Here is a 71,005-nt window from a genome sequence, read left to right on the forward strand (position 1 = left end):
GAACGACCCTCTGGGTGGGTCACCCGAGGGTGGTCCCTTGCCAAGAAGCTGTCACGTCTGGGAGAGGAGGAGAATTTACCCCCCCCCCCCCACCGCCTTTTTAAACCCCAGTGGGTAGAGAACAACTCTCTAATTCTGCATTTTTTTTCTTCCAGTTTAAATGTCATATGATGGGTGACACGACTCCGTTACATTGATCTCCTGATGAGCCTGCGATGGAGACCTGTGAGAAGAAACCGAGGTCTCCGAAAACACTGACCATAGTGTGTCTCCCCAGTACCCTAACTCTTCCATTTTGAGCACCCCTACCAACCACCACCAGCTCCTGTCACATTTAGTGCAATGAAGATGGCTCCACTTGAAGAGCTAGCACAGACACAGTGGGCCGAATGGCCTCCCGCTCTGTCATCTCTCTGATTTTCTTCGTACGATGCACGTCGAATTTTAAATTGCAGCGTCCTAATTTTGAGCGTGGTGTTTAATCACTGATTCACTTACAATATTAAAATGAACTCCCTGGCCTGCGGACATAGGAACGGGAGTAGGCCATACGGCCCCTTGAGCCTGCTCCGCCATTCAATAAGATCGTGGCCGATCTGATCATGGACTCAGCTCCACTTCCCCGCCCGCTCCCCCTTATCCCCTTATCCCTTTATCGTCTCTGTTCAGTTGCGCTCATTTTTTTTTTTCTCGGTACAAGTCGCTCGAAATGTCCAGACCAGCCCCAAAGATCGAGGGATTTCAAACGCAAATCGAGTTTCTGTGATCTTTTTGCGCTTGTTTTAAGAAAAAAAAATTGTGCTTGAAGCCGGCCCTGCCCACAAACCTGGCCACCCCCCTGGATTGAATTAATCGTCATGGCGACGTTCCGCTAATCGCGCTCGTTTGCCGGCCTTCAAGGAGGCTCCAAAATTTCTGTTTTTTTAAATGCACAAGGACAGTAATAGGCAGGTATTAAAAGGTTTTGAATATGATTCTTTTAATTTACTAAGGAACTGGCTACTGTACCCCAATATAATCAGCAAATTGTTCAGTATATTTTTTTTAACACTTTCAATTCATTTAAAATCGGGTTACTCACGAGTGCCAGACTAACACTAATCAAACATGCTTATGTTATGTGATAAACCTATTTTCAGCTGTATTAAGCAAACTGCACACAGTAACCACCCTTAAATATATTACAGGATTTTTTTTTTTTGAAGCAGTTTAATATATATATATATATACATATATATTGCGCTCCACACCGCTGCCCGATTCCGCGAGTTCTTGGAAAGTTTTACATTCGGTGATATGCAAATGAGTATGAGCGGAAACTTGAGGAAAAGGAACGCTTCTCACAACGGGCGCTATTTCTGCCTGGATTGCCGATATTGCCCGCAGCGGAAACTCTACCCCCTTCCCCACCTCCTCGATGCTCTCGCACTTTGTGACAACAAAGTCCACGAGCTCCTCGTATGTGTTGCTGGAGGCGAGGGTGGAGCAGACTCGGGAGGGTGGGGTTACGAAGAAGACTTGTGGTGCGGAAGATAAGCCGGGGGGGGGTTATCTTTGCATTCCTAAACTGCTCTGAAGCTACTGTCTGTCTTTTGAGCGTGATATTCATTAAACAATTAATTGACACTGGTTCAGTCGACGTTGGGCTTATTTCTTTTATGGACGCAGCTATTTGCACTAGCAAAAAGTTCTGATTGTCTCGAATGATCACATGACCTGATTTCTAATTGGTCCCCTTGGAGGATAAGCCACACCCAGACGTTTCTCTGGAATGAGTAATTAGTACCGCACAGCCCAAGTTCTGAGTGACTTTGCAAAGTGTAATTCGAGCCATTCTGACTTCAGACCCCAGACAGGATAGAGCTCTCCCAGCCCAAGTTCCTCACTCACCCAACTCAAGTTCATGGACTCAACCCCCCCCCCCCCCCCCCAAAAGCTCAAGTGTGATATGGGGTGCGGGGCGGGGGGGGGGGGGTGGTTGTGTGTGTGTGATGTGGGGTACGTGGGTGTGATGTGGGATAAGGGGGGGGGCGGAGTCTGTGTGTGATGTGGGATGGGGAGGGGGAAGTGTGTATGTGTGATGGGTACGGGTGTGTGTGTGAAAGATCCTATTTGAACATAACTGAGTGAAGGTTACAGGAATTAACAGTGTCACAGGCACATTACCTGAACCCAACATTGCTCCGTATCTGTTTTACAATATCTAACGTTCAGCGTACTGTAAAGCCGAATGATTATGGTTGTGTTTAGCAACCGAATGCCCTCCTGTGCTGTAAATATCTATGATTCTAGAGTTAAAATCCCACCATTGCAAGTTGTAAAATTAAATTCAATAAAATTTGTTTGACACATCCCCTCTCTTTCCCCCCCCCCCCCCCCCCCCCACCTTTTCCCCCTCTCGCTGTTCCACAGGACACCCATTGCTTCTAATCTCTCACCCAAGCAGCCATTCATCCCGTGTGACCCTTGACCATGTGAGTGTTGAGGGTCTATTCAGCTATGCAGGGCATCACTGACAGTAGGGGATTTGCCGGACAGTAGTTTTCCTGGCCTGGTCTGCTGAGAGGATGTTTCCCCTCGTGGGGGAATGTAGAACCAGAGGTCACCGTCTCAGAATAAGGGGCCGCCCATTTAAAGATGGAGATGAGGAGGAATTTCTTCCCTCCGCGGATGGTGAATCTTTGGAATTCCCAGAGAGCTGTGGAGGCTGGTCATTGAATATATTCAAGGTGGCAATAGACAGATTTTTGAATGACAGGAGAGTCCAGGATTATAGGGAGTGGGCAGGAAAGTGGAGTTCTGGCCAAGATCAGATCCACGATCTCAATGAATGGGCTGTATGGCCGACTCCTGCTCCTATTTCTTATGCTCTTATATGCAGTTTAACCACTCAGCCTCTGGGGGGAGCTCCTGAGAGCCTTTTTCTTCAAGTTGAAAAGTGACTCTTTAACTGTCCACTGCTGGGCTGTGTCAGCGTTTAAATAGTGAGCTTGTTTGTAACCGTGTTCTCAGCAGGTCAGCACATGACCCCGGTTGCCTATAAAGCCGCACAATAAAGCTGTTCATAAACAGCGAACAATCGGCAGTGTTATGTGTGCATTGGCCTCGGGCAAATTGACCCATTTCACGCCTCGCTCCCCCAACAGTGAGCTGCAGTGTTGGACTGAGCTGGGTCCGGACGCAAGAGTTGTTGACAACAGGAAAACGCCATTAGACTTAATACTCTGCCTCCTCATCTCGAGATCAAACCCACCTTCTCACCGAGTCTGTGTCCCTCAGTCTGCCCAGTTCTCTGTTGAATGCTACTTGCGTCCCCACATGAACCACCCAGTCTAATCCCACTCTCCTGCCAGCTCCCAATAGTCTAACACAACCTGCTCTGCCCCACCCCCCCCCTTCACAAGCAACTATCTTGTTGCCTTTTAAAGACCCTCGCTTTAAAAACCAGAGCATGAGTCTGCACAGATTTATCTGGTCATTATCACATCGCTGTTTGTGGGAGCTTGCTGTGCGCAGATTGGCTGCTGCGTTTCCCACATTACAACAGTGACTACACTCCAAAAGTATTTAATCGGCTGGAAAGCACTTAGGGACGTGTGGTGGTTGTGAAAGGTGTTATATAAATGCAAGTTCTTTCCTGGAGTGTGGTGGGGTGTGCTGTTGCCCAGCAACGTGCAACCTACCTACCTGTCGGCAAGGTAACAGAAAAGAAAGACTTGCATTTATATAGTGTCTTTCACGACCACCGGTTGTCTCAAACGCTTTGGAGTGTGGTCACTGTTGTCATGTGGGAAACACGGCAGTCAATTTGCGCACAGCAAGCTCCCACAAACAGCAGTGTGATAATGACCAAATAATCTGGTTTTTGTTACGTTGATTGAGGGATAAATATTGGCCCAGGACACCGGGGATAACTCCCCTGCTCTTCGAAATAGTGCCGTGGGATCTTTTACGTCCACCTGAGAGAGCAGACGGGGCCTCGGTTTAACGTCTCATCCGAAAGACGGCACCTCCGACAGTGCGGCACTCCCTCAGCACTGCACTGGGAGTGTCAGCCTGGATTTTTGTGCTCAAGTCCCACAACCTTCTGACTCAGAGGTGAGAGTGCTGCCCACTGAGCCACGGCTGAAACCGGATGGAAAATGGCAAACTTGGCCCTCACCCCCCCCTCCCAAAAGGAAACTGCGTTTGTTCAAAGTCCCGCAGACTCGCTCGTTGGTCCACCTGAATTTTTAATTTTTAATTTCAGTTTAACTCAAGAAGGGCCAAAAGCTGTGTTGTGAGAGTGATGTTTCTCAGCCTGTGTCTCTGATTTCCCCCCACCCCCACCCTCACACACTTCTCTTCGTTGTGTTTAATTCCCGTTGGAAGGGTTTGTTTTTTCTTGGTGTGAAGCTCAGACCTTGTGCTCAAGTGAAGGGAATGCTGGTTCTGCCTCCTGATTGCTTGTAGAGGGGATTCCAGGTCAAGGCCTGCTGAGATTGTCACTCTCCCTGATCTGTTGTTGCCAGTGTTCAAACCTGAAGATAAGAACACAAGAAATAGGAGCAGGAGTAGGCCATACGGCCCCTCGAGCCTGCTCCGCCATTCTATAAGATCATGGCTGATCTATCTCAACTCTTTCCCGCCCGATCACATGTCCCTTGATTCCCTTAAGTGTCCAAAAATCTATCGACCTGAATATATTCAGTCTTTCTGAGCCTCCACAGCCCGCTGGGGCAGAGAATTCCAAAGATTCACCACCCTCTGAGTGAAGAAATTTCTCATCTCGGTCCTAAATGGCCGCCTCCTTATCCTGAGACTGTGAGCCCTGGTTCTAGATTGGGGAGCAGGCAGGGAAGTGGACCTGAGTCCATGATTGGATTACCCATGATTGTATTAAATAGCGGAGCAGACTCGAGGCGCTGTATGGCCTACTCCTGCTCCTATGTCTTATATTATGTTCTTATTCTCCAGCCGGGGGAAACTTCCTCCCTGCATCTACCCTGTCAATCCCACTCCAGAATCTTATGTTTCGATGAAACCATTCTTCTAAACTCCAGAGAGTATTGGTTTATCTACTCAATCTCTCCTCATAGGACAACCCTCTCATTCTGGGAATCAATCTAGTGAACCTCCGTTGCACCACCTCTAAAGCAGGTATGTCCTTCCTCAGATACAGAGACTGTACATGGTACTCCAGGTGTGGTCTTGCCAAAGACACGGCCATCAATGGTGGAGCGATTAAAAATTAGGGATGCGCAAGTGGCCATAATTGGAGGAGCGCAGCGATCTTGGAGGGTAAGAGGCTGGAGGAGGTTATAGAGATAGGCCACGTCAATAATACTAATATATAATTGACGAGAATGATTCTATACTTTGTGGCAGAACTATAAAGTGCTCTCTTGGCTTGGGGACAAATGCACCTCATAGTGTGGGACACACCAGCCCAGAGCAGATCTAGGCTTTCCCTCTTTCAGTCAAATAAGAGCTGAGGTCAAAGACTTGATGGTCGACCCTGTCAAGCCCCCTCAGAATCATATGTTTTAATGAGACATAAGAACATAACATAAGAAATAGGAGCAGGAATAGGCCAGCTGGCTCCTCGAGCCTGCTCCGCCATTCAATAAGATCATGGCTGATCTGATCATGGGCTCAGCTCCACTTCCCAGCCCGCTCCCCATAACCTGTCACTCCCTTATCGTTCAAAAATCTGTCTATCTCCACCTTAAATATATTCAATGACCCAGCCTCCACAGCTCTCTGGGGCAGAGAATTCCAAAGATTCACGATCCTCTGAGAGAAGAAATTCCTCCTCATCTCTGTTTTATATGGGTGACCCCTTATTCTGAAACTATGCCCCCTAGTTTTAGTTTCCCCCATGAGGGGGAACATCCTCTCTGTATCTACCCTGTCAAGCCCCCTCAGAATCTTATATGTTTCAATAAGATCACCTCTCATTTGTCTAAACTCCAATGGGTATAGGCTCAACCTTTCTTCATAAGACAACCCCTTCATCTCAGGAATCAAACTCGTGCACCCTCTCTGAACTGCCTCCAATGCAAGTATATCCCTCCTTAAATACAGAGACAAAACTGCACGCAGTACTCCAGGTGTGGCCTCGCCAATACCCTGTACAGTTGTAGCAGGACTTTCCTACTTTTATACTCCATCCCCCTTGCAATAAAGGCCAACATTCTATTTGTCTTTCTGATTACTTGCTGTACCTGCATGATAACTTTTTGTGTTTCATGTACAAGGAACCCCAGATCCCTCTGTACTGCAGCATTTTGTAATCTCTCCCATTTAAGTAATTTGCATTTTTATTTTTCCTACCAAAGTGGATAACCTAACATTTTCCCACATTATATTCCATCTGCCAAAGTTTTGCCCATTCACTGAGTCTGTCTATATCCCTTTGTAGATTCTTTGCATCCTCCTCACAAATTGGTTTCCCACATATCTTTGTATCATCAGCAAACATGGCTACATTACACTCGGTCCCTTCATCTAAGTCATTAATATAGATTGTAAATAGTTGAGGCCCCAGCACCGATCTCTGTGGCACCCAACTAGTTAGTTTGCCAACCGGACTATGACCCATTTATCCCAACTCTCTGTTTTCTGCCAGTTAGCCAATCCTCTATCCAGGCTAATATATTACTCCCAACCCTGTGAGCTCTTATCTTGTGCAGTAATCTTTTAGAAACATAGAAAAATAGGTGCAGGAGTAGGCCATTCAGCCCTTCAAGCCTGCACCACCATTCAATAAGATCATGGCTGATCATTCCTTCAGTACCCCTTTCCTGCTTTCTCTCCATACCCCTTTCCTGCTTTCTCTCCATACCCCTTGATCCCCTTAAGCATAAGAGCCATATCTAACTCCCTCTTGAATATATCCTGTGAACTGGCATCAACAACTCTCTGTGGCAGGGAATTCCGCAGATTAACAACTCTCTGAGTGAAGAAGTTTCTCCTCATCTCAGTCCTAAATGGCCTATCCCTTATCCTAAGACTACGTCCCCTGGTTCTGGACTTCCCCAACATCGGGAACATTCTTTCCGCATCTAACCTGTCCAGTCCCATCAGAATCTTTTATGTTTCTATGAGATCCCCTCTCATCCTTCTAAACTCCAGTGAATAAAGACCCAGTTGATCCAGTTTCTCCTCATGTGACAGCCCAGCCATCCGTGGAATCAGTCTGGTAAACCTTCGCTGCACTCCCTCAATAGCAAGAATCTCCTTCCTCAGACTAGGAGACCAAAACTGAACACAAGATTCCGGGTGAGGCCTCACTAAGGCCCTGTACAACTGCAGTAAGACCTCCCTGCTTCTATATTCAAATCCCCGAGCTATGAAGGCCAACATACCATTTGCCTTCTTTACCGCCTGCTGTATCTGCGTGCCCACTTTCAGTGACTGATGAACCATGAACCAGCTCTCGTTGCACCTCTCCTTTTCCTAATCTGCCGCCATTCAGATAATATTCTGCCTTTGTGTTTTTGTCCCCAAAATGGATAACCTCACATTTATCCACATTATACTGCATCTGCCATGCATTTGCCCACTCACCTAACCTGTCCAATTCACTCTTCAGCCTCTTAGCGTCCTCCTCACAGCTCACTCCGCCACCCAGTTTAGTGTCATCTGCAAACAGAGATAGTACACTCTATTCCTTCATCCAAATCGTTAATGTATGTTGTAAAGAGCTGGGGTCCCAGCACTGAGCCCTGCAGCACTCCACTAGTCACTGCCTGCCATTCTGAAAAGGACTCATTTATCCCGACTCTCTGCTTCCTGTCTGCCAACCAGTTCCCTATCCACATCAGTATATTACCCCCAATACCATGTGCTTTGATTTTGCACAACAATCTCTTGTGCGGGACCTTGTCAAAAGCCTTCTGAAAGTCCAAATATACCACATCCACTGGTTCTCCCTTGTCCACTCTGCTAGTTACATCCTCAAAAGATTCCAGAGGATTCGTCAAGCATGATTTCCCTTTCATAAATCCATGCTGACTTGATCCGATCCTGTCACCGCATCCTTCATGATCGATTCCAACATTTTCCCCACTACTGATGTCAAGCTAACCGGTCTATAATTACTCGTTTTCTCTCTCCCTCCTTTTTTAAAAAGTGGTGTTACATTGGCTACCGTCCAGTCCATGGGAACTGATCCAGAGTCGATAGACTGTTGGAAAATGATCACCAATGCATCCACTATTTCTAGGGCCACTTCCTTGAGCACTCTGGGATGTAGACTATCAGGCCCCGGGGATTTATCGGCCTTCAATCCCTTCAATTTCCCGAACACAATTTCCCGCCTAATAAGTTCCTCCTTCTCACTAGACCCACTGTCCTCTAGTACATTCGAAAGGTTATTTGTGTCTTCCTTCGTGAAGACAGAACCGAAGTATTTGTTCCATTTCTTTGTTCCCCATTACAAGTTCACCCGAATCCGACTGCAAGGGACCTACGTTTGTCTTTACTAATCTTTTTCTCTTCACATATTTATAGAAGCTTTTGCAGTCAGTTTTTATATTCCCTGCAAGCTTCCTCTCGTACTCTATTTTCCCCCTCTTAATTAAACCCTTAGTCCTCCTCTGTTGAATTCTAAATTTCTCCCAGTCCTCAGGTTTGTTGCTTTTTCTAGCCAATTTATATGCCTCTTCCTTGGCTTTAACACTATCCTTAATTTCCCTTGTTAGCCACGGTTGAGCCACCTTCCCCATTTTATTTTTACTCCAGACAGGGATGTACAATTGCTGAAGTTCATCCATGTGATCTTTAAATGTTTGCCATTGCCTATCCACCATCAACCCTTTTAGTATCGTTTGCCAGTCTATTCTAGCCAATTCACCCCTCATACCATCGAAGTTACCTTTCCTTAAGTTCAGGACCCTAATTTCCGAATTAACTTTGTCACTCTCCATCTTAATTAGGAATTCTACCATATTATGGTCACTTTTCCCCAAGAGGCCTTGCACAACAAGATTGCCAATTAGTCCCTTCTCATTACACATCACCCAGTCTAGGATGGCCAGCACCCTGGTTGGTTCCTCGACATATTGGTCTCGAAAACCATCCCTAATACACTCCAGGAAATAGCCCAATCTATATGTAGATTAAAGTCGCCCATGATACTGCTGTACCTTTATTGCACACATCCCTTATTTCTTGTTTGATGCTGTCCCCAACCTCACTGCTACTAGATTGCGGTCTATACACAACTCCCACTAGCGTTTTCTGCCCTTTGGAATTCCGCAGCTCCACCCATACCGACTCCACATTATCCAGGCTAATGTCCTCCTTACCATTGCATTGATTTCATCTTTAACCAGCAACACCACCCCGCCTCCTTTTCCTTTCTATCTATCCTTCCTAAATGCTGAATACCCTCGGATGTCCGAATAGTCCTCGCATTGAGGCACAGAGCCTTCAGGCTTGTTTTTTTAACACACTTTGCCCCTTTAGAATTTTGCTGTATGTTAGCTTTTATGTTACTGCACCACCTCTCATTCTAAATTACAGAGAGTAATAGCCCACTCTGCTCAATCTCTCCTCATAAGGCAGCCCTCTCCTCCCAGAAATCAATCTAGCTAAAGACAGTGAATTTCTCTCTGTCTCTCTGTACCCGTTTGTTAGAATCAGAGCCTTTGAATATCTGCTTCCTCCAATGCGCGAGGATGAAAATTAACTCTCATTGAATTAACGAAGAGCTTCTGCTCAGAGCCTTGAGCCTCTGTCAGTGTTCCAATCTTTCTAGCTTCTCTCCTCAGTCCCAGACTCGGAAACTGTCCGTTTCCTAACCAGCTCCGCGTTTGATCGGGTGGGACCCGGTGGGCCGCTGTGACCACCCAGAAGGCTCGCAGGGAAGTGTGGAAACCCCTCTCTTTCCCCCCAGTTATCCTCCTCCACCTCCTGCCCCTCTCCCCCTCTCCTCCTCCACCTCCTGCCCCTCTCCTCCCACCACTCTCCCACCCACCCTCTCTCCGTCTGCCCCTCTCCTCCTCGCCATCTGCCCCTCTCCCCTCTCCTCCTCCACCTCCTGCCCCTCTCCTCCCACCATTCTCCCACCCTCCCCCTCTCCGTCTGCCCCTCTCCTCCTCTCCGTCTGCCCCTCTCCCCTCTCCTCCTCCTGCCCCTCTTCTCCCACCACTCTCCCACCCTCCCCCTCTCCGTCTGCCCCTCTCCTCCTCTCCATCTGGCCCTCTCCCCCTCTCTCTCCACCCCCTGCCCCTCTCCCCTCTCCTCCTCCACCTCCTGCCCCTCTCCTCCCACCACTCTCCCACCCTCCCCCTCTCCATCTGCCCCTCTCCTCCTCTCCGTCTGCCCCTCTCCCCCTCTCCTCCTCCCCCTCCTCCCACCACTCTCCCACCCTCCCCCTCTCCGTCTGCCCCTCTTTTCTCCGTCTGCCCCTCTCCCCCTCTCTTCCTCCACCCCCTGCCCCTCTCCCCTCTCCTCCTCCATCTCCTGCCCCTCTCCCCCTCTCCTCCTGCCACTCTGCCTCTCTCCTCCCACCACTCTCCCCTCTCCTACTGCTCCTCTCCCCTTGCCTCGGACTGTGGTACTGGGAGAAGTGGGGATTATCTCCGGCCCTCTGTGGTCTGTGGGAGGACTTTGCCCGACTGCAATGGGTGAGCAGGAGCAGGGAGCGGCAGCTGGGAACATCTCTCGGTCCAGGTTCAGTTGCGGGATCCTTTGCCTCTGCATCCCAGCTGCTGTACGGGAGGAAATCAAACAGCTGTTCCTGCTGTCCGGACCGCTGGTGAGTGAAACGCTTTCAAGACCGATGTCTGCCCTCGCCTGTCTCGGGGGGGGGGGGGGGCTTTGCTCCGACTGCTAAAAGAAAGCCCTGCATTTACATTATGCCCGCCTCCCCCAATAGCAATGTCTTAGTGGGGTTCACGTACGAGGAATGACTTATACGTGGACCCCACTAAGTGCATTGACTGTTATTGTGTGGGGAAATGACTATATAAAAGTGTATCGTTTTCTAACTCATTGAAACGTATAGAATTCTGACGGGGTTGGACAGACTGGATGCAGGGAGCATGTTTCCCCTGGCTGGGAAGTCTAGAACAAGGGGTCACAGTCTCAGGATACGGGGTAGAAAATTTAGGATCGAGATTCACTAGGTTGATTCTGGGGATGAGGGGGTTGATTTATGAAGAAAGGTTGAGTAGGTTGGGCCTTTACTCATTGGAATTCAGAAGAATGAGAGGTGATCTTATCGAAACGTAAAGGTTATGAGGGGGCTTGACAGGGTGGATGCAGAGAGGATGTTTCCACTGATGGGGGAGACTAGAACTAGAGGGCATGATCTTAGAATAAGGGGCTGCCCATTTAAAACTGAGATGAGGAGGAATTTCTTGTCAGAGGATTGTAAATCTGTGGAATTCTCTGCCTCAGAGAGCTGTGGAAGCTGGGACATTGAATAAATTTAAGACAGAGATAAGCAGTTTCTTAAACGAAAAGGGGATAAGAGGTTATGGAGAGTGGGCGGGGAAGTGGAGCTGAATCCATGATCGGATCAGCACTGATCTTATTGAATGACGGAGCAGGCTCGAGGGGCCGTATGGCCTATTCCTGTTCCTATTTCTTATGTTCTTATGAGGAGAAATGTTTTCACTCAGAGGGTGGTGAACCTGTGGAATTCTCTACCACAGAAGGCTGTGGAGGCCAAGTCACTGAATATATTTAAGAGGGAGATAGATAGATTTCTAGAAACAAACGGCATCAGGGGGTATGGGGAAAAAGCAGGAATATGGTGTTGAGATAGAGGATCAGCCATGATCATATTGAATGGCGGTGCAGATTCGAAGGGCTGAATGGCCTACTACTACTCCTATTTTCTATATTTCTATGTAACCCAAACGGAAAATCTCGTCATTATCGCATTGCTGTTTGTGGGAGCTTGCTGTGCGCAAATTGGCTGCCGCGTTTCCCACATTACAACAGCGACCACACTCCAAAAAGTGCTTCATTGGCTGTAAAGCGCGTTGGGATGTCCTGAGGTCTTGCAAGGCGCTATATAAATGCAAGTTCTTTCTTTCTTTCACTGTCTGAAACTTGGTGCTGCGCACACGGTTGGATAGTGTGTCGGAACCCCAATCGGCCCCTGAGATATCATTCCTCACCAGGGGACAACACCGGTGCCTAATCTCAGCGGGTCAGGCAGCGTCCGTGGAGTGAGAGACAGAGGCAACGTTTCGGGTTTCCCGAACTTTTCCAGTACTGACGAAGGGTCACAAACCCGAAACATCGCCTCTGCTTCCCTCTCCACAGACACTGCCTGACCCGCTGAGTATTTCCAGCATTTTCTGTTGTTATTTCAGATTTCCAGCATGTTTTTTGTGTCGGGACGCAGTCCTTGCCTTTCCTGGTTTGTAACTTGGTTTACTTCTTCCGCCTTAACGGCAACGGTTTGCATTTATGTCGCGCCTTTGACGAGGTAAAACGCCGCAAGGCGCTTCACGGGAGTGTAATCGAACAAACATCTACACCGAGCCAAAGAAGGTGATATTAGCGCAGGTAACAAAAGCTTGGCCAAAGAGGTAGGTTTTATGGAGGGTCTTCAAGGCGGAGAGAATGCGGGCAGGGGGCGGGGTAGAGAGGTTTGGGGCAGGAACTCAGGAACTAGGGGACTAGCCGACTGAAGGCACGGCCGCCAATGGAGGGGCAAAGGGCATGGGGGATGGACATGGGGACAGATTGGAGATGCTGGGTTTGTTTTCCTTGGAACAGAGGACGCTGAGGGGAGACCTCATTGAGGTGTATAAAATTATGAGGGGTCTAGATAGAGTGGATAGAAAGGGCCTGTTTCCCTTAGCAGAGGGGTCAACAACCAGTACTTATCAATGTACTTATGAATGACTCCACGAGGCAATGTGTCGTACTCAAACTGGAGTGACCTTGGTCCTTTATTCCAAACTCCAGAGTGAGGCACAAACATAGTGGGCAGCCTTTTATACTGGGCCCTGTCACCAGGGCAGGAAACCCCTGGTCTCCACCAGTTGCACCCTCTAGAGGTGCCAGCATAGTATATACACCGTGTAAACCTTATTGACAGTACATCAGGTAAACAAGTCTCCATCTTATGCAACCACACAGTGACTACACGGAGAGTGCATCCATAGTCTGCATATACAACATAATTGGTAGAAGGTTTAGAGGTGATTTGAGGGGAAATTTCTTCACCCAGAGGGTGGTGGGGGTCTGGAACTCAGTATCTGAAAGGGTGGTAGAGGCAGAAACCCTCACCACATTTTTAAAAGTACTTGGATATGTACCTGAAGTGCCGTAATCTACAGGGCTACGGACCTAGAGCTAGAAAGTGGGATTAGGCTGGATAGCCTCTTATTGGCCGGTGCAAATACGATGGGCCGAAATAGCCTCCTTCCGTGCTGTAAATTCCTATGATTCTAACTTCTATAAGCGGCCAGAGTCGGAGGAGTGCGGAGTTCTCGTAGGGCTGGAGTAGGTGACAGAGATAGGGAGGGTGGGGGAGAGTGAGGGCTCAATGATGGGGGGGGGGGTGGTGAGGGCTCAATGATGGGGGGTGAGGGTCAATGATTGGGGGGGGGGGGACTAACGATACAGCAGTACCGGGTCTGTCCAATTATACATTTGCTGCCCTACAGGTGGAGCAAAGCCTTGGAATAATTTGAGGGAGAGTTGGTTCTGGAAACAGCCCCCTGTCGGCTTTCTATTCTGGAGATGGATGAGCTAACTTGGGCCGCAATGCCTCCATCTTTTGTCGTCTGTATTGTGAGCTCCCAACTCATTGTAATGTAACTTGGTCCACAGATCCTGTCCCAGGTGATGATCTACACCCTGAATTTTATCAGCTCAGCGTTCAGTGGGCACCTCGGCAAATATGAACTGGGTGCCGTGTCACTTGCTACATCGGTAGGTACCAGCCTGACCCTTGCGGGGGGTGGGGGGGGGAATGGTAGAAGGAATTCTTGTTTTCTCCAAAATCCTGTTTCACTAAAAAGAAAAATCTATTCATTTAGAGGTTGGTTGATAGACGCTGGCCTTTCACCTCTCTGAAGGACCTGGGTTCAAGGTGCAGTGGGTTAGGCACTGACCTTTCACCTCGCAGAGGGACCTGGGTTCAAGGTGCAGTGGGTTAGGCACTGACCTTTCACCTCGCAGAGGGACCTGGGTTCAAGGTGCAGTGGGTTAGGCACTGACCTCTCACCTCGTGGAGGGACCTGGGATCAAGGTGCAGTGGGTTAGGCACTGACCTCTTACCTCTCTGAAGGACCTGGGTTCAAGGTGCAGTGGGTTAGGCACAGACCTTTCACCTCATGGAGGGACCTGGGATCAAGGTGCAGTGGGTTAGGCACTGATCTCTCACCTCTCTGAAGGACCTGGGTTCAAGGTGCAGTGGGTTAGGCACTGACCTTTCACCTCGCAGAGGGACCTAGGTTCAAGGTGCAGTGGGTTAGGCACTGACCTTTCACCTCGTGGAGGGACCTGGGTTCAAGGTGCAGTGGGTTAGGCACTGACCTTTCACCTCGCGGAGGGACCTGGGTTCAAGGTGCAGTGGGTTAGGCACTGACCTTTCACCTCACAGAGGGACCTGGATGTACTGCTGGTCTTTTGTCACGGGGAGGGATTTTGCCTCACTTTATTTTCCTTTTGGTTAGTCGGGTATCTAACACATGAACAAAAAAAACATCTTCATGCTTGAGAACCTCCCACACACAATACTTCGAAGTGTGCCTGAGTGAGGGCTCAATGACGGGGGAGGGGGAGAGTGAGGGCTCAATGACGGGGGAGGGGGAGAGTGAGGGCTCAATGACGGGGGAGGGGGAGAGTGAGGGCTCAATGACGGGGGAGGGGGAGAGTGAGGGCTCAATGACTGGGTTCCTGACGGCCTGATTATGGAAAGCACCCTCACAGGGTCACATGCTACGCGACACAACAGGTTCAACAACCTGACCAGGCCCGGCACTGAGCACTCTGAGAGGGAAACGTTATTCACAGTGGGTGAGGAGACTGTTGGATTGATTGCTGTGACTATCTTTAGCGCTCTGTTTTACTTGTTTTTTTCTCTCCTGCCCACCCTTCCCCCACCGCCCCCCCACCCCCACCTTTTCAAAATGGTGTCTAAGGTGATCAGCGTGACGGGTGTTGCCGTGGGAACCGGTCTGTCCATGGCGTGTGACACTCTGATATCTCAGGTAGGTGTTAAACTTCTGTCACTGGGAGTAGCCTCAATCATAGAATCATTCTGTCTTTCGGATGAGACGTTAAACCCAGACCCTGTCTGCCCTCTCAGGTGGCCGTAAAAGATCCCATTGCGATATTTCGAATACGAGCAGGGGAGTCCTCCCTGGTGTTCCCAATATTTATCCCTCAATGTGGATAAATGTAAGGTTATCCATTTTGGGGGCAAAAACACGAAGGCAGAATATTATTATCTGAATGGCGGCAGACTAGGAAAAGGGGAGGTGCAAGTAGACCTGGGTGTCATGGTTCATCAATCACTGAAAGTGGGCACAGCAGGTACAGCAGGCGGTGAAGAAGGCAAATGGTATGTTGGCCTTCATAGCTAGGGGATTTGAATATAGAAGCAGGAAGGTCTTACTGCAGTTGTACAGGGCCTTAGTGAGGCCTCACCTGGAATATTGTGTTCAGTTTTGGTCGCCTAATCTGAGGAAGGACGTTCTTGCTATTGAGGGAGTGCAGCGAAGGTTCACCAGACTGATTCCCGGGATGGCTGGGCTGACATATGAGGAGAGACTGGATCAACTGGGCCTTTATTCACTGGAGTTTAGAAGGATGAGAGGGGATCTCATAGAAACATATAAAATTCTGACGGGATGGGACAGGTTAGATCCGGGAAGAATGTTCCCGATGTTGGGGAAGTCCAGAACCAGGGGACATAGTCTTAAGATAAAGGGGAGGCCATTTAGGACTGAGATGAGGAGAAACTTCTTCACTCAGAGTTGTTAACCTGTGGAATTCCCTGCCGCAGAGAGTTGTTGATGCCAGTTCACTGGATATATTCAAGAGGGAGTTAGATATGGCTCTTATGGTGAAGGGGATCAAGGGGTATGGAGAGAAAACAGGAAAGGGGTACTGAAGGAATGATCAGCCATGATCTTATTGAATGGCGGTGCAGGCTTGAAGGGCCGAATGGCCTACTCCTGCACCTATTTTCTACGTTTCTAATCAACATCACTAAAACAGGTTATCTGATTGTTATCACATTGCTGTTTGTGGGAGCTTGCTGTGCACAAATTGGCTGCCGCGTTTCCTACATTACAACAGTGACTACACTCTAAAAGTACTTCATTGGCTGTAAAGCGCTTTGAGACGTCCGGTAGTCATGAAAGGCGCTATATAAATGCAAGTCTTTCTTTTCTTTCTTTCATAGAATAGTCATCATTATAGGTGGTCCCTCGAACGAGGATGACTTGTTTCTACGAGTTCACAGGTGTTTCGATGAAGGACCCGATATTCCAGTCCTGAACTCCAGTTGAGGGGGTGGAAGATGTCTGTGCGTGGATTTTTTTAACGTGTGGTGACCGTTGCACACCAGCCACCACACGGGCTCGACAGAGCTAGGTCTTGGTCCAGTGGCAAGGATTAACCAGGACGACTGGAGACCTGCTCTGCTGCATGGACCTAGCGTGCACACATATCGCAGTGTGGGCTGGGCCCGTGCTGCCCCTGGGCCCTCGCCTCTTCTGGGCCCCGTACCCTCATTCACCGCACCTCCGCCACAATCTCTCGCCGCTCCTCCGCCACAAACATTCACCGCATCCTGCCACAAACACTCGCCGCTCATCCGCCCCGACCTTCCCACTCCTCTGTACCTGGGTCCTGCCGATGTTCCTGCCCACGCTCCAAAATGGCGACCAGGGTTTTGATGACATCACCCAGTCGCCCATCTCAAAATCGTCGCACACTTGGAGCAGCTCGCGCTGGAGGTTGAAGCGATACGTCGCTCCAGCTCTTTTATAGCCCGACCGGCGGAGCTGTTCTCTCGCAGGTCGGTGGGGGGCCCCGAATAGAATAGTTCAGCACAGAAGGAGGCCATTCGGCCCATCGAGTCTGCGCCGGCTCTTTCGAAGAGCGATCCGGTTAGTCCTGCTCCCCCCCCGCTCTTTCCCCATTCCCTGCAATTCTTTCTCCTTCAAGTATTTATCCAATTCTCTTTTGAAGGCTGCTATTGAATCTGTATCCACCGCCCTATCAGGCTGTGCGTTCCAAATCCTAAACACTCGTTGCGTAAAAAGAGTTTCACCTCCTGTCGTCTCTGGTTCTTTTGCCAATCGCCTTCAATCTGTGCCCCCTGGTTATCGACCCGTCAGCCATTGGAAACTGTTCCTCTTTATTTACTCTATCAAGGGACATACCTGGTCAACAATGAGAAAGTGCTTGATGCTAGTACTGCTAACATTATTTGTTTTCATTCCCGCCAGATATGGATGTGAATTCAGGGCTGTGAATGGCGCCAATCGAACCGGTTGTTTACAGAGGGGGACTGGACTGGACTCTAGACTTGACTATTCCAACGCCCTCCTGGCCGGCCTCCCTAGTTCTAACTTCCAAAACTCTGCTGCCTGTGTCCAAACTTGTTCACCCACCATCCCTGTGCTCGCTTGATTTCAAAATTCTCATCCTTATTTTCAAATCCCTCCGTGGCCTCGCCCCTCCCTATCTCTGTAATCTCCTCCAGTCCCACAATCCCCTGAAATATCTGCACTCTTTCAATTCTGGCCTCTTGAGCAACCCAATTTCCATCGCTCCACCATTGGCGGCCGTGTCTTCAGCTGCCTGGGCCCGAAGCTCTGGAACTCCCTCCCGAAACCTCTCGCCTCTCTAACTCTCTTTCCTCCTTAAAATGTACCTCTTTGTCCAAGCTTTTGGTCATCTACCCTAATCTCCTTATGCGGCTCAGTGTCAAATTTTGTTTGATAATATTCCTGTGAAGCACCTTGGGATATTTTAGTATATTAAAGGCGCTATATAAATATAAGTTGTTGAAAGTGGATTTGAGACTGAAGATCAGCCATGATCGAATAAAATGGCGGAGCAGGCTCGAGGGGCCGAATGGCTGGCTCCTGCTCCTATTTCTATGTCCTTATGAGTACTTTCTGACTTTGTCACTGAACAGAACGATTTCAATCTTGTTGCAGACTTACGGCAGCAAAAACCTGAAGCGTATCGGAGTGATCCTGCAAAGGGGGATCCTCATCCTCCTGGTCTTCTGCTGCCCTTGCTGGGCCCTCTTCATCAACACGGAGAAAATCCTGCTGGCTGCCAAACAGGACCCCGAGGTGGCCAGGTCAGATGCCCTTCACGCTCCCCAAGCCAAAATCCCACACAGAAACAGGTTCAGTTTAGAGGACTGGTTACATCACCTTGGGCCATCAGGGGGCAATCGTTGTTCTTTATCAGCTGTGGCTCAGTGGGCAGCACCCTCGCCTCTGAGTCAGAGGGTCGTGGGTTCAAGTCCCACTCCAGAGACTTGAGCACAAATATCTAGGCTGACACTCCCAGTGCAGTGCTGAGGGAGTGCCGCACTGTTGAAGGTGATGTCTTTCGGATGAGATGTTAAACCGAGGCTCCGTCTGCTCTCTCAGGTGGATGGATAAGATCCCACGGCACTATTTTTAAGAAGAGCAGGGGGGTTATCCCCGGTGTCCTACATTACAGCATTGACCACACTCCAAAAGCACTTCATTGGCTGTAAAGAGCTTTGAGACGTCCGGTGGTCGTGAAAGGCGCTATATAAATGCAAGTCCTTCTTTTTTTGGGGGTGATGTCCTCAAAAACACTGTGTTAATGTGTTGGAAGGAAAAAAACTTGCATTTACTGTCTATTGCAACTTTTACAATCTCAGGATGTCCTAAAGCGAGCACAGCCAATTAAGTAATTTTTGATTAAATGTGATTATGTGCCGGGCAAGTGCCGCTCAGTTGTTGCGGTTCCTTCCGCTGCCTTACCAACATTCCGTGAAGGGAATGTTTGAGGCGGTCAACAGAAAGGTGGGAAACGCGGCAGCCAATTTGCACACAGCAAGCTCCCACACACAGCGATGTGATAATGACCAGATAATCTGTTTTTTGTTATGTTGATTGAGGGATAAATATTGGCCCCAGGACAACTCCCCCTGCTCTTCTTCGAAATAGTGCCATGGGATCTTTTACGTCCACCTGAGGGAGCAGATGGGGCCTCGGTTTAACGTCTCATCCGAAAGGCAGCTCTCCCTCAGCACTGCACTGGGAGTGTCAGCTTGGATTTTTGTGCTCAAGTCCCTAGAGTGGGACTTGAACCCACAACCTTCTGACTCAGAGGCGAGAGTGCTGCCCACTGGGCCACGGTTGTTATTTTGCAGTCTGCGTGGCTTTGGGGAGGAAAATTCAGGAAATGCGCGATGACCATTGACTTGAGTTGGGGCGGGACTATGATGAGCAACGATTTCACGGTATCAGCGAGCGTGTTGGCTGGCGGAGCGACGCTACAGTCCCAGAAAACCACGGTGCGGCGTGAATTGCGGTGTAACTCACTTCCGCCACAATTTCCTGGGACCTTTGCGCCAACGCTGCACCCATTACGCCGGTGGGCATTTCCAGCTAATTCCGGGTCTCTCAAGAATGTTATTTTAACACCCGGCTGACGAACACATGTGTTACTGTATAATCTTCTGTTCCAGGTTGTGCCAGCTATACGTGAAGATATATATTCCCGCTCTTCCTGTGAGTATTGATTCCTCCCCCCCCCCCCCCTCCCAGTGTTGTAACGGTAACGGTACGTCCTGGTCAGAAGTTATTTTGCTTGTAATGAACTTCAATAATTAGAGCTACTTGTGGTGAGGGTTGAACAATCCCTCCCCTCACCCACCTCATGGCCCATAACCGTTGAGTTGCTCGGAACATGTCATGTTTGCAAGAATGTTTTCAGGGATGAGGGACTTGAGTTACGCGGATAGACTGGAGAAGCTGGGGTGGTTGTTCTTCGAGCAGAGAAGGTTGAGAGGAGATTTTGATGGAGGTGTTCAAAGTCATGAGGGGTCTGGACAGAGTAAGATAGAGAGAAAGTGTTCCCATTGGCGGAAGGGTCGAGAACCACAGATTTAAGTTGATTGACAAAAGGCGACACGAGGAAAAACTTCTTTTACGCAGCGAGTGGTTAGGATCTGGAATGCACGGCCTGAGAGGGTGATGGAGGCAGGCTCAATCGTGGCTTTCAAAAGGGAGTTGGATAAGTACCTGAAGGAAAAATATTTGCAGGGCTACGGGGAAAGGGCGGGGGAGTGGGACTGGCTGCAGTGCTCTTGCAGAGAGCCGGCACGGGCTCGACGGGACGAATGGCCTCCTTCTGTGCTGTAACCATTCTCTGATTCTATGTAGCATTGAGCTCAAGAAGGCAGATGGTCAGTGCTGAATACGAGATATGTTTTGCTGATTTCTCTTCAGCAGAAGTTTTGCAAATGTCTTTTCTCCAGGAGATTTAAGTGAGTTTGATCGAGCCTGTGCTGGCTGGGGCTTAATGGGCTGAATCGCCTTTCAGATTCTCCAGCCAATGTATTGGAAACTTATTTTTCCCGTAGTGCCACTTCTTACCAGCAGATGGCAGAGACGCACCATGCGATTTAAATGGATTTGCCTTTGAATTTGTAAAGCATCTAATCGCACCACTCACAACATCCCAAAGATCTTCAAGATTGAAAAGCAGCTATTGTTGCTATGTTGACGACTGTGGCAAACATTTTCATGGAATCATAGAATGCTTCGGCACAGTAGGAGGCCATTCGGCCCATCGTGCCTGTGCCAGCTCTTTGAAAGAGCTATAAAGAAAGACTTTGATTTATATAGCGCCTTTCACAACCACCAGACGTCTCAAAGTGCTTTACAGCCAATGAAGTACTCTTGGAGTGTAGTCACTGTTGTAATGTGGGAAACGCAGCAAAGTGCTTTACAGCCAATGAAGTACTCTTGGAGTGTAGTCACTGTTGTAATGTGGGAAACGCAGCAGCCAATTTGCGCACAGCAAGCTCCCACAAACAGCAATGTGATAATGACCCAGAGAATCTGTTTTTGTCCACTTCCCTGCTCTTTTTCCGTAGCCCCGCAAATGTTTCCTTTTCAAGTATTTATCCAAATCCCTTTTTGAAAGTTACTGTTGAATCTGCTCCCACCGCCCTTTCATCCAGGTCAACAACAATAACAACAACAACTTGTATTTATATAGCGCCTGTAATGTAGTGAAACGTCCCAGGGTGCTTCACAGGAGTGTTATGAGATAAAAAATTTGACACCGAGCCGCATAAGGAGATATTAGGGCAGGTGACCAAAAGCTTGGTCAAAGAGGTAGGTTTTAAGGAGCGTCTTGAAGGGGGAAAGAGAGGTGGAGAGGTTTAGGGAGGGAGTTCCAGAGCTTGGGGCCCAGGCAACAGAAGGCACGGCCACCGATGGTGGAGCGATTATAATCAGGGATGCGCAAGAGGGCAGAATTAGAGGAGCGCAGACATCTCGGGGGGGTTGTGGGGCTGGAGGAGATTACAGAGATAGGGAAGGGCGAGGGCCATGGAGGGATTTGAAAACAAGGATGAGAGTTTTGAAATTGAGGCGTTGCTTAACCGGGAGCCAATGTAGGTCAGCGAGCACAGGGGGTGATGGGCGAGCGGGACTTGGTGCGAGTTATAACTCGCTGCGTAAAAAAAATTGTCCTCATCTTTCCCTCTGGTTCCTTTGCTAATCATCTTTAAATCTGTGTCCTCTGGTTCATGATTTTGATCCCACAAACAGCAATGCAATGCCTTTAGCGATAAAGGTTTGAGCGAGCTTTGTTGGCCCAGGTCACTGGTAGAACCTTCAGTTCTTCTTCAAAATAGTGAGGCGGGGCCTTTGATGTTCAGCTGAAGAGTTGGCTGTGATCTGGGTTCGGTCTCTCTTATAACAACATAAGAAATAGGAGCAGGAGTTGGCCATTCGGCCCCTCGAGCCTGCTCCGCCATTCAATAAGATCTGATCATGGACTCAGGTCCACTTCCCTGCCCGCTCCCCATAACCCTTTACCCCAGTATCGCTCAAAGATCTGTCCATCACCGCCTTAGATATATTCAATATGACCCAGCCTCCGCAACTCTCTGGGGCAGAGAATTTCACAGATTTACAACCCTCTGAAAGAAGAAAATTCTCCTCATCTCAGTTTTAAATGGGCGGCCCCTTACTCTGAAACTATGCCCCCTAGTTCTATAGTTCCCCGCATCTCCCCTGTCAAGCCTCCTCAGTATCCAATCTCTTTTTACCCCTCCGGCAGTGCGGCACTCCCTCGGTACGGCCCGGAAAGTGTCAGCCCAGAGCGGGGGCTCAAACCCAGGGCCTTGAGGCAAGAGTTGTACCCCCACTGAGCCAAGCTGGCACTAAAGGGGGTGTCCACTCCCCTAACTGGTGAGTTCTCATTGACGCAGTGCATCTGCCCGGATTATCGGGCCGGCCCTGGGGATGGGGGCGGTGGGAGGGGTATTTAGTCCCCGCTGTGCGTTAATCACCGTTTGCTTATCCTCCCCACAGGCCGTTTTCCTGTACCAGCTCCAGGTGCGGTACCTACAGAACCAGGTATAGCCAATCCAGCCCCTGGCAAATCACGGGCATATTGTGGGCAGAGATATTCACTTTTATTCTAATTATGGTGCTTTTTAAATGTAAAGATTAAATGCTGATGAACTAATTGGGGAAACTAGTGTTACTGAAGTTGATGAGCTCATATATCTCTCTTATATTCACTCACTCGTATTCTCTCTCACACACTCTTGTTCTCCCTCTCTCTCTTTCTCACTCTCTCTCGCTCGCTCTCTTTCTCTCCTTTCTCTCTCTCTCTCTTTCTCTCTGCCTCTCTCTCTCTCTTTCTCTTTTCTTTCTCTCTCTGCCTCTCCGCTCTCTTCTCTCTCTCTCTTTATCTCTCTTTTTTGTTCTCTCTCTCTTTTTCGCTCATTCTCTCTCTCTTTCTCTCTATCTCTCTCTTCCTTCTCGCTCATTTTCTCTCTTGCTCATTCTCTCTTTCTCTCTTTCTCGCTCATTCTCTCTCTCTTTCTCGCTCTCTTTATCGCTCATGCTCTCTCTTTCTCTCTCTCTCACTCATTCTTTCTTGCTCATTCTTTCTCTCTATCTCCCTCTTTCTCATTCATTCTCTCTGTCGCTCATTCTCTCTCTCTCTTTGTCACTCATTCTCTTTCTCTCTCTCTCCCTCTCATTCTCTCTCTCTCTCCCTCTCTTTCATTCTCTCTCTCTCTCTATCTCTCTCTCGCTCGCTCATTCTCTCTCTCTCTCTTTTCTCCCATTGGGAAGAGAGTGTAACGGTGCCGGGGCCAAGTGTCCGGTGTCAGTGATTGAGTTGTCGGTGCTCGGTACATTGTGGTGAACACGGACGGCCTGTGCTTTGCCCCCCGCAGGGTATAATCCTGCCGCAGGTCTTCACCGGATTGGTGGCCAACGTTCTCAGTGCATTAATCAACTACAGCTTCCTGATTGTGCTGCATTTGGGAGTGGCGTGAGTATCTGCTGCTTTTTACACATATCCAGCACGTACCGACAGACACCCACTGCCAGTGTCGTTGTAACTCTGCTGCCCCGTGTCCTAACTCGCACCAAGTCCCGCTCACCCATCACCCCCTGTGCTCGCTGCCCCGTGTCCTAACTCGCACCAAGTCCCGCTCACCCATCACCCCCTGTGCTCGCTGCCCCGTGTCCTAACTCACACCCAGTCCCGCTCACCCATCACCCCCTGTGCTCGCTGACCCATGTCCTAACTCGCACCAAGTCCCGCTCACCCATCACCCCCTGTGCTCGCTGCCCCGTGTCCTAACTCGCACCAAGTCCCGCTCACCCATCACCCCCTGTGCTCGCTGACCCGTGTCCTAACTCGCACCAAGTCCCGCTCACCCATCACCCCCTGTGCTCGCTGCCCCGTGTCCTAACTCGCACCAAGTCCCGCTCACCCATCGCCCCCTGTGCTCGCTGCCCCGTGTCCTAACTCGCACCAAGTCCCGCTCACCCATCACCCCCTGTGCTCGCTGACCCGTGTCCTAACTCGCACCAAGTCCCGCTCACCCATCACCCCCTGTGCTCGCTGACCTACATCGGCTACCGGTTAAGCAGTGCCTCGATTTCAAAATTCCCATCCTCATTTTCAAATCCCTCCATGGCCTCGACCCTCCCTACCTCTGTAATCTTCTCCAGACCCATCAACACCCCCGCGCCCCCCCTCCACCCACCCCCCCGAGATGTCTGCGCTTCTCTAATTCTGCCCTCTTGAGAATCCCTGATTATAATCGCTCCACCATTGGTGGCCGTGCCTTCTGTTGCCTCGGCCCCAAGCTCTGGAACTCCCTCCCTAAACCTCTCCGCCTCTCTTTCCTCCTTCAAAACGCTCCTTAAAACCTACCTCTTTGACCAAGCTTTTGGTCACCTGCCCTACTTTCTCCTCATTTCTACTTGGTGTCAAATTTCTTGTCTCATAATACTCCTGCGAAGCGCCCTGGGATGTTTCACTACGTTAAAGGTGCTATATAAATACAATGTTGTTATAATGTCCTGGTCCAGATCGCAAAATCAGTTTGGATGGACAATGTCCTTCAGCCCATCTAATCCTATCCTCCCAGAACATCTTATCCTTCCCAACACAGCGTCCCATTGTTTCGCAAATGGGTCCAGTAGCCTAATCCCAAGCCCAGCCTCCCCTCCCTGGATCCAGCTCCGTGTGAAGAGATATTTTCTGACGCCTGTCCTGACTTTGCCTTTTGCACCCTGAACTTTGACACTAGGACTAGTGTCGCCAACTCTGGTTGAACTTCTTCCTGACGGTGTCGTCACATGATCTCCCGCCGCCAACCCCGCACTCCTGCCATTGGTGGCCTGACACGCCCACCCTCAAGGGGGCCCGCCTCCCCTCACCGATTGGATCGCGCGTCGTCTCTACATTACCCGATTGGAAGATTCTCGCCTGCCAATCAAACAGCTCTATCTGCCCCCATCTCCAATTACTTTTATAGCAAATAAAAAGTGTTCAAAGAGAATTAAGAAAATGGACAATTGTTTCTGATGGCCCCCTATGACTTTTCTCTTGCGTTTTGCTCACAGCAAGTGTCCAGGAAATTAATCTTCAACTCCTGGAGACCCCGGGCCAATGCTGGAGGCTGGGCAAGTCCCCAGCGAGGCCGGGGAGGAGTGCCATGCCGAGTTTGCGAAGGTCCCAGCACAAGTTATGGCTGCGGTCCACTGGAACAGCCATGGACATTGGCCCCAATTATTTCGCTCAAAATGATCCCGAGAAAACGTTTCTTTTGTCGGTGGTTGAAAGTTGTTTTTTGAAAAGATTTATGTACACAAATAAAAAGCGGAAGCTGTAATTAGACTGTAAGTTGCTGGGGGCAGCGGCCGAGGATACAGCTCGCGATTAGATACTTGCTCACACACCAGCTGATCCATTCTGTTCTCCAGCCTCCCCCTCCCCCACCTCCCTGGGACACAAACACCCTCATTGGGAACATAGGAACAGGAGGAGGCCATTCAGCCCCTCGAGCCTGTTCTGCCATTCAGTGAGATCATGGCTGATCTGTGACCTAACTCCAATTACCCGCCTTTGGCCCCTATCCCTTAATACCTTTGGTTAACAAAAAGCTATCAATCTCCGATTTAAAATGAACAATTGATCGAGCATCAATTGCAGTTTGCGTGAAGAGAGTTCCAAACTTCTACCATCCTTTGTGTGTAGAAGGGTTTCCAAACTTCACTCCTGAAAGGTCTGGCTCTAACATTTAGACTCTGCTCCCTAATCCTAGATTCCCAGCGGAAATAGTTTCTCTCTATCTAACCTATCTGTTCCCCTTAATATCCTGAAAACTTCGATCAGATCACCCATTAACCGTCTAAATTCCAGGGAATACAACCCTAGTTTGTGTAATCTCTCCTCGTAATTTAACCCTTGGAGTCCGGGTATCATTCTGGTAAACCTACGCTGCACTCCCTCCAAAGCCGATATATCCTCCCTCAGGTGTGGTGCCCAGAACGGCTCCCAGTGCTCCAGGTGTGGTCTAACCAGGGCTTTGTACAGCTGCAGCATAACTTCTACCCCCTTGACATTAGCCCCATGCATGTCAATTCCCATCCTCTGAATTAATAACAACATAAGAAATAGGAGCGGGAGTAGGTCATTCGGCCCCTCGAGCCTGCTCCGCCATTCAATGAGATCATGGCTGATCTTCGACCTCAACTCTACTTTCCCGCATAATCCCCATATGCCTCGATTCCCCAAGAGTCCAAAAATCTATCGATCTCAGCCTTGAATATATTCAGAGACTCAGCATCCACAGTCCTCTGGGGCAGAGAATTCCAGAGATTCACAACTTTCTGAGTGAAAAAATTTCTCCTTATCTCAGTCCTAAATGGCCGACCCCTTGTCCTGAGACTGTGACCCCTGGTTCTAGACTCACCAGCCCGGGGGAAACATCCTCCCTGGATCTACCCTGTCACTCCCCCTCAGAATCTTACGGTGGAAGGACCAAAATTGGTAGCAAACAAGCGGCCTCCGAGATTGACCTACCCCACTCCCCCCCCCCCTCCGCCACACTCCTACCCCCCTCCACACTCCCCCCATACTCTCCCCTCCCCCACACTCCCCCTCCCCCCCCCCACACTCCCCCTCCCCCCACATTCCCCCCCCCACACTCCCCCTCCCCCCCCCTCCACACTCCCCCTCCCCCCACATTCCCCCCCCCACACTCCCCCCCCCACCCCCATCACACTCCCCCTTCCTGCCACAGACGGGTCATCGCCAGTGTGAAGCTGCGCGCATCGCCACGGCAACAGGGGCCTCTCGCGAGGGCCGACTGCGCGGGCGAACGTGGAGATCGCCGGAAACGCTAAAGCTGCACGTCAGCGGTCGCGAGTGGCCGACTGTCGGCCGGGGGCTTGGCCGGTGCTGCGATGCGAGGAGTCAGTGGGACTTACGCACCCGCTCTTCTGTTTCAGAGGGTCCGCATGGGCCAACGTCATCTCGCAGTACTGTCAGAACATCGTCCTCTTCGCATACATTCGGTGGAGGAAACTCTACCTCCACACCTGGGGAGGTAACGTGAGTCTGTTTGGAAAGCAACAATGCGGTCCCAGGGGATTACGCGGACAGACGGGAGAAGCCGGGGTTGTTCTCCTTGGAGCGGAGAAGGTTGAGAGGAGATTCGATAGAGGTGTACAAAATGAAGAAGAGTTTAGACAGAGTAGATAGAGAGAGACTGTTTCCAATCAAAGAAGGGTCGAGAACCAGAGGGCACAGATTGAAGGCGATTGGCAAAAGAACCAGAGGCGACACGAGGAATAACTATTTTACGCAGCGAGTGTTTAGGATTTGGAATGCATTGCCTGATAGGGCGGTGGATACAGATTCAACAGTAGCCTTCAAACGGGAATTGGATAAATACCTGAAAGAGAATAATTATTGCAGGGATATGGGGAAAGAGCGGGCGAGTGGGACTGACTGGACTGCTCTTCGAGAGAGAGCCGGCACAGACTCGATGGGCCGAATGGCCTCCTTCTGTGCTGTACTATTTTATGGATTCTATGATTGTGAGGTTGGCTAAAGTGCAACATCCCCACCGACACCTGGGAGTCCCTGGCCAAAGATCGCCCTAAGTGGAGGGAGAGCATCCGGGAGGGCGCTGAGCACCTCGAGTCTCGTCGCCGAGAGCGTGCAGAAACCAAGCGCAGGCAGCGGAAGGAGCGTGCGGCAAACCAGACTCCCCACCCACCCTTTCCTCCCACCACTGTCTCATCATAGGCAGTCCCTCGAATCGAGGATGACTTGCTTCCACGTCAAAAAGTTCACAGGTGTTTCAATGAGGGTCCTAATATTCCAGGTCCCGAACTAAATCCTGAAGGGTGGAAGATGCCTGTGCCTGGATTGTTTTAACGTGGGGTGGCCGTTGCACACCAGCCACCACACGGGCTTGACAGAGCTAGGCCTTGGTCCAGTGGCAAGGGTTAACCAGGACGACTGGAGACCTGCTCTGCTGCACGGGCCTAGTGCGCACACATATCGCACAGTGTGGGCTGGGCCCGTGCTGCCCCTGGGGCCCACGCCTCTCCTGGGCCCCGATCACGTCCCTCTACAATCTCTCGCCGCTCCTTCGCCCCGACCTCGCCGCTCCTGCTGTACCTGCCCACGCTCCAATCGCCGAACTGGATCATGGTGACATCCCTCTTCACTGCCTTTGCTCTCCTGTTCCAGCACGTGCTGCTCCCTGGAGTGGTACACTGCCACACTGGTCCTTCTGCTCCCCGGCCTACTCCCGTGGTGCTCGCAGGCCGGGGACCACTCAGCCTGCTGGAAACAGACAATCGCCAGTTCCCCGGCTGTCTGCTGAGGTTGACTGTAGGCCCGGATCTTAGTGGCAGCTTGCGTCCCGAAGACACACAGCTGTCTGTTGCTGTGACAGAGACTGTCATTCCCGTATTGGACTGTTCAGTCACCTGAGAACTTGCTTTTAGAGTGGAAGCAAGTCTTCCTCGATTTCGAGGGACTGCCTATGATGATGATGACAGAGATAGAGATGGGGGCTGAGGCCACGGAGGGATTTGAACACAGGGATTTTAAAATTGAGGCGTTGCTCAACCGGGAGCCAATGTCGGTGCGCGAGCACAGGAGGTGATGGGTGATCGGGACTGGGTGCAAGTTAGGACACGGTGGGGCAGCAGCGGGGGTTTTGGATGAGCTGAGGTTCACAGAGGGTGGAAGGTGGGAGGCCGGCCAGGGGAGAGCGTTGGAATAGTCGAGTCCCGAGGTGACAAAGTCACAGGTGAGGGTATCGGCGGCGGATGGAGAATGTGTTGTGTGTATTTGTCTGTGGTCTAATGCAGCTTCTGTGTTGTGTGTGTGTGTGTAGGGTGGACGACAGAATGCCTGCAGGAATGGGGGCATTTCTTGCGACTGGCCGTTCCCAGCATGCTCATGTTCTGTATCGAGCTGTGGGCTTACGAAATGGGATCGTTCCTGGCAGGTAACTGACGACAGGCCCAATCCAGCGTGGAGTTCCACGGCCAGGTCCCCAAGGAAATAATTCACAGTTGCCTGTTTCTGTGTCTGATGCAAAGTTCCGGAAGCTAATTGGTGACGTACATTTTAATGACAAATGTGTTTTTCCTCTTTCTCTCGCAGGGCTGATTAGTCAAGTTGAACTTGGCGCTCAATGTATTATATTCCAGGTGTTAACAGTTTTGTACATAGTAAGATTCACCTTACAGATTCACCAGATACAATCCCCCCGACCCCGCCCATAAACACATGAACATTTTCCTGCACCCCTGTAAACACATGAACCCTCCCATACCCCCCCATAAACACATGAACACTCCCACATACCCCCATAAACACATGAACACTCCCACATACCCCCATAAACATATGAACACTCCCACATACCCCCATAAACACATGAACCCTTCTATACACCCCCATAAACACATGAACCCTTCCATACACCCCCATAAACACATGAACATTCCCACATACCCCCATAAACACATGAACTCTTCCATACACCCCCATAAACACATGAACATTTCCACATACCCCCATAAACACATGAACTCTTCTATACACCCCCATAAACACATGAACACTCCCACATACCCCCATAAACACATGAACCCTTCCACACACCCCCATAAACACATGAACCCTCCCACACCCCCCCATAAACACATGAACCCTTCCATACACCCCCATAAACACATGAACAATCTCCTACACCTCCCCCATAAACACATGAACACTCCTATACACCCACATGAACACTCCTATACACCCACATAAACACATGAACCCTCCCACACCTCCCCCATAAACACATGAACCCTCCCATACACCCCCATAAACACATGAACCCTCCCACACCTCCCCCATAAACACGTGAACCCTCCCATATACCCTCTATAAACACATGAACCCTTCCACACCCCCTCATAAACACATGAACCCTCCCATACAACCCCCATAAACACATGAACCCTCCCACACACTCCCATAAACACATGAACCCTTCCAAATACCCCCATAAACACATGAACACTCCCACATACCCCCATAAACACATGAACACTCCCACATACCCGCATAAACATATGAACACTCCCACATACCCCCATAAACACATGAACCCTTCTATACACCCCCATAAACACATGAACCCTTCCATACACCCCCATAAACACATGAACATTCCCACATACCCCCATAAACACATGAACTCTTCCATACACCCCCATAAACACATGAACATTTCCACATACCCCCATAAACACATGAACTCTTCTATACACCCCCATAAACACATGAACCCTTCCATACACCCCCATAAACACATGAACACTCCCACATACCCCCATAAACACATGAACCCTTCCACACACCCCCATAAACACATGAACCCTCCCACACCCCCCCATAAACACATGAACCCTTCCATACACCCCCATAAACACATGAACAATCTCCTACACCTCCCCCATAAACACATGAACACTCCTATACACCCACATGAACACTCCTATACACCCACATAAACACATGAACCCTCCCACACCTCCCCCATAAACACATGAACCCTCCCATACACCCCCATAAACACATGAACCCTCCCACACCTCCCCCATAAACACGTGAACCCTCCCATATACCCTCTATAAACACATGAACCCTTCCACACCCCCTCATAAACACATGAACCCTCCCATACAACCCCCATAAACACATGAACCCTCCCACACACTCCCATAAACACATGAACCCTTCCAAATACCCCCATAAACACATGAACACTCCCACATACCCCCATAAACACATGAACCCTTCTATACACCCCCATAAACACATGAACCCTTCCATACACCCCCATAAACACATGAACATTCCCACATACCCCCATAAACACATGAACTCTTCTATACACCCCCATAAACACATGAACCCTTCCATACACCCCCATAAACATATGAACACTCCCACATAACCCCATAAACACATGAACCCTTCCACACACCCCCATAAACACATGAACCCTCCCACACACCCCCATAAACACATGAACCCTTCCATACACCCCCATAAACAAATGAACAATCTCCTACACCTCCCCCATTAACACATGAACACTCCTATACACCCACATGAACACTCCTATACACCCACATAAACACATGAACCCTCCCACACCTCCCCCATAAACACATGAACCCTCCCATACACCTCCATAAACACATGAACCCTCCCACACCTCCCCCATAAACACGTGAACCCTCCCATAGACCCTCTATAAACACATGAACCCTTCCACACCCCCTCATAAACACATGAACCCTCCCATACAACCCCCATAAACACATGAACCCTTCCATACACCCCCATAAACACATGAACCCTTCCATACACCCCCATAAACACATGAACCCTCCCATACAACCCCCATAAACACATGAACCCTCCCATACAACCCCCATAAACACATGAACCCTCCCATACAACCCCCATAAACACATGACCACTCCCCCCCCCACACCCCCCTCCCCCATTCAGCCCCTCGAGCCTGTTCAGCCATTCAGTGAGACCATGCTTGATCTGTACCTTAACTCCATGCACCCGCCTTGGTTCTGCCACCCTCAATACCCAATCGAACCTACAAGCTGGTCCATGAATCCTGCCCCAAACAGTTATGCTACAACAAAGTATGGTGCCTCCCAACCTTCCCTCTCACTTGGAGTCCAGTTATTTCCTGGGAGAAGCTGAAGCATCAGATTAAAAAATCCTTGTGGCCAATTTGAGGGAAAGATAATCTGGGAAATTGCTCTCCGACCGCCGGACGCGATGACACTGAGCTCCAGGGTTTCGCAGTGACCATGAGGTACCTGCCCAACGTCCTCACCTATCTTCTGTGACCTGAGCTATCGCTAGGAACTCAGCCCACTCCTATTTGGCAAAAACACTTGACTATTCCAATGCACTCCTGGCTGGCCTCCCACATTCTACCCTACGTAAACTAGAGGTGATCCAAAACTCGGCTGACCCGTGTCCTAACTCGCACCCAGTCCCGCTCACCCAGCACCCCTGTGCTCACTGACCTACATTGGTTAAGCAACTCCCCGATTTCAAAATTCTCATCCCTATTTTCGATCCCTCCATGGCCCTCGCCCCTCTCTATCTCTGTAATCTCCTCCAGCCCCACAACCCCCCGAGATGTCTGCGCTCCTCTAATTCTGCCCTCCTGAGCATCTCTGATTATAATCGCTCAACCATTGGTGGCCGTGCCTTCTGTTGCCTGGGCCCCAAGCTCTGGAACTCCCTCCCTAAACCTCTCTGCCTCTCTTTCCTCCTTCAAAACGCTCCTTAAAACCTACCTCTTTGACCAAGCTTTTGGTCTCCTGCGTTAATTTCTCCTTATGTGGCTCGGTATCAAATGTTTTATCTCATAACGCTCCTGTGAAGCGCCTTGGGACGTTTTGCTACGTTAAAGGTGCTATATAAATGCAAGTTGTTGTTGTTGAAACCCGCCCTCACCCTGACCCCTAACTTGTTCAGGGTGTTGCCAACCCACTGCCTAAAGAAGCAGCTCCCTGCCATTTGCCTGCGCCCTACGCTGCCCGCGCCCTGGTCACGTGACCCGCAGACTCTTGCCCCGCACAGGAAAGGCTTCTTGTAACCATCGGGTGTGGCGGGACTGGACCGTGCGTTACCCCCCCCCACCCCCCCTCCGCGGTGGGTTACTGAGTGATTGCCGAGTTCCTGTCCCCACACGTAGCATTTGTCCATTTCCAGACTCACGTCGGGATCGGAATGGCCGCCGGGATCCGTGTGGGCACTGCCCTCGGTGGGGGGGATCCGCGGAAAGCTAAGATCTCTGCAGTGACCGCTGTCGTCTGTACTGGTGAGTGGTGAGGCGGGGGGAGGGGCGGGAGTGTGGGTGGGCGGTGTGTGTGTGTGGGGGGTGTGGGTTTGGTGATGTGGGGGGAGGGGTGGGAGGTGGAGGGTAGAGGGGGGTGTGGGGGTGTGGCGGGGCATTGGGAGTGGGGGTTTGTGGGGGTTTGTTGGGGTGGAAGGGTGGTGAGAGGAGGTGGGATGGGGAGGTGGGGGTGTGTGGGGTGAGGGTGTGGGTTTGGTGAGGTGGGGGTGGAAGGGTAGTGAGATGGGGTGAGAGGAGGTGGGATTGTGAGGTAGGGTGGGGTGGGATTGTGAGGGCGGAGAGGTGGTGGAGGTGCAGCGGGGTGGTGAGGGTAGGTAGGGGTTATGGGGGTATTGAGGGGGTGTGGGTTTAGTGAGGTGCGGTGAGGGGTGGGGGTAGCGCGGAGGGGGCGTTGAGGGTGTGGATTTGGTGAGGTGCGGGGGGGGGGGGGGGGTGGGGAGGACAATTGTTCACACTCCCTCTGGTGATACAGACTGGCAGTAATCTGCCAGGGATTTTTGGACTGGGCACAGCAACTGTTTATATAGTGGGCACCATCCTGTAGCCATGAGCAGTTTAATCTGTGCCAGTCCCCTATGGCATCCTGAACTAGTGGTGCCCATTTGCCTGGCATGTACTGTTGGGCATGTCTAACTCTCGTATGTTTAACGTGTTCTCTTGTGACAGGGTGCATGGCATTGATCCTCATGGCAATACTCATGGCGCTTAAGGACGTAATCGCCAAAATCTTCACCAGTGACCGGTTAGTACGTCTTGCTCCCAGTCTATCCACATCCAGTCTATCCCCAAAGGCCACCAATAACCAATCCATTAAACCTGTACTTGCCATAGAGGAAGTGCAACAAAGGTTCACCAGACGGGGCGAGATTGGGGAGTGTGGGCGGGGGTGTGGGGAGTGTGGGCAGGGGGAGTGTGGGCGGGGGGAGGGGGGAGTATGGGCGGGGGGAGTGTGGGGAGTGTGGGCAGGGGGAGTGTAGGGAGTGTGGGCGGGGGAGGGGGGAGTGTGGGCGGGGGGAGTCTGGGCAGGGGGAGTGTGGGGAGTGTGGGCGGGGAGAGGGGGGAGTGTGGGCCAGGGGAGTGTGGGTAGTGGGGGCCGGCGGAGTGTGGGCGGGAGGAGTGTGGGCGGGGGGAGTGTGGGGAGTGTGGGCGGGGAGAGTTTGGGGAGTGTGGGCGAGGGGAGTGTGGGTGTGGGTGTGGGGAGTGTGGGCAGGGGGAGTGTGGAGAGTGTGGGCGGGGGGAGTGTGGGCGGGAGGAGTGTGGGCGGGGGGAGGCGGGGAGTGTGTGCGGGAGGAGAGTGGGCAGGGGGAGTGTGGGCGTGGGGAGTGTTGCCGGGGATAGGGGGGAGTGTGGGGAGTATGGGCGGGGAGAGTGTGGGCGGGGGGAGTGTGGGGAGTGTGGGTGGGGGAGTTTGGGTAGGGGGAGTGTGGGGATTGCGGGCGGGGGAGTTTGGGCAGGGGGAGTGTGGGCGGGAGGAGTGTGGGGAGTGTGGGCGGGGGGAGTGTAGGGAATGTGGGCGGGGGAGTTTGGGCAGGGGGAGTGTGGGGAGTGTGGGGAGTGTGGGCGGGAGGCGTGTGGGCGGGGAGAGTGTGGGGAGTGTGGGCGGGAGGAGTGTGAGGAATGTAGGCAGGGGGAGTGTGGGGAGTGTGGGCGACGGGGAGTGTGGGCGGGGTGAGTTTGGGCAGGGGGAGTGTGGGCGGGGGGGGAGTGTGAGGAGTGTCGGCAGGGGGAGTGTGGGCGGGGGGAATGTGGGGAGTGTGGGTGTGGGGAGTGTGGGCGGGGGGAGTGTGGGGGGCGACTGTAGGGAGTGTGGACAGGGGGAGTGTGAGGAGTGTGGGTGGGTGGAGTGTGGGTGGGGGGAGTGTGGGGAGTGTGGGTGTGGGTGTGGGGAGTGTGGGCAGGGGGAGTGTGGAGAGTGTGGGCGGGAGGAGTGTGGGCGGGGGGAGGGGGGGAGTGTGGGCAGGGGGAGGGTTGAGAGTGTGGGGAGTATGGGCGTGGGGAGTGTGGGTGGTGGGAGTGTGGGTGGGGGGGAGTGTGGGTGTGGGTGTGGTGAGTGTGGGCGGGGGGAGTGTGAGGAGTGTGGGCGGGGGGAGTGTGGGCAGGGGGAGTGTGGGCGGGGGGAGTGTGAGGAGTGTGGGCGGGGAGAGTGTGGGCGGGGGAGTGTGGGCAGGGGGAGTGTGGGCGGGTGGAGTGTGCGTGTGGGGAGTGTGGGCGGGGGAATGTGGGGAGTGTGGGCAGGGGGAGTGTGGGCGGGGGAATGTGGGGAGTGTGGGTGTGGGGAGTGTGGGCGTGGGGAGTGTGGGCAGGGGGAGTGTGGGCGGGTGGAGTGTGCGTGTGGGGAGTGTGGGCGGGGGGAGTGTGGGCGGGGGAGAGTGTGAGGAGTGTGGGCGGGGGGAGTGTGAGGAGTGTGGGCGGGGGGAGTGTGGGCGGGGGAGAGTGTGAGGAGTGTGGGCGGGGAGAGTGTGAGGAGTGTGGGCGGGGGGAGTGTGAGGAGTGTGGGCGGGGGGAGTGTGGGCGGGGGAGAGTGTGAGGAGTGTGGGCGGGGGGAGTGTGGGTGGGGAGAGTGTGAGGAGTGTGGGCGGGGAGAGTGTGAGGAGTGTGGGCGGGGGGAGTGTGGGTGGGGAGAGTGTGATGAGTCTGGGCAGGGGGAGTGTGGGTGGGGAGAGTGTGAGGAGTGTGGGCGGGGGGAGTGTGGGTGGGGAGAGTGTGAGGAGTGTGGGCGGGGGGAGTGTGGGTGGGGAGAGTGTGAGGAGTGTGGGCGGGGGGAGTGTGGGTGGGGAGAGTGTGAGGAGTGTGGGCGGGGAGAGTGTGAGGAGTGTGGGCGGGGGGAGTGTGGGTGGGGAGAGTGTGAGGAGTGTGGGCGGGGAGAGTGTGATGAGTCTGGGCAGGGGGAGTGTGGGTGGGGAGAGTGTGAGGAGTGTGGGCGGGGGGAGTGTGGGTGGGGAGAGTGTGAGGAGTGTGGGCGGGGAGAGTGTGAGGAGTGTGGGCGGGGGGAGTGTGGGTGGGGAGAGTGTGATGAGTCTGGGCAGGGGGAGTGTGGGTGGGGAGAGTGTGAGGAGTGTGGGCGGGGGGAGTGTGAGGAGTGTGGGCGGGGGGAGTGTGGGCGGGGGAGAGTGTGAGGAGTGTGGGCGGGGGGAGTGTGGGTGGGGAGAGTGTGAGGAGTGTGGGCGGGGAGAGTGTGAGGAGTGTGGGCGGGGGGAGTGTGGGCGGGGGGAGTGTGGGTGGGGAGAGTGTGAGGAGTGTGGGCGGGGAGAGTGTGAGGAGTGTGGGCGGGGGGAGTGTGAGGAGTGTGGGCGGGGGGAGTGTGGGCGGGGGAGAGTGTGAGGAGTGTGGGCGGGGGGAGTGTGGGTGGGGAGAGTGTGAGGAGTGTGGGCGGGGAGAGTGTGAGGAGTGTGGGCGGGGGGAGTGTGGGTGGGGAGAGTGTGATGAGTCTGGGCAGGGGGAGTGTGGGTGGGGAGAGTGTGAGGAGTGTGGGCGGGGGGAGTGTGGGTGGGGAGAGTGTGAGGAGTGTGGGCGGGGGGAGTGTGGGTGGGGAGAGTGTGAGGAGTGTGGGCGGGGGGAGTGTGGGTGGGGAGAGTGTGAGGAGTGTGGGCGGGGAGAGTGTGAGGAGTGTGGGCGGGGGGAGTGTGGGTGGGGAGAGTGTGAGGAGTGTGGGCGGGGAGAGTGTGATGAGTCTGGGCAGGGGGAGTGTGGGTGGGGAGAGTGTGAGGAGTGTGGGCGGGGGGAGTGTGGGTGGGGAGAGTGTGAGGAGTGTGGGCGGGGAGAGTGTGAGGAGTGTGGGCGGGGGGAGTGTGGGTGGGGAGAGTGTGATGAGTCTGGGCAGGGGGAGTGTGGGTGGGGAGAGTGTGAGGAGTGTGGGCGGGGGGAGTGTGGGCGGGGAGAGTGTGAGGAGTGTGGGCGGGGGAGTGTGGGTGGGGAGAATGTGAGGAGTGTGGGCGGGGGGAGTGTGGGTGGGGAGAGTGTGAGGAGTGTGGGCGGGGGGAGTGTGAGGAGTGTGGGTGGGGGGAGTGTGAGGAGTGTGGGTGGGGGGAATGTGGGTGGGGGGGAGTGTGGGCGGGGGGAGTGTGGGCGGGGGGAGTGGGTGGGGGGAATGTGGGTGGGGGGGAGTGTGGGCGGGGGGAGTGGGTGGGGGAAGTGTGGGCGGGGGGGCAGTGTGAGGAGTGTGGGTGGGGGGAGTGTGGGTGGGGGGAGTGTGGGCGGGGGGGTGTGTGGGCGGGGGGAGTGGGCGGGGGGAGTGTGGGAGGGGGGAGTGTGGGTGGGGGGAGTGTGGGCGGGGGGAGTGTGGGAGGGGGGTGTGTGGGTGGGGGGAGTGTGGGTGGGGGGAGTGTGGGCGGGGGGAGTGTGGGCGGGGGGTGTGTGGGCGGGGGGAGTGTGGGAGGGGGGAGTGTGGGCGGGGGGAGTGGGCGGGGGGAGTGTGGATGGGGGGGCAGTGTGAGGAATGTGGGCGGGGGGGGAGTGTGGGCGGGGGGAGTGGGCGGGGGGAGTGTGGGTGGGGGGGCAGTGTGAGGAGTGCGGGCGGGGGGGAGTGTGGGCGGGGGGGTGTGTGGGTGGGGGGGGAGTGTGGGTGGGGGGAGTGTGGGGAGTGTTTGGTGGGGGAAAGGGGGCGGTGGGGGATTGCAATTACAGTGCAGGGGTTGAGCAGACTTTCTGATGTTGCAGCTTTTAAGTATCTGAATTTGAAACTTTTCTCTTTCTCAATAGACAGATTGTTGAACTGGTTTCAAAAACGATCCCAATCCTGGCCCCGTTCCACCTGTGTGACGCTATAGGCTCGGTGAGTGATGTGAGTGTGTACAATGGTGTGTCACCAGACGGGATGGAGATTGGAGGCAGGATTGTAACGCCGATTCTCCAATTTGCACTCACGTCCAGGTCGTCCCCACCCTGGGAGCCTCGCCTCGCAGTTACCCTTTCTCCCCTCCCTTTCTCAGCACTGAGGTGTGCGTCCTGCTGCGATTATAACAGTAAGCGATTGGTCGGGGCAGTGTCTTACAACCACAGTGTCTCGGGGGCGGCAAGGTGTCAGAGGTCACATGTTACAACAACAACCTCCTTATTTAAGGAGGGATATACTTGCATTGGAGGCAGTTCAGAGAAGGTTCACAAGGTTGATTCCTGAGATGAAGGGGTTGTTTTATGAAGAAAGGCTGAGCAGATTGGGCCTGTACTCATTGGAGTTTTGAAGAATGAGAGGTGATCTTATTGAAACGTGTAGATGGGGCTTGACAGGGTAGATGCTGAGAGGTTGTTTCCCCTCGTGGGGCAATCTAGAACCAGGGGGCATAGTTTCAGAATAAGGGGCTGTCCATTTAAGACGCAGATGAGGAGAAATTTCTTCTCTCAGAGGGTTGTGAATCTTTGGAATTCCTTGTTTGTCCTCTCTCATTGTCTATTCTATTCAGCCTTATATTTTTTTTTCCCACATTTACTTGGTGGGACGATGTTCTTTGGTGGGCGTGAGGCTGCAGCTCCATCCGCCCCGCGGTTAATCCACCCCGTGGTTAAAGGTTAATCCACCCCGCGGTTAATCCGCCCCGTGGTTAAAGGTTAATCCACCCCGCGGTTAATCCGCCCCGTGGTTAAAGGTTAATCCACCCCGCGGTTAATCCGCCCCGCGGTTAATCCACCCCGTGGTTAAAGGTTAACCCACCCCGCGGTTAATCCGCCCCATGGTTAATGGTTAATCCACCCCGCGGTTAATCTGCCCCGCGGTTAATCCACCCCGTGGTTAATCCGCCCCATGGTTAATGGTTAATCCACCCCGCGGTTAATCCACCCCGCGGTTAATCCGCCCCGCGGTTAATCCACCCCGCACTCTGTGGTTAATCCACCCCGCGGTTAATCCACCCCGCGATTAATCCACCCCGCACCCCGTGGTTAATCCACCCCATGGTTAATCCACCCCGCGGTTAATCCGCCCCATGGTTAATGGTTAATGGTTAATCCACCCCACGGTTAACCCGCCCCACGGTTAATGGTTCATCCGCCCCACGGTTAATCCGCCCCGCGGTTAACCTGCCGCACGATTAATCCGCCCCGCGGTTAATCCCGCAGTTAATCCGCCCCGCGGTTAACCTGCCGCACGATTAATCCGCCCCGTAGTTAATCCGCCCCGTGGTTAATCCGCCCCGCGGTTAATCCCACAGTTAATCCGCCCCGCGGTTTATCCGCCCCTCGGTTAATCCCGCAGTTAATCCGCCCCGGGGATAGGATGTATAAGTGCACGATTACTTACGCAGTCAGCCTCTGAGTCACAGGGTGCAGATTCCAACTGGAGGCGAGGTGATTGTCCATCGACCTCTCCTACACTTGGCTCTGAGTAGATTGGGCCTATAGTATCTGGAGTTTAGAAGAATGAGAGGTGATCTCATTGAAACATATAACATTTTTAAAGGGCTTGACCGGGTAGATGCAGGGAGGATGTTTCCCCCGGGCTGGAGAGTCTAGAACCAGGGGTCACAGTCTCAGGGTCAGGGGTCGGCCATTTAGGACTGAGATGAGGAGAAATATCTTCACTCAGGGGGGGGTGAATCTTTGGAATTCTCTGCCCCAGAGGGCAGTGGAAGCTCAGTCTTTGAGTATAATCAAGACGGAGATTGATAGATTTTTGGGCACTAAGGGAATCAAGGGATATGGGGATCGGGCGGGAAGGTGGATTTGAAGTCGAGGTGCAGTCCTGATCTCACTGAATGGCGGAGCAGGCTCGAGGGGCCATATAGCTGCTATTATGTTCTTATGAATAACTTGTATTCCTTTAAGCTTTGGGGAGAATTTTCTTTTGCTCCGTTTGTTCTAAGTGCAATATTTCACCCCTAATAATGTACTCTAACCTTTTGCTGTTCCACAGGGAGTAGCCAGTGGGATTGTCCGAGGCACCGGGAAGCAGAGAATCGGAGCGGTTGCTAATCTGGTAGTGTTCTATGTTGTTGGGATCCCGGTTGGAATTTCGCTGATGTTTGTTGCAAAGCTGGGAATTCTCGGTAAGAGCTTGAACAGCACGTCTACTGTTTCCGCCACCTGTTATCGCAATAAATTGGGGCCCCTCGGGACCACTGTGGCTACTCCAGGTGGCAAGGGAGCCTCGGTCAGAGAGGAGTAGACTAAGATGCGAGCTATAGCTGTCTCCCTCGTGAGCTCGACCAACTGGTTCTCACCGGGCACTCTCAGCGGACCTGAAATAAACGACAGGTTCTTCACTCACTTTAAGCTAATCTTTAAGGATGCACTCCTGTAGTGGTGTCTGTGGGGAATCCGGACAGGGAAGCCCCTTCATAAGCCTCGTCTCCTTCTGACATCATGGGCCCTTGTGACATCATAGGCCTTATATGGGACACCAGTGAGGAGTGTGATGGAATAGAAACATAGAAACATAGAAACATAGAAAATAGGTGCAAGAGCAGGCCATTCAGCCCTTCTAGCCTGCACCGCCATTCAATGAGTTCATGGCTGAACATGAAACTTCAGTACCCCCTTCCTGCTTTCTCGCCATACCCCTTGATCTCCCGAGTAGTAAGGACTTCATCTAACTCCCTTTTGAATATATTTAGTGAATTGGCCTCAACTACTTTCTGTGGTAGAGAATTCCACAGGTTCACCACTCTCTGGGTGAAGAAGTTTCTCCTCATCTCGGTCCTAAATGGCTTACCCCTTATCCTTAGACTGTGACCCCTGGTTCTGGTCTTCCCCAACATTGGGAACATTCTTCCTGCATCCAACCTGTCCAAACCCGTCAGAATTTTAAACGTTTCTATGAGGTCCCCTCTCACTCTTCTGAACTCCAGTGAATACAAGCCCAGTTGATCCAGTCTTTCTTGATAGGTCAGTCCCACCATCCCGGGAATCAGTCCGGTGAATCTTCGCTGCACTCCCTCAATAGCAAGAATGTCCTTCCTCAAGTTAGGAGACCAAAACTGTACACAATACTCCAGGTGTGGCCCCACCAAGGCCCTGTACAACTGTAGCAACACCTCCCTGCCCCTGTACTCAAATCCCCTCGCTATGAAGGCCAACATGCCATTTGCTTTCTTAACTGCCTGCTGTACCTGCATGCCAACCTTCAATGACTGATGTACCATGACACCCAGGTCTCGTTGCACCTTCCCTTTTCCTAATCTGTCACCATTCAGATAATAGTCTGTCTCTCTGTTTTTACCACCAAAGTGAATAACCTCACATTTATCCACATTATACTTCATCTGCCACGCATTTGCCCACTCACCTAACCTATCCAAGTCACTCTGCAGCCTCATAGCATCCTCCTCGCAGCTCACACTGCCACCCAACTTAGTGTCATCCGCAAATTTGGAGATACTACATTTAATCCCCTCGTCTAAATCATTAATGTACAATGTAAACAGCTGGGGCCCCTGCACAGAACCTTGCGGTACCCCACTAGTTACTGCCTGCCATTCTGAAAAGTACCCATTTACTCCTACTCTTTGCTTCCTGTCTGACAACCAGTTCTCAATCCACGTCAGCACACTACCCCCAATCCCATGTGCTTTAACTTTGCACATTAATCTCTTGTGTGGGACCTTGTCGAAAGCCTTCTGAAAGTCCAAATATACCACATCAACTGGTTCTCCCTTGTCCACTCTACTGGAAACATCCTCAAAAAATTCCAGAAGATTTGTCAAGCATGATTTCCCTTTCACAAATCCATGCTGACTTGGACCTATCATGTCACCATTTTCCAAATGCGCTGCTATGACATCCTTAATAATTGATACCATCATTTTACCCACTACTGAGGGTACAATACTCTCCACTTGCCTGGATGAGTGCAGTTCCAATAACACTCGAGAAGCTCGACACCATCCAGGACAAAGCAGGCCGCTTGATCGGCCCCCCGTCCACCACCTTCACCATTCACCACACGGACTGCAGCGGTTCAAGAAGGCGGCTCACCACCACCTTCTCAAGGGGCAATTAGGGATGGGCAATAAATGCTGGTTTTGCCAGCGACGCCCACATCCCAGGAATGAATAAAAAATAAAAATGATGGAACTTCTGACCACACCAGGTCCCAGCAGAAATTCTAGTTGGCTCCTCTCTTCCTCCCTCTCTGTTTTATGCTGGGAATGAGCTCCAGACCCTAAGGAAATTCATGTGGTCGCAGTGTCACAAGGCTATTTGGCTGTGGCGATGGTCTGGTGCAGTCCGGTCAAGAATGGGCCTTCCCACAGAGTCCTTCTCCGGTATAATGGTGAGGGGATGGGAATTCAGGCTTGTCGTTTTGGCCCCTATCTCGCCCGGAGACACTAGGTGGGAATTTCAAGCATCCAGCAATACTTTCGACGGGTGGGGGGATAGAAGTTTGGGAGGAGATCCATAGAGTTGGTTGCCCGCCCATTCCTGCACCTGTATCGATCTCCCAGCATCACTTCTGTTGGATGCCACCACGGGTCATATGGTCCACCATTCCTGCCTTGGTGCACGCTTCTCACACCCGTGTTTAAACGCATCTCATGTTGTTGGGGCTGCCGGATACAGTTAACGACGTAAATGGCCCACCCAGTGAGCGTAATCAATCATGCTGTAATCTATGCACTGACCCTCCCCCCCCCCCACCCCCACACATCAGGGCCCCCACGCCTCTGTCTACCAAGGTGGGGACTGTCCCTTTGTCAGCAGCTTACCAGAGTCCCGCAGCAGCGCCGATTTTATATCCACCTCCCCGCAACCCCATCCCACCCCCTCCGCTGGGACCTCCCGGGGACAAGTGAAACCCACCAAAATAACTTGCACGTGGCTGATCGCGGGAAACTCGCGTGTGTCAACGGCGTGCGTGTCGGAGCAATGTTGAGCATATTCAAGACCGACATCAATAGACTTTTATTATTAAGGGAATCGAGGGATATGGGGATCGGGCGGGACAGTGGAGTTGAGGTAGAAGAGCAGCCATGCTCTCATTGAATGGCGGAGCAGGCTCGAGGGGCCGAATGGCCCACTCCTGCTCCTAGTTCTTATGGGACACAGGGAGGCCGTGTGTGACGATGGAGCGGACTGAGTTCAGTTGTGTTGCCCACCCTCTCTCTCTCCTGACCGAGATCGGCCAATCCAGCGCACGGCTGGGATCTTCCTGCTCTGTATAGTAGAGATCGCCTTTTTCCGGGCAGTTGCACTGAGCAAATGAGAGAGTCTGGTTTCCCCGCTTTTTCTTCCAGGTCTCTGGACGGGATTGGCTATCAGTACCTTCCTGCTGTCGGCTTTCCTTCTGACGTTGATCTTCAGGATGGACTGGAGCGCAGCCGCTGAGGAGGCAAGAGTTTAATCTTCCAATTACATCCGGCGGCCCCCGCAGTGGGGTGCTTTCAGGGGCCGCGTTCTATTCAGAGTGTCGCGGGTGACGTCAAGTTTAGGGGGAGGGAAGGGGAGTCAAGAAGCCGTCCCACCTTGGATCACACTTGAGCATGTTCTCCTCTCTGGGAGTGACGTTGATGGGCAGATCTCCAGCTCCCAGGCTGTTGCCCGCACCACGTTCCATCTGGGTGCTAGATGCACACAGGAACAGTCCCAGCTTGAGGGTCGATGCATAACCAACAACCTACATTGATATAGCGCTTTTAATGCAGTAAAACGTTCCAAGCAATGTTTCCTCCGACTGTTTTCTTTTGGGCGGGCGTCCCCTTTAGCGGGCCCCGCGGCCCATTCAGATTTCCGCGCATGCGCGGTTTTTCCATTGTGAAGTCTCGAGCAGCCTGCACGGGACCTCCAGAGCACCGCGCGGCCGTGCAGCTTAAGGGGCACATTGGGCCCAGGGAGCATTATCAAGCAACTGAGCCGCATAAGATGATAATCGGACAGGTGATCAAAACATCTTGGTGAAAGGTTTTAAGGAAGAGAGAGGGAGAGAGCTGGAGAGGTTTAGGGAGGGGAATTCCAGAGCTCAGGGCCCAGGCAGCTGAAAGCACGGCCGCCAATGGTGGAGCGATGAAAATCGAGGATGCGCAAGAGGCCAGAATTGGAGGCGCGCAGAGATCGCGGAGGGTTGTGGGGCTTCATACAGAGTTCTACCCTGGCAACCCGATTGAGGTTGCGATCTGGCTATGCCAGCAACCAACTGCATGACATCACTCTATTAAGGCTTCAAATTGACGGACTGTGCAGAGGGGAGGGGCATCAACCCTGAGCTATATCCCGCGCACACCCGTTACCCACGCACACACGCACTTTCGAGGAGTGGTCACTGGGTAGGGCTCAAACTGAGACGAGGAGGAATTTCTTCTCTCAGGGTTGTAAATCTATGGAATTCTCTGTCCCAGAGAGCTGTGGAGGCTGGGTCATTGAATATATTTAAGGCGGAGATAGACAGATCTTTGAGCGATAAGGGAATAAAGGGTTACGAGGAGCAGGCACGGAAGTGGAGCTGAGTCCATGATCAGATCAGTCATGATCTTATTAAATGGCAGAGCAAGCTCGAGGGGCTAAATAGCCGACTTCTGCTCCTATTTCTGATGTTCGTAGGGGCAGAAAAGCTGTCTAATATTTGTCTGCTCCCAGAGCCTGGATTCCAATGCCCATTGTACCACCTCCGCTGCTGCCCTAGCAGAGATCAGTTTACCCAGAGAGTGATGTGAATGTGGAACTTGCTACCACAGGGAGTGGCTGAGGCAAACAGCAGTGATGCATTTAAGGGAAGCACATGAGGGTCAAATAGAGGGTTATAGGGTGATGGGTTGAGATGAGGTAGGGGTGGGAGGGGGCCTTGTGTGGAGCATAAACCAGCAGGGACCCGTTGGGCCGAATGGCCTGTTTCTGTGCCGTACATTCTGTGTAATGTAATTCTATGGAATGGGACCGTGGATGGCTCTGGGAACTGGCTCAGTGCCTGGTTCCTGTCGGCGTACGCACGGCGTCGGGAGGTCCCATTGGCTGCTCAAGGGGTGGAACAGATGGCTCTCGTTTTCTGAGCTGGGTTCCATGGAGGCCAGAGCCCATTCCCGGCCTAAACGCAGCGTAGCGGGGCCCCTGGGAGTTCACCCTTCCAGACTCGAGCTCTTGCAGTAATGTTTGTCCGCTCGAAATGTGCCGTCGCTGCTCCTCCAAAACCTCGTGAGTCAAACACGGTGTAGTGTAGTATTTAAAATAAACACGCAACAAGTCATCTTTATTTTTCACCGGTGGGGAGACCGCCTGCTGGCTGTCTGTAGCTAGGCCTCTCCAATGATACAAAGTTCCAAGCAACCTTTTACACACTTAATGATGCCTATCAGCCTTATGCACAAACCCCCCCCATGCCGTTTAATTGGCCCAAAGCCCGCGTGCACAATTGCTGCTAGACGAATTCCCTTTCGCGTCACACAATCATTGGCCTATGTCTCATACTGTTAGCGTGAATGTTTTCTTAGAAGAATCACTCAACACTCAGAGTCGGTTCCAACGCCAGATGCGGCCTTTATTAACGCTCAGCGGAGAGGAAGTCTCAGGACTGAATCCACGCTTCTCTCCGCAGAACAAAGGGTTACATGGATTTTTATATGTTTTACAACAGTTCAATACAGTTACTCAGCCCATCACGGCTGGACACAATCCAATCACAACGATTATAGATTACATATAGGTTCTTTTAACCCAATAGAATTCCCCTGGTGTCTCAGGAACTACATGTTCGGTTATTGTCAGCTCGGGCTGATTGATGACCTTGTTACAGGAGATAGTTTCTCTCTTCTCTCTTTCTTCTTGGAGAATTAATTGGTTTATTATTCTTATCCTGCTTCCAAGGCATTCCTGGTAGTGGGCCTCACAGGGTTATTGCTCAGTCAGAGCTCAGTCAATAGTTCACAGCTTAACTACCTGATTTCCCATCATGCCTGGGCAGCCATTTTGTATGTGGCCACCTTTAGTCTTATATGAGTTTAAATATCCAGCAGGTGCTTAATGCCTAGTTTTATATATATATATATATATATATCTAATCTCTACAACACATACCAAATGGAGTTTCTCTAACGTGTCACTGCTGACCCCTTGCCCTGTTTAACAGCCCCTCTGGGCCTCCTGTGGTTCAACGGTATGGCTATTTGTAATTGTCCTCAGGTTACACAGCCTGTAAAGTTGACCCCTACAAAAGCCCTTTTTAGCCCCGAGACCCATTCTTAACCCTTTAATTATAACAGAGCTTGAAAGCCCCACTTGTTGCTTTTTTTTACGGGAGCAATTTTAACAACCCGCCCACTGATGGGAATGGGGATAACCCTAGTTTTACACTCCCCCAGATTTTGAAATCAACACAGAGCAATATTTGGGATCGGATGTAAAACTGGCGTTCCACCGATCCCATGGGTCTACTGCTTACCCCCATGTGTAATACACATTAAACATGAGGAGTGCTTGTGGGGATATAGTTTTATTCATTCACTGGATGTGGGTGTCACTGGCAATGCAGGGCCCATTCGGCCCATCCCTAATCGCCCCTTGAGAAGGTGGCGGTGAGCCGCCTTCTTGAACCGCTGCAGTCCGTGTGGTGAAGGGACTCCCACAGTGCTGTTAGGGAGGGAGTTCCAGGATTTTGAGATTGCAATCACTGAACTGCTGAGCGTGCAAAGAAGCAACTTAACCGTTAACTCCAATTACGTTTTCTTTTTCAGGCTCAAGAACGAGCAGGGTTGAGGAAGAGTATTGAACCCACCATAGTTGCTGAGCCGGATGCCTCTGTCTATGGTAATGTCACAGATAAGGTCGGGCTAGATATGAAGCTAGGCATAGTCTTCAGGAGCACGTAGTTCAAAGTGATTGCTTTAACATTGTGCATATCATGTCCACCCTCATCATTATCATAGGCGGTCCCTCGAAAGGAAGATGACTTGCTTCCACGCCAAAAACGGATGAGTTCACAGGTGTTTCAATGAGGGACCTAATATTCCAGGTCCCGAACTACATATTGAAGGGTGGAATATGCCTGTGCGTGGATATTTTTAACGTGCGGTGGCCGTTGCCCACCAAGTTTGAGATGACACTAAGCTGGATGGCGGTGTGAGCTGTGAGGAGGACGCTAAGAGGCTGCAGGGTGACTTGGACAGGTTAGATGAGTGGGCAAATGCATGGCAGATGCAGTATAATGTGGATAAATGTGAGGTTAGCCACTTTGGTGGCAAAAACATGAAGGCAGAATATTATCTGAATGGTGGCAGATTAGGAAAAGGGGAGGTGCAAGGAGGCCTGGGTGTCATGGTACATCAGTCATTGAAAGTTGGCATGCAGGTACAGCAGGCAGTGAAGAGGGCAAATGGCATGTTGGCCTTCATAGCTAGGGAATTTGAGTATAGGAGCAGGGAGATCTTAATGCAGTTGTACAGGGGCCTTTGTGAGGCCTCACCTGGAATATTGTGTTCAGTTTTGGTCTCCTAATCTGAGAAAGGACGTTCTTGCTATTGAGGGAGTGCAGCAAAGGTTCACCAGACTGATTCATGGGATGGCAGGACTGACATATGAGGAGAGACTGGATCGACTGGGCCTGTATTCACTGGAGTTTAGAAGAATGAGAGGGGATCTCATAGAAACATATAAAATTATGACGGGACTGGACATGGTTAGATGTAGGAATAATGTTCCCGATGTTGGGGAAGTCCAGAACCAGGGGTCACAGTCTATGGATAAGGGGTAAGCCATTTAGGACCGAGATGAGGAGAAACTTCTTCACTCAGAGAGTTGTTAACCTGTGGAATTCCCTGCTGCAGAGAGTTGTTGATGCCAGTTCATTGGCTATATTCAAGAGGGCATTAGATATGGCCCTTACGGCTAAAGGGATCAAGGGGTATGGAAAGAAAGCAGGAAAGGGGTACTGAGGTGAATGATCAACCATGAACTCATTGAATGGTGGTGCAGGCTCGAAGGGCCGAATGGCCTACTCCTGCACCTATTTTCTATGTTTCTACACCAGCCACCACATGGGCTTGACAGAGCTAGGTCTTGGTCCAGTGGCAAGGATTACCCAAAACGACTGGAGACCTGCTCTGCTGCATGGACCTAGTGCGCACACATTAACGCAGTGTGGGCTGGACCGTGCTGCCCCTGGGCCCTCGGCTCTTCTGGCCCCGAACTCACGCCTCTCCCGATCACATCACTCTACATTCTCTCTCCGCCATTTCCACCCTCCACCCTCATGAACAACCACAGTGATCTCTAATGATGATCCATCTCCTCCCTCTCTGAGAAGGAAAGATGGGGGTGGGGTTGCGGGGTGGGGGTGGGGGGGGGGGAGATGGATCAGTCCTTGGGCAACATTGCCGATGTGGTTGATGACACTTGTCTTGGGATTTAAAAAAATGTTATCCTTGAGGTGTGTTTCAAACTGGCCTAAACATCCACAATCTCCACCACCGCGGTGCGCACCGTGGCTGCAGTGTGCACCATCTACAAGATGCACTGCAGCAACTCGCCATGGCTTCTTCGGCAGCACCTCCCAAACCTGCGACCTCTACCGCCTAGAAGGACAAGGGCAGCAGGCGCATGGGAACACCACCACCTACAGGTCACACACCATCCAGACTTGGAAATATACCAGCTGTTCCTTCATCGTCGCTGGGTCAAAATCCTGGAACTCCCTAACAGCTCTGTGGGAGCACCTTCACCACACGGACTGCAGCGGCTCAAGAAGGCGGCTCACCACCACCTTCTCGAGGGCAATTAGAGAAGGGCAATCAATGCCAGACTTGCCAGCGATGCCCACATCCAGTGAATGAATTTTTAAAGAATGAATTACTTTTGAAATGCATTCACTGTTGTTCTGTGGGAAAACACGGCAGCCAATCTGTTCACAGCAAGAACCCGCCAGCAGCAAATACAATAAATTACCAAACAATCTATTTTTTTTAGTGGTGTTGGTTGAGGGATAAACTTTGGTTGGGTTAAAGGTCGCCTCAACCATGTTTGGACAGATAATGACCAACTAGTCTGAAGTATAAACAAATCCGATCTGATGGAATCTGTGCTAATTATGGACCTCCCACATTCTACTCTACGTCCAAAACTCGGCTGACCTGTGTCCTAACTCGCACCAAGTCCCGTTCACCCATCACCCCCTGTGCTCGCTACATTGGCTTCCGGTGAAGCAACACCTCGATTTTCAAAATTCTCATCCTTGTTTTCAAATCCCTCCATGGCCTCGCCCCTCCCTATCTCTGTAATCTCCTCCAGCCCCACAGCCCCCCGAGATGTCTGCGCTCCTCTAATTCTGCCCTCCTGAGCATCCCTGATTATAATCGCTCAACCATTGGTGGCCGTGCCTTCTGTTGCCTGGGCCCCAAGCTCTGGAACTCCCTCCCTAAACCTCTCCGCCTCTCTTTCCTCCTTAAAGACGCTCCTTAAAACCTACCTCTTTGACCAAGCTTTTGGTCATCTGCGCTAATTTCTACTTGTACGGCTCTGTGTCAATTTTTTTAATCTCATAACACTCCTGTGAAGCACCCTGGGACGGTTCACCATGTTAAAGGCGCTATATAACTGCAAGTTGTTGTTGTTGTTGGTGTTACTGATCCTTGTTGCTTGTTAAAACTCGTGTGTTTCAGATCTTACACAAGATGGCACCTCGGCATCGTCACCGAGCCGGGAACAGCCACACCAGCTGGAATGCAGCTCACTGCTAGCGAGCAACAGCTCCCACCGAGCGGGTGGCATCTTGTCCCCCACCCAACTGGCCATTCGGCGTGGGCTGGCCATTCTCGCGGGACTGCTGGTGCTGGCAATCGGGATCGTTGTACACTTTGCTGATGAGCTGTAACTTCAAGTAAAGACTTCCGCCGAGAGCCTCGCGGCGCGTGGCAGACATCAAGGAGCGAAACTCTTCTCCTGCAACAGGGGGCTGGCAGATGTACTGGAACCAACCCTTGCCTCCTCTACCACCGCGCTCCTCGATCCCGCCTGGTTCTTGTTCTGTTGAAATCGATAGAATGAAACTCGGTTTGGGGGCTTTATAAAGGATGAAACACCCTTTCCAACCTGGTTATTGCCCGGGTATCCAAGTTGAAAATGACACAAAAGAATTAAGAGCAGGAGTTGGCCACACGACTCCTCGAGCTTGCTCCGCCATTCAATAAGATCGTGGCTGATCTTCGACCTCAACTCCACTTTCCCGCCTGATCTCCCTATCCCTGGATTCCCCTAGACTCCAAAAATCTAGCGATCTCAGCCTTGAATATACTCAACGACTCAGCATCCACGGCCCTCTGGGGTAGAGAATTCCAGAGATTCACAACTTTCTGAGAGAAGAAATTCCTCCTTATCTCAGTCTTAAATGGCCGGCCCCTTATCCTGAGACTGTGACCCCTGGTTCTAGACTCCCCAGCCCAGGGGAAACAACCTCTCAGCATCTACCCTGTCAATCCTCCTCAGAATCTTGTATGTTTCCATGAGAACACCTCTCATTCTCCTAAACTCCAATCTACTCGATCTCTCTTCATCATCATCATAGGCGGTCCCTCGAATCGAGGCTGACTTGCTTCCACGTCAAAAAGTTCACAAGTGTTTCAATGAAGGACCTAATATTCCAGATCCCGAACTACATGTTGAAGGGTGGAAGATGCCTGTGCGTGGATTTTTTTAACGTGGGGTGGCCGTTGCACACCAGCCACCACACGGGCTTGACAGAGCTAGGTCTTGGTCCAGTAGCAAGGGTTAACCAAGGCGACTGGAGACCAGCTCTGCTGCACGGACCTAGTGCGCGCACATATCGCAGTGTGGGCTGGGCCCGTGCTGCCCCTGGGCCCTCGCCTCTCCTGGGCCCTGATCAAGTCCCTCTACAGTCTCTCGCCGCTCCTTCGCCCCGACCTCGCCGCTCCTGCAGTACCTGCCCACGCTCCAATCACCGACCTGGACCTTGATGACGTCCCTTTTCACTGCCGTCGCCCTCCTGCTCCAGCACGGACTGCTCCGATGCTGCGCGCAGGCCGGGAGCCGCGCAGACTGCTGGGCAAGGACGCCACGCTGTTCCTTCCGCTCCCCGGCCTGCTCCGATGGTGCTCGTAGGCCAACCCTCTCATCCTAGGGATCAATCTAGTGAGCCGCCTTTGCATCACCTCTAAGGCAGGTATGTCCTTCCTTAGATAAGAAGCCCCATTGAGTTCTCCCAAACCAGAGAGTCAGATTGAAGGGTTCTTCAAACAATTCAAAGGTGGAGAGTGACATAACTTTGGCAACACAATTAAATGGTAGGTTTCTTTCTTTACAACCAGCTCATAGATAAACTTTTAATCCCATATATATATATTAAACATGTTATAGATATTCATGTATAAGTTAATCAAATAATAAATTGAAGAGTACAAATGATCTGGACAAAGTATATGGAGAGAAACTGTTCCCATTGGTGGAAGGGTCGAGAACCAGAGGACACAGATTGAAGGCGATTGACAAAAGAACCAAGGGTGACATGAGAAAAAGCTTTTTTACGCAGCGAGTGGTTAGGATCTGGAATGCACGGCCTGAGAGGGTGGTGAAGGCAGACTCAATCCTGGCTTTCAAGAGGGAGTTGAATAAGTACCCGAAGGAAATTTTTTTGCAGGACTACGGGGAAAGGGCGGGGGAGTGGGACTGGCTGAAGTGCTCTTGCAGAGAGCCGGCACGGGCTCGACGGGCCGAATGGCCTTCTTCCGTGCTGAGACCATCTGTGATTCTAAATTGTTTTCCTTGCAGTATCGTTGCCAACTGATCTGTTTGGAAAGAGAAGGAAAGTTAAATAAAACTGATGCAACTTAATCTGAATTAATAGAGTTCAATAGAAAGTTTGAAGGAGGGGGAGTATGATTTGAGGAAGGACATTCTTGCTATTGAGGGAGTGCAGCGAAGGTTCACCAGTCTGATTCCCGGGATGGCGGGACTGACATATCAAGAAAGACTGGATCAACTCGGCTTGTATTCACTGGAGTTCAGAAGAATGAGAGGGAATCTCATAGAAACGTTTAAAATTCTGAAGGGTTTAGACAGGTTAGATGCAGGAAGAATGTTCCCAATGTTGGGGAAGTCCAGAACCAGGGGTCACAGTCTAAGGATAAGGGGTAAGCCATTTAGGACCGAGATGAGGAGAAACTTCTTCACCCAGAGAGTGGTGAACCTGTGGAATTCTCTACCACAGAAAGTTGTTGAGGCCAATTCACTAAATATATTCAAAAAGGAGTTAGATGTAGTCCTTACTACTAGGGAGATCAAGGGGTATGGTGAGAAAGCAGGAATGGGGTACTGAAGTTGCAGGTTCAGCCATGAACTCATTGAATGGCGGTGCAGGCTCGAAGGACCGAATGGCCGACTCCTGCACCTATTTTCTATGTTTCTATTATGTTGAGCCCATGAAGTGTGAGGAAGAAAGATAAATTGACTGCTTGACCTCCGCCCAAGAGCGCTGAGTTGGAGAGCTGGCCAATGGCTGAATCTACAAGCTGCAAGGCTGCGATAAGTTCTGCTGATCCTCGGTTGAGGTACCAAGTGTAAAGTGGTTGGTTGGAGCGGAAAAGCTAAGAGGCAGGAGTGTGGTTTCGGGGGCAGGAGTGTCTCGCGCGGCTGCGAGATCAGCCTTCTTAGCTGAGTGAGGAACGCAGAACCATTCACGTTTCAAGGAGGTGACCGGCCAAAATGAAGCAAGGTTGAGCAGGTTGGGCCTATACTCCTTGGCGTTTAGAAGAATGAGAGGTGATCTTATTGAAACATATCAGATACTGAGGGGGATTGACAGGGTAGATGCGGAGAGGATGATTATCTCACAGGGGAAACTAGAACTAGTTTAAGAATAAGGGATCGCCCATTTAGAACTGAGGAGAAATTTCTTCTCTCTGACGGTCGTAATTCTGTGGAGTTCTCTGCCCCAGAGAGCTGTGGATATATTTATTGAATATATTTAAGGCGGAGATAGACAGATTTTTGAACGAGAGGGGAGTGAAGGGTTATGGAGAGTGGGCAGGGAAGTGGAGCTGAGTCCATGGTCAGATCAGCCATGATCTTATTGAATGGTGGAGCAGGCTCGAGGGGCCAAATGGCCGACTCCTGCTCCTATTTCTTATGTTCTTATGAGGAAACAAGGAAGGAAGTGCACTGCCGAAATAATCTCCACAAAACAGGCAATTGGTTCAACAACAACACAACAACAACTTGCATTGATATAGCACGTTTAACTGAGTAAAAACTTCCCAAGGCACTACACAGGAGCAATATCAGAAGATATTTTGACACTGAGCCACATAAAGAGGGAATTCCAGAGCTTTGCGCCCAGGTAGTTGAAGGCACTCCTGCCAACGGTGGAGTGATGGAAATCGTGGATGTGCAAGAGCTCAGAATTGGAGGACGGCAGAGATCTCGGCGGGTTGCAGGGCTGGAGGAGGTTACAGAGATAGGGAGGGTTTTGAAAAGCCAGGATGAGAGTTTGAAGATCGAAGCGTTGCCAGACCAGGAGTCAATGTAGGTCAGAGAGCACAGGGGTGGGGGGGGGTGATGGGTGAACGGGACTTGTGTGCGAGTTAGGACACGGGCAGTAGGGTATTAGATGAGCTCAAGTTTACGGGGGTGGTAGGTGGGAGGCTGGCCAGGAGAGCGCGGGAATAGACGAATCAAAGGAGGCTCAAAACATGATGGGAGACAGTATGAAGGCAGACTATCTATGCTTGGGCTGCCTGAGAAACAGACTGAGCTGTTGAGCGATGGGCTCATTCACTGAAACATTCCCATCCTTGAAAGTTGAGCTGATATTGGAACTGATCTTGCAATCGCTGCTGTTTACTGTGGTATTGATTTCCAAATGTTATTTTCCCATCCTCTACAACATCCTGAAGAATTTAAAGAGCTGACTGTGTGGGAAGGATCGTAAAACACCACAGAACAGCATATACTTTCCTCTTCCCATCTTGTTTAATGCCAGCCAGATCTTATCCATGAAGATTAAATGCATCAGGCAACTGTTAAAATACTGTTTCAGAGACGGGTATACCAATCTGCATATTGTAAATACTGTACATTACCCAATCGGTTAACATATTCAAAACAGTGAGTCTGGCACACATGGACACTACATTCCAGAACAGAGAAGTTGCTGGACCCAGGTCCATCAAGTTAACATTCTACCATCCTGGCAGTCATAAAATACACCTCGAGTCTCATCGCCGAGAGCATGCAGAAATCAAGCGCAGGCAGCGGAAGGAGCGTGCGGCAAACCAGTCCCACCCACCCTTTCCAGGGACTGTGGCTCTCGTATTGGACTGTTCAGCCAACTAAGGACTCATGTTAAGAGTGGAAGCAAGTCTTCCTCGATTCCGAGGGACTGCTTATGATGATGATAATACAACGATAATGGAGTAGCTGACTAGTCCCAGCACTCAATGTCTATCAATCAGTCTGCAGCAGACCCCGACAAGAGGTGAGTAATAAAACTCTCACTGCGGGAGAGCTCTGGGAACCATAGGTCTAAAGATGCCTGTTCCTCCCAAGCCTGCTACACTCACCACATGTCACAGAAAGACTTGCGTTTATATAGCGCCTTTCAACAACAACAACTTGCATTTATATAGTGCCTTTAATGTAGTGAAATGTCCCAAGGCGCTTCACAGGAGTATTATGAGGTAAAAAATTTGACCCCGAGCCGCATAAGTAGAAATTAGCGCAGGTGACCAAAAGCTTGGTCAAAGAGGTAGGTTTTAAGGAGCGTCTTGAAGGAGGAAAGAGAGGCAGAGAGGTTTAGGCAGGGAGTTCCAGAGCTTAGGGCCCAGGCAACAGAAGGCACGGCCACCAATGGTTGAGCGATTATAATCAGGGATGCTCAAGAGGGCAGAATTAGAGGAGCGCAGACATCTTGGGGGGTTGTGGGGCTGGAGGAGATTACAGAGATAGGGAGGGGCGAGGCCATGGAGGGATTTGGAAACAAGGCTGGGAATTTTGAAATCGAGTCATTGCTTAACTGGGAGCCAATGTAGGTCAGCGAGCACAAGGGTGATAGGTGAGTGGGACTTGGTGTGAGTTAGGATATGGACAGCCGAGTTTTGGATCACCTGTAGTTTACGTAGAGTAGAATGTGGGAGGCCAGCCAGGAGTGCGTTAGGAGCAGTCAAGTCTAGAGGTAACAAAGGCATGGATGAGGGCTTCAGCAGCGGATGAGCTGAGGCAGGAGCGGAGACAGGCGAGGTTACGGAGGTGGAAATAGGCGATCTCCGTTGTACCACAGATACGTGGTCGAAAGCTCATTTCAGGGTCAAAAACGACACCAAGGTTGCGATCAGTATGGTTCACGAGCACAGGTCGTCCCAAAGTGCTTTACAACCAATGATGTACTTTTGAAGTTTAGTCGCTGTTGTAATGTAGGAAACGCGGCAATCAATTTGTGCACAGCAAGCTCCCACAAACAACAGTGGGACATTGACCAGATAATCTGTTTTACTGATGTTGGTTGAGGGAAAACTATTAGCCAGGACACCGGGGAGAAAAATGAATCGTACTATGTATCCCAAAATATTATTTTCTGAAATAAATCACACCCCAAATGTTACAATTGGTCACCGATTTTTAAATGTTGAATGATTCTGACCTGTCGCCTAAACTGATACGTCCATTCCAATCTGCAAAGTTCTATCATCAAACAACAACGAACTCTGAATGACCCAAGTACCTGTTTCACTTAATAATTAGGATTTGTGGTTTGAAAAGTGACACAGCTCCATTTCAACAGAATAATAATTGGGCATCAGACGGTGCAATACTCCTGTCCTGACAAGAAGAAGCAACTTGCCAGGAGCAATGCCACAGGAGTTTGGCTGCTGTTAATGAAATGTGGTACAGGTTGAACCTCCCCAGTCCAGAACTCCCTTATGCGGAACCATCCCTCGTTCAGAACCATTCCTGGCCACCGGGTGGCGCATGCGCAGAACTCCGACATGAACAAATTAAATCCTTCCGCGCTGCCGACTCCCGCAATCGCTGGCCTGACACCGCGATCCACCTCCCCCCCCCCCCCCCCCCATGATCTCTCTGCTGCGCTCCCAGCCCCAAGCTCGCCAGCCCTGAAATCCCCTTGCTCAGTACCTGTACCATCCAATTTAACGTGACCACCCCTCGTCCGGAAAAATCCCTTATCCGGACCAGGCCAGGTCCTGAGGATTCAGGATCAGGGAGATTCAACCTGGCCTGACACATATTGGCCCTGAAATTCCAGTCGGAGGCTCCCTTCGGACAACCGCCTCCGACCTGAAATTTCTCTACGGATCTACCTGGTGATCCCGGAGGCGCCCTTGGTCGGTGGCTTTCTCTCCACGCGCTTTACAGCGCGTCCATATCTTCTCGATACGGACAGAGAAGCTGGAGTCACGTGGGCCTGGACATCCAATCACGGTACAGTATTCTCATTGATAGTAATGGGAACTTTACGAGTTCCCATTACTATCAATGAGAATAACCCCCTAAAACACCCAAACACAACATAATGAATTAAAAAAAACACCTCACATATTTAAAATTAATTGAATGTTTCAGAAAAAAATATATATTTGGTGGATTTTTTTTAATGTGTTTTAATAGGATTTAAAATAAACTTACTTTAATGGACAGGGTTTTTACCATAAAAATGTGTTTTTAAATGTTATTTTTATATGTTTTAAAACTTACGCTGGTAAAAGTAAGCTATGCGCCTGCTTTTATCAAATGTAAAAGTTTGAAGGGCATTCGCTGGGCAAATAGCCCAATCTCTCCCGCGCGGATATCCATCTCCCGGGGATGCAGAGGATCTGTCAAGAGAAATTTTGACAGATCGGAAAAGCCGGTTTTCGGCGCATTCGCATTGCACGGCAAGAAACGGCTTTTGTGAGATCTCGCCGGGTCCGTACACACTCCGTATGGACCCGGCAAGGCCGGGATTTCAGGACCATTAAAGTTGTGTGGATGCACAGTCCATTTACAATATTATTCCTTTTATATTTTTGATTTGAAATACTTTAAATTGTTGTGTAAAATCATATAAAATAGACTAGTAACTCTACATTTTAAAATAAAGTCTGCATTTTTTAAAACCAAGATTGTGTCTTGGGATATAAATTCATTCCCAGTATGTTTTCCCTCCTCCCAGATCCTATTTGCCCCACTATTGCTTCCCGATCCGACTCAGAACCAGATCAGAGAAATCCCGTCATTTTACAGAAGGTAAAGTTTAGGTCACAGATCGAAATTACGGACTGGACTTTCCGGTCCTTGACGTTCCGGGTTTCGCCCCGGAGTGGCGTGAAAGGCGGCAGGTGAGTGTTGTGTGCGCGTAAATAACTGACAAACTGAGGCAGGAGAAAAGTAACTTAAACCATGCGTTTTGTACAACAACCCAAAAAGGAGTCCCCAAACCAGCAGGAGTACAGCAACTGTGAATAGCTCCCGCAGGGTCCTAATGCCCGTCCTGTGTTGCTGTAACAAACACAACAGTGAGGTCTACAGCGCCCCGCCGTGATCCACTGGCGGCGGCACTGAGCAGGACCGCCGGGAAGAGCTGCGCCGGGTGTGCGACGCCCCTGGTTGTGACACCGGCCCGAGTTTGGACTTTAGCCTGATGCGCCCGCCCAGAAGTGCGCCTGCAATGACCGCCTGGAAATCAGAGCAGTCCGGCAAAGCCGGTGACGCAGAGAAAGGTAAAGTACTCCGAAGGTAAGTACCAGTGTTTGTTCTGTTAATGTTTTATGCGATTTGTGTTGTGGTGGCGTGGGCAATGTTTTGAGAATGTTTTTTTTTAAGGTTCCACCTCCCTCCCACACTCTCTCGGAGCGCACACGGCCCGGCACTTTAATTTGCGAGATTCCCATCCTTGCGCCACGAGAGGTGTACAACGCCTCCCTTAGCGCTGCGCCCCCTGACGCAGGGCCCAGATCCCCAAACTTACCTACTGAGGCGCAAACTATTCCCGGCCGGTAACTTTCCCGCCCCGCCTCCGTTTTCGCCCCGAAAATAGAAAAGAGAAAAATCCAGCCCACGGATTCGGTAACGGACTGTAATGTAAGGAGGGCGAGCAGCTCAGGGCACAATCATTACTATTAATTAACTGATTGATCCGCTAGGTCACATCCGTCTCTTGAGTGAAACCTGACCGAAAAACCTACTGGAAGTCCATATAAAGCACATCTTCTGGGCATCTCCCGCTTTGCCCACTGCACCCTTGGCAGAAATCCCACTTACATGTGTCGACGGGATTTATACCAAAGTTGCGTTGGTGGAGGGGGAGAAGCTACGAGGAAATTTACTCCCCCAGTCCTTCGATGTGGACAAATTTCTCATTCCCCAGGTGTCAATTTTCTCCTCACCTGAAGGCGGTGAGTCCTGCCAGGGGTGGATCCATGCAAGTAGTAATTCTTAGTGGTAATTCTGCGACTCGCCGTGGGATACTCTGCTTCATGTTAAAGGCGCTATATAAATTCAAGTTGTTGTTGTTGTAGTTCAGCCAGCCCTCGAGGTGATTGACATGCAAACTTCTGCAAGGCCCTTTATACGTCCTCCTCCCTCCCTCCGTAATATGGCCCAACCAAGATGAGAATCTGTTGTACAACATCTTGAATTTATATAGCGCCTTTAAATCAGCATCACAAAAAACAGATTATCCGGTCATTATCACATTGCTGTTTGCGGGAGCTTCCCACATTGCAACAGTGATTACACTCCAAAAGTACTTCATTGGCTGTAAAGCGCTTTGAGACATCTGGTGGTCATGAAAGACGCTGTATAAATGCAAGTCTTTCTTTTCTTTAACATAGTAAAACGTCCCAAGGTGCTTCACAGGAGCGATTATCAAACAATATTTGACATCGAGTCACTGAAGGAGATAGTAGGGCAGGTGACCAAAAGCTTGGTCAAAGAGGTAGGTTTTAAAGGGAGAGAGGCGGAGAGGTTTAGGGAGGGAATTCCAGGACTTTGGGGCCCAGGCAGCTGTAGGCACGGTCGCCAATGGTGGAGTGATGAAAATCGTGGATTTGTACCAACTCGCCAATCGGTGGAAATACTTTGTCGGCGCTTTACCAGTCCAGGAAATTGTAGCCGTGAACCCCAGTCCCATCACATTGGCATATAGCAGCAAAACCCACCGTTTCACAATAGTAATACTGCTGACGCTTCCAGGGAGTGAATGAATTGTGACAAGACTTCTGATCAGCAAGGACTTGGCTTTATTTGTTTGCTGTATGATGATTTACATTCACTAAGAAACATTCATTTAAAAAAAAAACACAATTATTTGCACAAATGTACCATCTAAAATCAAACTTTGCCATGCGTCGATATTTTTTGGCAGCTCAACACTGCAGCCAAGAGTAATGAATGGGAGTCTAAATTCACGAGTCATGTGATCCAGCGGAAAATGCGCTTGAAGGGAGAATTGTTACAATACCGCTGTCGTCCTGTGTCCAATCCACGATCAGTGAATTCACCCTATGGTTTAAATCCCTGAGAAACATCAGCATGAATCATATTCATATCGCGAGTTATTTTAGTTCATTATTTCTTGAGGTTACTGTGAAGTTTACACAGTGACTGCTGACTGGGAGTGCTCTACAATACACACACACACATTATTCTCAGCAAAGGATGACTAATGTAAATGTTGGCACATTTTCTCTCACTAATATTTGGAACCGTTGGTCCAACTTTTGGATGAGCAGTCTTTTACATCTTCTGACTAGTACATTGGCACCATAAAGGCTTCCTAGCTATTGCAAAGTGTCTTCTCAGCTCAGTTGGTCCTGCTGCTGACTCGGGAAGGTTTGCGATTGCATCCTCCACCTCCAAGTTATTTATAGTGCCATTGTTGGCTGAGGTGGAGCCAGAAATTTACAAGCGCCTGTCCATTTACAAAATTCCCCGCGCCTGCAGCAATTATCCTCTAGCTGACCTCAGGGTTTGCAGCAATTAGGCTTTGTGGCTTTAGGAGGACAGGTCAGCTCAAAACAAGCTCTACCTTAGCAGCAGAATAATACTGTGTCTTGCATGGTACGACAGTGCATCATTTGACCTGCCACTGAGCAACAGCGTGAGAAAATCTCTTAACAATGAGTGTGTTTTTTTTTTCCTCCCCCATTCGCGGGATGTGGGCATCGCCAGCAAGACCAGCATTTATTGCCCATCCCGAATTGCCCTCGAGATGGTGGAGGTGGAGCTGCCTACCTTCTTGAATACAACTGAGTGGCTTGCTAGGTCATTTTAAAGAGCAGTGGGTCTGGAGTCATATCTCGGCCCAGACCAGGTAATGTCGGCAGATTTCCTTCCCTGAAGGGCATTAGTGAACCAGATGGGGTTTTTACAACTCATCATTATGGCCACCATCACTAGCTTTTTTAAAATTCCAGATTTATTGAATTAACTGCATTTAAATTCCCCAGCTGCCGTGGTGGGATTTGAACTCACGTCTCCAGATCATTAGTCCAGGCCTCTGGATTACTAGACCAGTACCATAACACTTGTGCTACCCACCGTATGCCTAGCAGCAGAAAGCCACATTGCGTCACTCTATCTCTGTGAACCTGGTATTAGACTTCGACAAGTTGGACATAGGCGTCTGCAGTGACTCCTGCATTCAAAACCCCTTATTATATTAAATATAAATCAATAAACAATCAAACTTTCTACAAATTGTTAACCATCTATTAGACATTGCCAACGGTGCTCTACTTAATAGAAATTTGGATGACGTCAGTTTTTAGGTGTTGTGAGCTGGCCGATGGTTGAACACTATCAACGACTCCCTGTTTATTCCAACTTTGGATACCATCGGATTTTTTTATGAGTTGTGAACAGTCTATCAGATGCGCGCACACTGCCAACGATGCTCTGTTTGTTGAATAGTTGGCAGTGGATTGGAATTTCCCGTAGCAACTGATGTCCCATGTGAACAGTGACCACTAGTCCTTGGGTCAAAGTCTTGCCTTGACTGCACCTCATGCTGCAGAAAGTCACCTCGATCCCTGCGTATCTCACCACGGATTGACCACGGCTCTATGTGCCCATGGCAACGGTTAGTTGTATCACGAGTCCGATGGCCAGTATGACTGGTCCTGAAAGGAAAGCTAGTCCTCGACGAACAATCAGCTGCTTCGTGGACAGGATTTCTCCGACGATGGTGACCCCAATGTCCGGGGTGGAGGACTCTTCCCTCAGTTGTTCTGTGTCGGCGTTGTTCTCCGTGTGGCTGAGGTTGGTCAGCATAATGACAGCAATATTCTCCGTGTGCACTTCTGCAAAGAAAGAAAAAAAATCACATTGAAACATAAAATGGGCCAAAAATTGCGGTCGGAGGCTTCCCGGGGGCGGACTGAAAATGTTTTTAACGAAAATACCTGGTGGTCCTAGAGGAACGTAGACTTGCAGTCCGAGGTCTAGCTGTGCAGTCCAGCGTAGGGGCCCACGTATTTCAGGAGCGTATGCGCGGCCTGGGATTGCGTGGGCCAGACCAACCAATGAAAATGGTGTACCCCATTCACCGTAATGGCGAGTTCCCTTTGGGGATACCCCCCAAAAACACAGGAACATTTTAAATAAATAAGAAAAACACTTCACATATTTAAAATGGATTGAATTGTCTACTCCTGCTTGGAGCTTACTGTGTACAAATGGGCTGCTGCGTTTCCCACATTACAACAGCGACTACACTTCACAAAGTACGTCATTGGCGCTTTGGGACGTCCCGAGGTGGTGAAAGGCGCGATAGAAATGCAAGTGTTTCTTTCTTCTCCAAGGCTGCATTAAACCCAGTATTGTCGCTCATTCTGGATCGAGTGCAGCAAAAGATGAACTTTCTTGCAAAGATATAGAGGGTAATTAACATCTCCCCACCCAGTGGCAACCTGCCTTGTTCAGCTTGGCCACACTTCAACGTCACTCGATAATAAAATTAGCTTGTGTGTCAAACAAGCGGTCCCTCTGATTGTTCCAGTTTCCCACCAGGCACGTGAGGTTCAAATGACCCCCTTAACGCACACACAAAGATTCACTAGATTCCGTCCAGGGATGAGAGGGTTGTCCTATGAGGAGAGATTGAGTAGATTGGGACTATACTCTCTGGAGTTAAGAAGAATGAGAGGTGATCTCATTGAATCATGTAAGATTCGGTGGGGGCGTGACAGGATAGAAGCGGAGAGGCTGTTTCCCCCGGGCTGGAGGGTCTAGAACCAGGGGGCACAGTCTCAGGATAAGCGGTCGGCCATTTAGGACTGAGATGAGGAGGAATTTCTTCACTCGGAGGGTTGTGAATCTTTGGAATTCTCTACCCCAGAGGGCTGTGGATGCTCAGTCGTTGAGTATATTCCAGGCTGAGATCGATAGATTTTTGGACTCTAAGGGAATCAAGCGATATGGAGATCGGGCGGGAAAGTGGAGTTGAGGTCGATGATCAGCCATGATCTCATTGAATGGCGGAGCAGGCTCGAGGGGCCGAATGGCCTACTCCTGCTCCTACATCTTTTGTTCTTAAAGAGACTTTTTTATTTTTGTGACATTTTGGATGAACTGTCCCTCTGTACACCATTTCACGGTGACTGGTGGAATACTAGCAGAGCATCATCGCCACAGGACCAGGTGACATCATACCCTGCCCCCTGCCACCCCATCAAAAAACCAACAAAGTTCCGTAGCCGCATTGTTGGTGGATCTGGCCTTCGGTCACGGCACATTGGTCCAGACGGCACGTTGTTACAGCCTCGGCAACACCAGTGATTGATGTGAACGATGTGTCCATTCCACAGGTTCATCTGCCGTGTTCATCGAAAGATGACGGGGGCAGCATTTCTGCTCAGCCGCGCCATTATTTCCGTCACAATTTGTCTGAAATTGGCGTAACCCACGCACAAGATCCCGCAATTTTAAACACAAACTATGTTCAGTGCAAATCGAGGATCGGCAATAATTGCAGTCACAGTAGACACAATTTGAAACGAATTTATGAAAGCAAAATTTCGCTCCAATCTACATCCTTTTTATTCCATTTGTTCACAGGATGTGGGCGTCGCCTGCAAGGCCAGCATTTATTGCCCATCCCTAACTGCCCTCGAGGTGGTGGTGGTGAGCCGCCTTCTTGAACCGCTGCAGTCCGTGTGGTGAAGGTACTCCCACAGTGCTGTTAGGGAGGGAGTTCCAGGATTTTGATCCAGCAGCGACGAAGGAACGGCCGCTATATTTCCAAGTCGGGATTGTGTGTGACTTGGAGGGGAACTTGGAGGTGGTGGTGTTCCCATGCGCCTGCTGCCCTTGTCCTTCTAGGGGGTAGAGGTCGCGGGTTTGGGAGGTGCTGCCGAAGAAGCCTTGGCGAGTTGCTGCAGTGCATCTTGTAGATGGTACACACTGCAGCCACAGTGCGCCGGTGGTGGAGGGAGTGAGTGTTGAAGGTGGTGGATGGGGTGCCGATCAAGCGGCCTGCTTTGCCCTGGATGGTGTCGAGCGTCTTGAGTGATGGAGCTGCACTCATAGCATTACTGTGCCGCCATCAGTGAACATCCCCACTTCTGAGCTTCTGATGGAGGGAAGGTCTTTGATGAAGCAGCTGAAGATGGTTGGGCCCAGGACACTGCCCTGAGGAACTCCTGCAGTGATGTCCTGAGGCTGAGAGGATTGGCCTCCAATAACCACAAACATGTTCCTTTGTGCTAGGTGTGACTCCAGCCAGTGGAGAGTTCCCCCCTTGAGTTTTTTTGCAATGGTTTTGCACAAACTATAGGCTCATACACTTATTTATTAATGGGAAACAAGAGCAAAGACGTTATGCTTGAACTGTATAAAACACTAGTTAGACCACAGCTGGAGTACTGTGTGCAGTTCTGGTCACCACATTACAGGAAAGATGTGATTGCAGTGGAAAGGGTGCAGAGGAGATTTACAAGAGTGTTGCCTGGACTAGAGAATGTTGGCTATGAGGAAAGATTGGAGATGCTGGGTCTGCTTTCTTTGTAACAGAGGAGGCTGAGGGGAGACCGCATTGAGGTGTATAAAATTATGAGGGGCATAAAATTATGAGGGGCCTGGTTAGAGTGAATAGAAAGGACCTGTTTCCCTTGGCAGAGGGCCCAACAACCAGGGGGAATAGCTTTAAAGTAATTGGGGGTAGATTTAGAGGAGATATGAGGGGAAATGTCTTCAGCCTGAGGGAGGTGGGGCTCTGGAATTCACTGCCTGAAAGGGTGGTGGAGGCAGAAACCCTCACCACATTTAAAAAAATACTTGGATGTGCACTTAATGTGCCATAAGCTACAGGGCTACGGACCAAGAGCTGGAAAGTGGGATTAGGCTGGATAGCTCTTGGTCGGCCGGCGTGGACACGATGGGCCGAAATGGCCTCCTTCCGTGCTGTAAATTGCTACGATTCTATGAAATTGATTCAAAGTTGACATTAAATTTTTGATACCTGTTGAAATATCCTCCGTCTGGCCATTACAGCGGCTGCATGAGGTGTTCACATTTATCTTCACACCTGCATTAACCATCGCCTTCAAAGAGAAAACATAACTTGCATTAAAGGAGAAGCAAGCAGTTCCTGTACAACATACAGCTCCATCGGCACTATTTAAAAAGCGAGTAACTTGCCCACAGCCAGGTGATGAATATACAATTTATTTATATATACACACAAGATGGTAACAGAGTTGGAAGACTTAAACATTTCAAAACTGAGATTGATTTGGCGAGGGCATTAAGGGTTACGGAAACAAGGTGGGCAGAGGGAGTTAAGATACAGATCAGCCATGATCTAATTGAATGGCGGAACAGGCTCGAGGAGACGAATGGCCTCCTCTTGTTCCGATGTTCATTAACTTGCTGCACAGAGCCACCTAGTGGCCAGAGCCTGAGATTAAATGTGACAGTTGACTTAGCAAAACCATTAGCAAATACAGGCATGAGTGGGACAGAGAGTGATAGGCTAAATAAGGTATTGCTGGTTGTTACGAGTTATATTAGTTCCAATTGCATATTTTGTTCACTGTAAAGACGACATTTTGAGCCTCCACTTGCTGCAGTGCTGTACTTAATGGGAGCTATATCTGCAGCTGGAGGAAGCGCCATTCATTTCAGAGGGTGCTGACAGGTTACACCAACCTAAAGGCCAATCTCTAAGTGCCACAGGCTAGGAAACCTCAGTTCTGACTCAGCACGGCAGTATGATTTAAGCACAAAAATCTAGGCTGATACTCCCAGTGCAGTGCTGAGGGACTGCCGCACTGTCGGAGGTGCCGTCTTTCGGATGAGACATTAAACCGAGACCCCGTCTGCTCTCTCAGGTGGATGGAAAAGATCCCACGGCACTATTTCAAAGAGCAGGGTAGTTCTCCCCGGTGTCCTGGGCCAATATTTATCCCTCAATCAACATCACTTAAAAAAAAAAACAGATTACCTGGTCATTGTCACGTTGCTGTTTGTGGGAGCTTGCTGTGCGCAAATGGGCTGCCGCGCTTCCTACATTGCAACAGTGACCACACTTCAAAAAGTACTTCATTGGCTGTAAAGCGCTTTGAGACGTTTGGTGGTCGTGAAAGGCGCTAGATAAATGCAAGGCTTTCTTTTCTTTGCTGTAGGGGTGAAGGACAGGGGCTTCCCCCACTGGGGGTTCGGCAACAGGGAACGCACAGTGCTCCCTGGGCCGTCCGAGACACCTCTCAGCGGTCAGGTGAAGAGGGACATTTGGCAGGTGCCTGGGGCCATGTTGGCTGCTTGCTCTCTCAGCTTGGGGAGGGGGGGGGGGGAGGTGGGGGCTCAGTGCACCGCATGAGCAGACGACAGGAAGGGGAGAAAGGAAGAGCTCAGGAGAAGCCCACAAATTGGTGCAGCAATTGATCTCTGTGAGCCGCACTTACCTGGTCAGATGCTTTCTTCCAGTTAATTTTGTAAATCACAATCACAAAGAAGACGCTTTGTACAACCACACAAACGAACAGCCCAGACCAGAGACCTGCAAACATCAGAACGGTGCAGTGAATACAGAGACCATTCTGCTGCTATTCTATCCCGTTTCTGAAGCCCCAGTGGTGACTGCAGTGTGCACCATCTACAAGATGCACTGCAGCAACTCGCCAAGGCTTCTTCGGCAGCACCTCCCAAACCCGCGACCTCTATACCGCCTAGAAGGACAAGGGCAGCAGGCGCATGGGAACACCACCACCTCCACGTTCCCCTCCCAGTCACACACCATCCCAACTTGCAAATATATTGGCCACGTTTCTCATTTATCAGTTGGCTGTGCCACTGGCCGTTTCCTTGACTTTATATCCATTGGTCTCAACTGACAATAGTTAAGACCAGATGAGACCAATCATATTAAAGCCACTCCACCACCTACAAGGCACAGTGTGATGAGGAGTGCAACAACACTCAATAAGCTCAACACCATCCAGGACAAAGCAGGCCGTTTGATTGGCCCCCCCATCCACCACCTTCAACATTCACTCCCTCCACCACCGGCGCACCGTGGCTGCAGTGTGTACCATCTACAAGATGCACTGCAGCAACTCGCCAAGGCTTCTTCGGCAGCACCTCCCAAACCCGCGACCTCTATACCGCCTAGAAGGACAAGTGCAGCAGGCGCATGGGAACACCACCACCTCCACGTTCCCCTCCCAGTCACACACCATCCAGACTTGGAAATATATCGGCCGTTCCTTCATCGTCGCTGGGTCAAAATCCTGGAACTCCCTCCCCAACAGCACTGTGGGAGCACCTGCACCACACGGACTGCAGCGGTTCAAGAAGGCGGCTCACCACCACCTTCTCAAGGGGCAATGAGAGATGGCCTTGCCTATATCCCAAGAATGACTATATTTAAAAATAGCGCGGTGACGTGAAATGGCAAATGACTTACAAATGCCTATTGTATCTTTGAGCATTCCAGCTATGAGGGGAAGAGGTGTAAAGGCCACCGAAGTGCACGCAAAGCATCAACGTTCTTGACGTGGGGGGGGTCAAGCTCTTGATTGCGGCTAAGCTGTCAGGGCCGGGTGTTGCGTTGAGGTCAGAGGTCAGAGACGTCCCCATAGAGGTGGAGGAAAAGGCAAATCACAGGCCAGGTCCATCCCAGTGGCTAGGCTAAGAGTAGTGCTCAAAGAGGGTTGGGGGCTGGGGCCGGGGGCTTACCCACCCTCACAGCAGGGAGACGCTACACAGGCACAGAGAGACTCACCGCAGGGTAAGGGAAACAAAAATAATGGCGGGGCAAAGGAAAATAATCCAGATGCATTTTAGATAAATTCCTACCCAAGACACCGAGGTGCGCGGCAAACATCAGCGTGACTCCAAGGGGGAACCCAATTGAGTAGAAACCCACTAGGTTACCGATCGCTCCCAGTTTCTGCTTCCCAGCTCCTCGTAGCACTCCCCCGCTCACAGTCTGTGGGAAAGACCAAACACATGTTACCAGTTTATTACCTTGTGAAGTAACTTTGAAAGAAATGGGAATACTTTTTTTTTTTTAAGATCGATTAAGTCAAAGGACGCGAGTGGTTAAGGTCAAGGCTATTTATACAATAGAAAAACTTGCATTTCTATAGCGCCTTTCACAACCTCAGGACGTCCCAATACGCTTTACAGCCAATGAAGTATTTTTTTGAAGTCCGTTAATCAGTGTAGGAAACGCGGCAGCCAATTTGCGCACAGCAAGCTCCCACACACAGCAGTGTGATAATGACCAGATAATCTGTTTTTTAGTGATGTTAGTTAAAGGATAAATATTGACCCAGGACACCTGGGATAACTCCCCTGCTTATCTGCAAAATAGTTCCGTGAGAACTTTTACTTCCACCCGAGAAAGCAGACGGGGCCTCGGTTTAACGTCTCATCCGAAAGACGGCACTTCCGACAGTGCAACGCTCCCTCAGCACTGCACTGGGAGTGTCAGCCTAGATTTATGCGCTCAAACCTCTGAACCCTGATGCAGTGTTGCACTGTCAGAGGTGCCGTCTTTTGGATGAGACATTAAACCGAGGCACCATCTTCCTTCTCAGGCTGCTGAAGGCACAGCCACTGTAATGTATTTGCTTCATGGGTTCTTTGCTTAAGAATTCATAGCAACACTTTGCTATTAACAACTATATGGTTTATTAAGACAGGTTTAACAATCACACTACACATTACCAGTTCATCCACCAGGCTCACAACTGCATGCCTCATCGTGGATGACCTAGACTCAAGTGACTGGAGTTTTATTGAGTCTTATGAACATCACGTGACTGGCTAAGCCACTCACAATGCAACAGCTCCACAAACGTGTGAGCATACTCACCGGTGCATACATTACAGCTGCCAATGGCGGAGCGAAAGAAATTGGGGATATGCAAGAGGCCAGAATTGGAGGAGCGCAGATATCTCGGGGGGGGGGGGGGGGGGTTGTAGGGCTGGAGGAGGTTACAGAGATAGGGAGGGGGCGAGTCCATGGAGGGATTTGAAAACAAGAATGAGAATCTTAAAATGGAGGGAACTAATGTAGGTCAGCGAGCACAGGGGGTGATGGGTGAGCGGGACTTGGTGCGAGTTAGGACACGGGTCAGCGAGCACAGGGGGCGATGGGTGAGCGGGACTTGGTGTGAGTTAGGACACGGGTCAGCGAGCACAGGGGGCGATGGGTGAGCGGGACTTGGTGCGAGTTAGGACACGGGTCAGCAAGCACAGGGGTGATGGGTGAGCGGGACTTGGTGCGAGTTAGGACACGGGTCAGCAAGCACAGGGGGCGATGGGTGAGCGGGACTTGGTGCGAGTTAGGATACAGGTCAGCGAGCACAAGGGGTGATGGGTGAGCGGGACTTGGTGCGAGTTAGGATACAGGTCAGCGAGCACAGGGGGTGATGGGTGAGCGGGACTTGGTGCGAGTTAGGATACAGGTCAGCGAGCACAAGGGGTGATGGGTGAGCGGGACTTGGTGTGAGTTAGGACACGGGTCAGCGAGCACAGGGGGCGATGGGTGAGCGGGACTTGGTGCGAGTTAGGACATGGGTCAGCAAGCACAGGGGTGATGGGTGAGCGGGACTTGGTGCGAGTTAGACACGGGGCAGTAGGGTTTTAGTTGAGCTCAAGTTTCAGGAGGTTGCAAGGTGGGAGGCCGGCCAGGAGAGCATTGGAATAGCCGAGTCTGGAGGTAAAAAAGACATGAATGACGGTTTCAGCAGCGGAAGGGCTGAGGCAAACAGCAATGCTTCAGAAAGACTGTTTCATTGAAGGGATTAAAGAGCTTTAATGGAGTAAACACACGATTTAGAAAGAGAGTAATTTCAATTGTAATTTATATTCAGAACTTGCACATTTAACAAACAACCTGTATTTATATAACACATTTAACGTAGTGAAACATCCCAGGACGCTTCACAGGAGTATTATGAGATAAAAAATTAGGCACCGAGCTGCATAAGTAGAAATTAGCGCAGGTGACCAAAAGCTTTGTCAAAGAGGTACGTTTTAAGGAGCGTCTTGAAGGAGGAAAGGTAGAGAGGCAGAGAGATTTAGGCAGGGAGTTCCAGAGCCTGGGGCCTAGGCAACAGAAGGCATGGCCACCAATGGTGGAGCGATTATAATCAGGGATGCTCAAGAGGGCAGAATTAGAGCAGCGCAGACATCTCAGGGGGTTGTGGGGCTGGAGGAGATACTGCCTCTCCCTCTGCTCATTTAAACGTCATAGCTGAGAGAAATGCAACAAAAAATAGCCCGGTGTTACCAGAGGTCTATAATCACCGGATAATTTCCAAGTCTGGGTCATTTATTGGAGCCAATGGATGGACTGCGGGCCCCAATTCACAGGAACGATATTAGAGTTCGCTCCTTGCTTCGGTCAGTTTGCCCGAAATAAACGGAGCTCTTAAGACGCTATGGGGTCGAAATTCGGTACTGCCGTTTTTGAGGCGGTGACGCCGGCTGAGTGTTGATTTCACCGCCGGGCGGGAGGAGCCGCCTCAAACTGCAAAATTCAGTTTTGCCGCCCAAAGATGAGAGAGAAGCGCTAAAAGTGGCGTTGCACACACATCCTCAGACGCCAACGGAGCGGCATCTCAGGGAGGCCGACCGAATTTCCTCCACGGTCGGCTGCCGCGTGCGAGATGAAGAAAAAAAAAAGAGAGAAAAAAAAAGTTTCCAACAATTTCCCTCACCCACACTTCCCCACTGATCTCATTAATACATAAATGCTAAAAAAAAACATAACCACTTACCCTGATCTCTGGGCGCTCCCGCCCCGGGATCCACGATGTCCCACCACCTTTCCCAGGCTGTACAGATGCCTGCCGGTCAGGCCACCGCACTCACCGAATCTCGCGGCCGCGGCGGCAATGGGACGTTACACGCTCGGTGATGTCACCACGTGGGTGGCGGCAGAGCGCGCAGCGGTACGCATTGGCCCAACTAAATTTGCACTGAGCCGAGGAACCCGCTCCCTGCCGATGGTAAGGACTTAGCCACCCGTTAGCCGCCCGTTAGTTAGCCTTGGTGAGGCCACACCTGGAGTATTGTGTACAGTTTTGGTCTCCTAACTTGAGGAAGGACATTCTTGCTATTGAGGGAGTGCAGCGAAGGTTCACCAGACTGATTCCCGGGATGGCGGGACTGACCTATCAAGAAAGACTGGATCAACTGGGCTTGTATTCACTAGAGTTCAGAAGAATGAGAGGGGATCTCATAGAAACGTTTAAAATTCTGACGGGTTTAGACAGGTTAGATGCAGGAAGAATGTTCCCAATGTTGGGGAAGTCCAGAACCAGGGGTCACAGTCTAAGGATAAGGGGTAAGCCATTTAGGACCGAGATGAGGAGAAACTTCTTCACCCAGAGAGTGGTTAACCTGTGGAATTCTCTACCACAGAAAGTAGTTGAGGCCAATTCACTAAATATATTCAAAAGGGAGTTAGATGAAGTCCTTACTACTCGGGGGATCAAGGGGTATGGCGAGAAAGCAGGAAGGGGGTACTGAAGTTGCATGTTCAGCCATGAGCTCATTGAATGGTGGTGCAGGCTAGAAGGGCTGAATGGCCTGCTCCTGCACCTATTTTCTATGTTTTTATGTTTTTATGTTAGCTGCCTGTTAGCCGCCTCTCTCTGGCACTAACAGGCGGCGTAAGGAACCGAATTTCGACCCCTATAACCGTCAACTTTGCAATGGAGGTTAATGCGAATCGATAATGGCCTC

General features: G+C 50.8%; 3 protein-coding genes across 4 annotated transcripts in view; 2 read left to right on the forward strand and 1 right to left on the reverse strand.

Annotated features, from left to right (window-relative positions):
• The window catches only part of LOC139226315 (aldehyde dehydrogenase, dimeric NADP-preferring-like), a 36,783-nt gene extending 35,152 nt beyond the window's left edge, over positions 1-1,631 (forward strand). The window contains 1 exon segment of the mRNA XM_070856979.1: positions 156-1,631. Within this exon segment, the coding sequence (XP_070713080.1) occupies positions 156-197 (42 nt within the window). The 3' untranslated portion in view covers positions 198-1,631.
• Positions 1,632-10,612: 8,981 nt separating this feature from the next.
• On the forward strand, positions 10,613-49,670 carry LOC139226911 (multidrug and toxin extrusion protein 2-like). Its single transcript, XM_070858004.1, has 17 exons — positions 10,613-10,747; positions 13,789-13,890; positions 15,105-15,173; positions 18,141-18,289; positions 19,661-19,703; positions 22,524-22,568; positions 23,402-23,499; positions 26,979-27,076; positions 28,886-28,999; positions 29,158-29,225; positions 32,809-32,917; positions 33,620-33,695; positions 37,652-37,724; positions 39,798-39,930; positions 43,117-43,211; positions 46,540-46,612; positions 49,459-49,670. Exons 1-17 carry the CDS (start codon positions 10,613-10,615, stop codon positions 49,668-49,670), a joined length of 1,692 nt encoding a protein of 563 aa, XP_070714105.1.
• Positions 49,671-59,026: 9,356 nt separating this feature from the next.
• LOC139226316 (multidrug and toxin extrusion protein 1-like) overlaps positions 59,027-71,005 on the reverse strand; it is a 78,322-nt gene continuing 66,343 nt past the window's right edge. For both annotated transcript variants that reach the window (XM_070856981.1, XM_070856980.1), the window contains exons 14-17: positions 67,100-67,232; positions 65,707-65,801; positions 64,263-64,344; positions 59,027-61,104 (exon numbers count right to left, since the gene is read on the reverse strand). In XM_070856981.1, coding sequence (XP_070713082.1) covers positions 60,866-61,104; positions 64,263-64,344; positions 65,707-65,801; positions 67,100-67,232 — 549 coding nt within the window. In that variant the 3' untranslated portion in view covers positions 59,027-60,865. The remainder of the gene's footprint in view (positions 61,105-64,262; positions 64,345-65,706; positions 65,802-67,099; positions 67,233-71,005) is intronic.

The sequence above is a fragment of the Pristiophorus japonicus genome, chromosome 16 (genome assembly GCF_044704955.1).
Source record: "Pristiophorus japonicus isolate sPriJap1 chromosome 16, sPriJap1.hap1, whole genome shotgun sequence".
In the NCBI taxonomy this organism is placed as follows: domain Eukaryota; kingdom Metazoa; phylum Chordata; class Chondrichthyes; family Pristiophoridae; genus Pristiophorus; species Pristiophorus japonicus.

What these genes read in the sequence shown, in the direction of transcription:
- LOC139226911 (XM_070858004.1), top strand. Translation starts at nt 10,613, where the DNA reads ATGGGTGAGCAGGAGCAGGGAGCGGCAGCTGGGAACATCTCTCGGTCC. An exon ending in TCCTGCTGTCCGGACCGCTG is followed by an intron (nt 10,748 to 13,788) that starts GTGAGTGAAACG and finishes CTTGGTCCACAG; the next exon opens with ATCCTGTCCCAGGTGATGAT. An exon ending in GGAGCGCAGCCGCTGAGGAG is followed by an intron (nt 43,212 to 46,539) that starts GCAAGAGTTTAA and finishes TTTCTTTTTCAG; the next exon opens with GCTCAAGAACGAGCAGGGTT.